Consider the following 72,089-nt stretch of genomic DNA (forward strand, 5'->3'; position numbering starts at 1 on the left):
GTTGGGATTTTTGGTCCTGAGCCCTAAGGACAGGAAAAGGCAAGCTGGAGCCTAAGGACTAAACATGGTAAGAAGCAAATGGGCAGCCTGAGATACAATCTCTCACCTTTACTGAGTTGCCTTTTGAGGATGTGCTGCCAGGCTGAGCAGTAGCCAGGGAATAGGCTGGGATTCTTGTATCATGGCTCATGATGGTGCCACTTCATCTCACCTGTGGTTTTGTACGGGCCCAGAAAGGAGGGTTGAACCTTTCTTAAAATGTAACATGTTCCTACTCAAAAGACACTCTCCCTCGTCCCTTCACCCAACAGAAAAGCCATGTAACCTAAATCCTGTGTCTGTGCACAATATAATGCAATATTTTATGTAGTTTAATGCTATCTAGCAAGGAAGGGAGGAGAAAAAGCTTTAATATTTAGAAGCGATGACAGCAGGAAAAAGGTAGGAGGATGAAATGGGGAAAGGAATGACTAATTCTCATGCAATGAATTAATATCTATATTCTGTGGTATCTACTACAACATTATCCATACTAATGAAGAGTTTCTACCAAAACAATTCAGTGAAAGGTGTTTGTACTGGGTTGTGGTTAAAACACTATCTCAAGATAGGAGGATCTGGGGTCTGTTCTTGGTTCAGCCAAACACTTTTTAGATGCTACCCAGCATGCTTAAATTGAAGGTCTCAGATCTCTGTAATACTTCCCAAGTCCAAGACTATGGTGAGGATGATCCCAATAATGTTTGAGATCTTCAGTGGTGATATGGCCCATGGTAAAGTTTCCTGGCAAAGACCAATGAAAGAGGGGTGAAGGCAGAGGATGCCAGGTGCTTTGATAATCAGCAATACTGGACAAGGAGAGCTATAACAGATTTTGTAAGTAAAAATAAATTGTTTGCAGAAGCACTCTGATGTCAAAAGGAGCATTACACAGCTTGCCTTCAGGAACACTCTCCCGTTGTAGAAAAGTCTAAGTCTCTGTACCTCGATTTAATTTAGAAATGAATTTGCTCTTTTAAAGGAAGGGCTAAGGCTTGAAAATACATTTGCTGCATCCCAGCAAGCAGGTTCACTAATAATAACAAAGACCAAAGACAGATTTTTTGCATTAGAGAGAATACTTTATTATTTCTCTGACTAACATTGTTTGCTTTCTTTGGATTCCTGCTGAAATGTTTTTGATTGCATACAAGTAGGAGATCAGTTGTACTAAGGTGTGTCATTGTTTCTCATCCCTGTTTATGGCTTTCAGTTGTTGCCCGGTCTGATATTCTTCCTTGTGACTTCTCAACACTGTTTGATTTCAAAGGGACACTACCAATAGAAACAACCCAAAAAGTTTGCACCCCATTCTTAAGGACATCTTACTGGGACTTAGATATATTAAGAAGGGCATTTGAAAATGCTCAAAAATGCCCACCATTGGTCTTTTTTATTTTTTCTTTCTCTTTTTTGAATAGTGTGTGGGTTTCACAGAACTAAACCAATACTCGAGTGTTTCTGAAAGCCCCCTTCCCGACCTTTAGGCTGCGGCTCTACATTCCCGTGCCACTCTGTATTACGTTTACTCTATGTATACTAATTGTGCCTATCGCTACTTTTTGCGCAGTAAAAGCAGACTTGTCCAGGTTTCCTGGTGTTTATTCATTCACGGCATATGTAGTGTTATTTGGGTTAACAAATCAGAAGAAAAAGTTAGATTTTAATTGTCATGTTGTTCCTCAACATGCAGTGCTGTATGTTCCCCTCCTCTATGTTGCTTTTGGACCTGGAGTATTTTGAAAACGACCGCTTAAGAAAACAATAGTATTTTTAAAACCTCTTACTGGAATGCGTTTGATTTGAGTTATTCAAAGCAAATGCGGAGGACTAACAGCCCTATGAAAATGATCTGTGATGGGAAAGCAGGGCTGTTTGCCTACCTCCCCAGGACACGTTCTGTTCTGCATGCACGTGTGGAACTTCCCGGGAACCCTATGACAACTATGTGTACCCACCAGCAGAATTTAGCTCGCCAATATCCAGAAATATGTTTGGACACAGGGCAACGTCACAATCGGCTGGTTGCAAATTTCTGGCAGGAGCTAGACCTTTGGCCAGGAGTGTTGAAATGAACAGGCTTGATGATCCCCTCTGTGAGGTCCCTACTCAAAGGATTGTGCGTCCCTTTTTGGATAGGAAGAGCTGTAATAGCTCCTGTGCCAGTAGCTCAGCCTGGGCGTACAGGATGGGCTCCGTTTGTGCAGGAAGGATTTTAAATACATACGCCAAAGTCCTGGTTGCCATAAATGTAGCTTAGCTCCCCTGATTTCAGAAGAGTAATGCCAGATCATGTCAGCTGATAATCCAATCCACAGAGTCTTATATATGAGTTTCCTATTGGTTTAATGGACAATTTAACTACAGGTTTGTTGAGATAAATCTCGCTTACTAAAGGTATCAGATGGGGTTTTTTAGTGCTTCTTTTCCCTCTCTGATGATCAAATCATGCCTTTAAGTGTTCAGGAATTTTTCTCCTCCTGTTACCTATTCCCACATGTGCAGACACAGTCCTTCAGTTATCACGTTGCATGTAATTGCTGTAGGGAGAAGGATGATTTCAAGTAAGAGAATATGAAGCAGGATCAGATGAATTCCATAAGCAGCACAGAGCCTTATCTCTTCTGTGTGTGTATCTGTTTCTTCAAAAATACAGGCAAGACTCCACTACCTTTACTATATATAGATTAGCAATAGAATCTTTTTGAAAATACAATTTTCTTAAAATAATCACTGAATCACCAGCAGCTAACTCTTCCACCAATTAGCAAAGAATGATGGATCTAAGTTCAGCCTAAAGTGTCTGAAATATATTGGTTCTAGTTAAAACCCTTTCTGGACACAGTTCTAAATTCCAACAGCCATGTCAGGGAGGATGAGAAGAAAAAAGTAGGATAAGAACTATGTAAAATCAGTTTTGTTGCTAATGAAATCTCAAAGAAAAGAGGCTTAAGAACCAGTGAGCACATGAATACAAGCAATAAAAAAAATAATAATTTTAACTTGATTGGTGCTTTTATAATGCAGGTAGTGAAACAGCTTCTTGTGTATACTTACAGAGTCTGGAGATTCTTATTTAGCATGTGGGAAGAAACAAAAGGGTGAAAAAGTACTATGTCCTGAGCAGTGTACTTGATGCTTACCCACTGTAGAAAACGATCTTTATAAAACAGTCTGAAAAGAATTTGCTGCCAATCAGCATTTCAAACCTCTCTGTGTAAATGCCTGTTAAACAAAATGCAGTCACCTGAAGCTCTGACTAGTGGTTAACCTGGATGAAACTTCACCTCAGATGTCCTGGAGAATCCATCTTTGATTATTCTTATATTGAAATAAGCTTCTCAAATTGAAATATACAGTGACAACAAAGTGATTAGGATTAAAAACACAAACCAGCTATCCTCTGGTCACTCAAGTCCTATATAAAACCAGCCTCTTTTTTCTGAGATACTTCCTGGTTGATGATGGCAACACCAACCACGTGAAGATAGTTATGTTAATTGATGTGTAATCTCATTTGTCTTCAGTGGTGTTATGCTCTGATTCAATCTTTTAGTGAGTTATAGGCTTTTGTGGTCCGGCTGTTGATGAAATCCGCCTTCTTAAAGTCAGCCTTTGGAATGAAAGAAACAGAATAATTCATTATCTTCAGTGCCAATTCTGCAAGAGAAGGGTGGGTTCAGCTGTCTAAAAGGATACAGGCAGACCCCTCCACAGTCGGCAGACACAGAACAGGTATCTCCCAGTAGTGACTCCGCTCAGTCTAAGATACATGAGATGAATCACTGGAGCTGCTTAACTCTCTCCACTAACTGTCCAGGGAGTTTTTTCTTCTAGCTCAGCTCTACAGACTCCTAACTCTTAGGTGACTAATGTCAGCTGAGATTAGCCCTATCTGAACAAAGATTACAGGGCAATGCCAAAATGACTCAGGACATTATCAGTCTCGTTTGACCAAGTGATTTATGTTACTTACTAGACTGACTTTTCAAAAATGTCTAGCCATTAGGTAGCCTGCACTTTTCACTGCTGTACCTGATATGTCTGGGGGACTGGATTTGCTCAGGAAGAGCAAATATTCAGCATTTTTTGAAACTCAGATCCAACAAATGTGTCTTACAGGCATACTCAAAGTATCAGTGACTTCAGAAAATTCGTGCCATGGGGGATATTGCTGTACAGCAAAGTCAGGAATGTGGTTGCCAAAGACCAGAGACAACAAAACCCAATGAGAGTTTATATGGGTACAGCACCCTTATTCTTGAACGCAGATTTCTGGCTTGTAGGGCACTGCATCCTGCTGAATGTGATGCAAGGCTCTTAAAGGTTACTACACTAAGTAACATTTCGAGCAAATTTCAACAAAAAATCTACAAGAAGGAACCAGCTGACTAATAAATGTCAAAGGCTCGAACTTGAAAAAATGGAATAGTTTTACGTTGTAGGGAATGTTAGGTGACAGAAATTCTGAACAGCAAAAAACCAAGGAACGGAAACAGATTGAAATGCATGTTGAAAGTAGGTAGCTTGAAGTCAATCCACCTTTGTATTCAAAAAGCAGTCATAGAGCTTCAAAAGGAGAGAAAAAACTGTTTTGTTTGTTGATTCACTCTGGCCATTTTTAATTTGAACTGTGGCAGTAAATGTTTGCCAACACCTTTCCCAGGCTGCCCTACCTTTTTGTCTGAATATAACTAACACCTGGGCTTGCAGACAATATAAACAATGAGGAGAACAAAACTGCTCTGGTTTTAAAGCAGGAAGGTGCCTTGCCCTGCCTTTGCTTTTGCTGGCACCTTAGGCCTTTTGTGTCAGGTTGGTTCAGTCAGTGGTGGATGGACACCTCCTGTGCATCACTTCTCATCACAGAGACTTCTGACGGGCAGCAGCAACATTTCTTATAAATTTTACCAGTGGATATAAAACCAGAGAGGAAGAGAATACGAACACAGATAAGAAAAAATTAAGGGCATGCCTTACTCGCGCAGGATTATGGACAAGTAATAGAAACACCAAATTCAGACACCACTTGAAATCCTATCACAGGTTGTTTCTTAACAGCGCTGAAGTGCTCAGGGCCCCAAAGGACAAACAAGAAGGTCCTAGGTCTGAAAGGACAGATTACACGTCTTTGCCCTAACCCAGATCTTACCTTTTTGTAAGCACTGTGGAGATCAGTATGTGACCACAAGGAGTAGAGGAGGACTGAAGCAGCCCTACTGGCTTTGCTGAACATATTGCTGTAATTTTGTGGAAAGAATAATAAAACATGTTTAATTTCCCACTTCATGATCACAGTGCATGTGCTAACTTCAGCAAATGTAACCTCGTAGCACTTGTTCTGTCTCTCTCTCCTATTAAATGCTGTTTTACTGCTTTTTAGGTATTCTAGCACGTTTCAGGCTGTCCTGACTACTGAAACAAATGCAACATACCTCCCTGTTTCACTCATTCTTCAAAATTAGAGAGAAATGAAGTACTCTACAGCCTTCATCTTAGAGCAGCTATCATGCTGTTTGTATGCAGTTTAAAAAAACTACACCTCAACATAACCAAGCATTTGAAAGGATCTTTCCAGCAGGTAACATCTCTGGTTAGTTAGATAGGATTTAAACTATTCAGAGCCTCATGAGGTTTCCTTTACTGAGATGAACGTCCTCTTTCATTTTGTAAAAAAGCGAGGAAAGCAAACAGAATAATTACTCATATTCACAAAGAATGAATTATTTTCTTTTGAGTAACACTGGTTGTGATTATTTATTAAATAATGATTAAAGGAAATTCAACATGTATTATCTAAAATGCCCCTTTATAAATATTTTTTAAGTTCTATCAGCTCTATAAAATGTATCTGCATTTTTCTGCTAAAGATTATCAGGGCTGTGTTACAAAGAACAGGAAATATAGAAACTATTTGGGGACAGATACGATCTGATGATCAGCCGCTATATATACTAGAATATTGTGCCATCATCTTCTGAGGAACTGTTTAAAATGCTAGAACATGGCAAATTTAGCTGTGGATGGAACAGAAATTATAAGAGATTTTTCTGTATTTCCCAGTATGTGCAATTCTATTCATATCACGGTAACTTATTTAAGCTGTCCTGTACCTTAAGATGCAGTGTTTTCACCTCTGCAAACTGCAGAGGTTGCAGGTTTTTTTCTCCCCAGGGAAAGGAGGAGCAGGAGGGAAGGCTTCTCAACCATCTTACCTGTCATTCATGCTGATGGCAATAATCTTGGGCAGGCCGTCAGCACTCAGGAGAAGCCGTGCATTGTGCGAACTGCTCTGTGTCAAATTGTAAAGGGTGTAGCAGATGGACGCTGTGGTTTCACAGGCAGTATCAGATGCCAGGACAGAACTGGGAAGTATCAAGACCAAATCAGGCAAAACTGCTCTGGCTACAAGTTGGAAGGGAGACAAGCAACTCCATTAGTAACAGGTGCAGATTTGTCTAGAGGTCCTACAAGACCTTACTCCTCTCATTATCATCTACCAGCATGCTGTGTGCTCCCACAACAGAGTCATGGTTTCATACCTTCATTACATCCCCACAATTTAGGTTAAGCTGCATCTGCCCTAAATTGGACAGTATTTATTTTGCTTCTTATACACAGTACAGTAATACCTCGTGTACTGTAGTGAGGACACTATGCATGCTCTAGCAGCAGGCTGCAACTTCCCAAGGAATTCTGGGTGTCCTATAGGTAACCATGGGTATAGTGATATACAGCAAACTGAGAAAGGGTGATGGCTATAAGGGGAACTCAGCATCCTGAGCCAGTGTGTGTGCTATTTATTTGAGAAGAACATCATATTCCGAAGTCCATCCCTACTCAAACAGACACCTCATCACTTCGACCACACTGGATGTGACCCTACCAGCCAACCAAACATCAAACAACAGCTTTGGACAGCAATTGAGTCTGACTGTATACTGTGAGATCTGTGCTGTATGGACCAGAGCTGATGGAGAAAATTACAACAGCCAGCAAGAGCTCGTAGTCAGCTGCTCCCACTGTAAGAAGTAGCATCGGGCATTTGGAAAGGAAGGAGGCTTTTGTATTCAGTGTGAGGCCATTTTGGCCATTCTCCCCTCCCTGCCCAGTGTTTCACTTGGACAGAGCACTTTGATTTCCATGTGGTCTGTTCATTCCTCCACATGGTGTGTGACAAGGTTCATGTGTATTGAGATTAAACTACATGCAATTGAGAAAAGGACCTTTAAAGCGGAATGATCCACCTGCTATGCTAAGTATCAGTCAAAGCAATTATGTCAGACATGATAGCCCATTTTATCTTCTATTGGTAAAACAAGGCAATTTTCAGAAAGTATATTTGGCAGTATCTTGATAATGTCACTTCAGAACAAATGTTATTTTTTTCAAGTAAAAAAGGAAAATTTCAGGTGCTTTTTAATAATTTTTCTTTTAGAGATGTTTTATATTAAATTTATCTCAATTTCATATCAAGGGTTCATTACGCTTAATAAATATAGACACTTTCATCTAGGAAACAATGTGCCCTTACGAAAGTTTTCCTTTGGCTGAAATTATTTAGAGAATTTGACTTGAATGAACACATGTTTTCAGTCAGTCAAAAAGAACACCTTTTCATGGAGAAAGAGGTTCACCTGAAATTCCCCCAGTTCTCTCTACCATGGGTGAAGCAAGAAAATGACTGTGAATGTGCAAGGTGAAGCACCTTTCTCCAAAGTTAATGCTATTCTGTATTTCCCACATGATTTCATAAACTGTTTTTCCTGATGAAATTGCAACTTCTTCTTGGTTTAATTCTTACTCTTTCTGGAGGATTCACCACTTGTAATTTTTAACACCATAAGGATTATCCCTTTGAAATCAGTCCATGTTACAATATTTTCATTAATAAGGAATGTTCTCTAAGGATTAAACAGTGCCCAGGAGACTGTCCTGCAGAATTCTGGAGGTTAATCTGTCCCATGAACCAGCTGTATGCCTGTAATTTCCCCTTCCTCCTTTGGTGGGAACACAGAAAAGGACAACAAATCATGCAAATTCATTTTATCTTGTACATTAAATTGAAATGAGAATACTCAGAATAGAAATGGCTTCTGATGTCAAAATAATTATAACATTTTAGAAATAAGGTCCTCTAAAAAGACTGGACTATTTTCTCTACAGCATCTTCTAGCTTCCATTCTCAAAATACTTATGCAGGAAAACTGTATGAGCTACAAGCTTCTAAAGCTTTGTGTCTAGAAGAAGAAAATACCATCTTCACTAGAGGAATCAGAGATGTTCTATGATTTCTCACAAAGGATTATGTAGCTGTGGTGGAACAGAACTCCACACTCACCCTATTTTAAGCAGAAGGAAAACTCTCTCTCAAAATCTGTGTAGGTTTTACTTCCATTATGTATTTTTTGAAAGTAACACCAATGGAAGTATCTGATGAGGACTATAAAAGTCAGAAAAAAACTGAGGTTAGAATCTTTCTTAGGGAAAAATCTTTATTTGCAACTCTGTATAATGACTGCAAGTATTTGACCTAAAAATCCACTAAACTCAGATATCAGTTTTTTTGCGCATTTATTTTTTTAAAGAAGGAAAGTTTAAGGTAAAGAGAGCAGAGAACAAAAGCCCAAGAGATAATGTTAAACCTTCCTCACCTATATCACTTTGCAGAGAGGTGTTGCGAGACAAGTTCCTGAGCAGTGAGACTGCTGTCTTCTTTACTGTCGGGTGACTTACATGCAGCATATTTCGAATACTTGGAAGGCCATTTGCTTTCTGAACAACAGTCTGGGCCACCGCAAACGGCATCTGTTATAAGGCATGTGACAATAGTGTGTCATTACCATGAATGTATAGCCTAATAAAAAAATGCAGCAGGTTCTCTACGTCAATTTAAGCACGTTTAAAATAATTTAAATCCAGAGTGACATATGAGCTGCAACAGAAAAGGAAGGTGATATAAAAGAAGTTTCGACCCCTCTTCCTCCCGTGTGCTCTATGGCCAGTTCCTCAGACAAAGGTCATTAGTTTTTTTCACCACAAAAGTGATCTGCCATTGTGTCAGAGCCTTCCTCTCCCCATGGGACTGATTACGTTCCACAAAACCACTTTTCTTCTCTGCTTTTAATATTTATTCATCCCTCATTGTGCAATAAATTAGCAAATTCACATGTGAGATGTACACGGAGTGAGAAGAAGCAGTCCCCGTATTTGCCAAAAAATAGCTGTACTGCCAGTTACGACTTTCCCTTCAATGTTCTTCAATTTCTTGACCACGCCTGTGAGACAGTGACTTGTCAGTGGTTACCTGATCTGTGGCCGTGTTGCACTGCAGCCCTAAACTCTAGGCATTCACATTAAGAACAAAATGACAAGAAAAAGAAAAAAGTTGACTTACTGGTCCACTGCCAGCTGTGAGGTTTTGAAGAGCTCCCAGGGATGCTTCCTGGGTGTAGTTTCTGGTACTCTTTGCTATTAAGGAGAGATATATCCTAATCAGTGTGGAATGCCAGAGAGATTCAACACCTCTGGGATTGCTCTTTTCTTCAGGTATTGGGATGTCCTGCTGCTTCTAAACATGTAAACAGATCAAGCCTTTAGAAACAGTGACCTGAAATGACTTGATGCATCACAAGCTAAACTAGCCATTTTGTAACTCTCTTTGACCAGATTATTTGCAATTAGTATCAAATTGTGAACTCAGATGACGACGTGTAAAATTTCAGTATTTAATAATACTGGCCGCTCCATCCAAAGAGGAGACAGGTGTCGGGGAAGCTGCTTCTTATCTCTCAGCAGTTGACACTGGGGGCCGAGGCCAAGGAGAAACAGAAAAGGCCAGCTAGAGTTGCACTGTGGATGGAGCAGAAGGCAGAATACACTCCAGCAAAACTAATTGATGAGGAACCTATCCTTTTCTTTTGCTTCCCCGCTCCCCTGATACCTGTTTTCTCTCCAACAATTCCCAGCGGCCAGATTATTTGTGTCATATGGCATGTGTCACATGGCATCAAAAGAGGAGGTTGTGAGACAGCCCAAAAGCCAGGAAATCATGGAAGTGACCAGTCGCCTGAAGCTGGTTTCACTGGTGAAACCATGACAATGCCTGCTCATTAGTAAGGCACTTGCACAATTGCTCTTCGTGGTACAGACACCACCTAGATCCATCAGAGGGGATGAAACTGAGTGGCTGTGTTCCTTAGCTAAAGAAACAGTGAATTGCTATGTCATTTTCACCATCAGCAGCTGAACAAGATAATGGGTTTTAGTAAAGACTACAATGAATTTGCATGTTTGGGGCAAGTAAGCGTCACACTACCAGATACATCAATAACAGACTGCTAAGTAGATTACAGCCTTATTCTCCAGAAGTTGCTACAACAAAATGAGATGTAACTAAACATATGCTTTACCTCTTTTACTTTTCTGCTCCGTGTTCCAAAACAGCCCGGTGTTTTATCATTGCTAGAAATATTTCTTCTTTGCATATATATGGTCTGGGTATAGCTCTCGGGGAGCTCTGTCTCTAGCTGGTAGGAAAGATTGTGAAGAATGCACACACAGTTCTCTGTGGCCTAAAATAACAAATGAATAGAAATCTTAAAAGCTTTGGCACATGTTGAAGGGACATGTATAGACATGGGAAGAGCTTTCATTTGTGGATCTTCAGCAGCTAACTGCAGGGCTCACAGAAGAACTAGTCTTTGTGCTGGTGACCCACAAGACTAAATTTACACTGATAAATTAAACATGCCCTGAGATGTTCCTGAGCACTGAGGCCAACTGGCACACAGGGCTTGCATTCAGAGCGGGGTGCATGCCTGTTGAAAATGGTCTTGGGGCATTATAATTCCTAAATTGTGCCTGGGAATTGTTTGGGCGAGTGCTATTTGGCACAGACCAGAAGTGTGCCAAGGAATATTTAAGAGCTTTAGAGTTAAGCTGATCACGTACACACCTCACTGTAGTGTCAGCAAAAGGAAAGCTTTGTATCTTTCCTAAGGAGGAAGCAGTTTTCTGTGGTAGAATGCTTTTTTAAATTCGATGTGCCTTTCTGGGCATGGCTAAGGTCAGGTCTACAATTTCTGAGTGATGAGTCTAGTGGCAAATAGCTTTATTAGCAGTTCCTCCTTTGTTGAAAGTAAAAAAGGAATGAGTGGTTTTAAGACAAAATGCAGCAGGGAGCTATTGGCACAAGTGTAATGTGCTGGATTCTCCCTGAAGCTAATGGCACTGAATACAGGGAGATGGAGGAGCTCAAGTAACTAATCCTAGAATAGAGCTATAAATGTGCCATAATTACCATTACACAGCACAAGTTATAGCAGGCACACTAGAAATGCCTCACAGGCTACAGCTAACCTTCTCATAAGTGACAGCTGGTCTTCTCACCCAACTTCATGCAGCTAAAAGGCAAGCATCTAGTCTAAGCAATGTTCATGGTTTATCTGCAGTCAATGGCGGGAGGAAGAGAATGAGAGAAACTGGCTTCTGGAGGTGTCCATGTCCTTGTAGTTACTGGCTTAGGCAGAAGGTACAACTTAGGAAAATCAATCTCATTCTAAATGATGCAAGCTCCTTAACTATGTTGCCACCCACAGAAATTTAGGTTCTTCATTTTCTAAGGGGTATATAGCACTAAATATACAGGAAAGTAACCAGATTAATTTTCTAAGCTTCTAGCTAGCTAGCTCCCTGAGACAACTATAAAGGTAATATCTGGCTCTTCAGGTGTTTCAGTATCTCTGAAAGCTGTGACTTTATGTCACATAAAAAAAAAAAAAAAGACAGAAGTTTCTAGCTCTTTCTGCTGATTCTGAAAATATTTTCCCAAAGCCAAGGTATGTTATTCTTTCGGACTGCAGCATAAAAAAACCACTTCTGAAAGCTTCTTACTGGATTTTCATCTTTAGTGACAGTTCTAAAAGCCCTGGAAATAAGTTTGGCAGTTACATCACAGCTGTTCCCAAACACTGGTTCCTAAACAAAAAAATATTCTCCCAGCAATTTCCCCTAGGAAAAGACTTTTCATCTCAAAGAATACCTTGTCATTAGGCTCGTGGTCTGCAATAGTTCCTTGAATATAATACACAAGAGAATCAATCAAGCCGTTGCATTCTCTCATCTTTTTCCTTCCTTCTGGGCCAGCAGAGCTCATGTTTCTGTGCAGGAAGGAAGGAATATGTTGGTCAGAAGAGATTTAGTCAAAGATATTTCCTTGTGCTCCTCTGACGAACTTCTCCAACTACATATTAAACATACTGAAGTTAAAGTCTACTGCTTCCTTTCTTTAGAGCTGTAAGATAATCCGAGCCTCTGCTAAGCAAAACTTTCACTTTAGTGCACTCCCAGACAAACATACTCCAGAAAAACAAACTGTTGTGTTTGGATGAATAAAGTAGGACCTGACTCATATCTTCATCTCAAAGCTGAATTAATCCTTTTTAAACAGTCAAACAAACTGGACTTGTTTTTCCATTATTCCATTTGTCAATATATTTTTAGCATTTGGGACAGTAGAGGAAATATACCTGCAAAAATTTCCACGCACACAATCACCCTTCAGCATTTACCTACACCAAACCAGTTCTTGATCCAGGATGACACATCAACAGACATGTTCTGAGAGTTTTAGCAACTTTTGTACATTAATAGGTAAAGATCACCAAAGTCAGTTATGGTGCCAAATTCATATGGTAATTGATGCGCTCATGGAAATGCTCAGAGGGATGCTTGCGGGCAGGGGGGGACATGAATGCAGCCGAGCCGGCAGGTCAGAGCAGCTGCCTGGCCCCACTGCTGGGTGAGGGGCTGACGTGATGAATCACAATGTGGCGGGACAAGGAAGAGGAAAAAATACACTGTGCTCAGCCGATTCCCAGCTTCCCAGAGAAACTAATGTCATCTAAGCAGAAAAAAGCTGAAGCCACCAGAAGCTGCTCAGTCAGAGCAGAAAATGCCAGATGACTTCTGCAGAAGCCTTCTGCTGTCCTACCACAGCAGCTCAGACACTGCTCCACACGCTTTCTGCTTCCTCCAGACCCAAAGGAAGCCACTATTTGCCTGGGTTGCAAGTAATATTTTATGTGCTTTGTGGTAACCCAAGTACAACTTGAAGATGAATTATGAAAGTGATTTTAAAACTCTCAAAAAACCAAACACAAGATTGCTGCTTGAAGTTTGGCTCTAAATAAGCTACTGATTTCCAGGGAAGTAACAACACTTACAATTTTCGGGTATAATTATTTTTACAACTGAACAAACTCTGAATTATGGAATGCTGGAATTAAAAACCTAGGCCTCATTATTTTGGACTCCCACAGCTCTGCTGGCCAAAAGGCTGCACGCAGTATCACATTCCAGCTTTTTTGTTTGAAATAATATTAAATATAACCCAATCTTAGCATTCATCGCAGACACAGAGGGACGTGTTCCTTTAGATAATTTCAGGGTGTTTATTTTGCATGCTTACTTTACCCACTGGAAATTACAATGGTTTAAAATTTTATTACTGACAAAGCCAGTAAAGTACAGCTTTAAACTTTCCTGTGGCTTATGATTGTAGAATGAATGTAGTGGTTTATATACTGTCAATGCAGTTCTTCTGTTTCTTTCTCCCGGGAAGAAAATATTCAGATTAAATTCTAATGCATTGTAATTATAGTTTTACTTCAGGCCATGCTGTTTACAATATCCCTATTTATGAGCTCGTTTATTCTCTCATGGAATTATATATCACAGAATCAATATTCAGATTCTTCAATATGGCCATCACTTTGGAATTTAATTTTACCTATATATGTCACATTCGAGGCATGCCCCCTTTTAATATATTTATGGTTATGCTGACAGAACTGTACATATTACAGGGCTTCTAGTGCATGGTAAAAATAGTTTCTGAGGCACACAGACTAAAAATACTGTTAAAAGATAAATGTGGAATTTCCCTCACCAAAGACACTTCAGCGGATCCAGTATTTCATTCTGTCACAGTACATTATTCTAAAAATCCCTGAACTTCTGACATCTATGACCGTGCTGAATGGCTGTGCAAGGAGAGGCCATCACCTGGTCTTGCTGTCTAGAATGATATGATGGGACACGTAGCTTTATAGCTCCGGAGGCAGAGAAAAGCCTGAATCAGAGGCACTGGCCTGTTCTGCAAAGGAAAGGAATTACTAAACTCTGTTTCATTAGGAAGCTGATGCTCAACTGTTCATCCGGACAGAGGTATCAGTGTGTGCCTGTGTGCATCTGCACACATATGACCACTCCATTCTCCACTTTTCCCTGTTTCTTTGTCACCACAATATGGATGGGGAAGGGAAGAGCTCCTGCTCTCCCACTTGCCCAATTACAGTTGTAACCACATTACTCTGAATAAGGTTTGAGCTGGTTTCAAGGCAGAGAAGAGCATTTCAGGCAAAAGCTCAGCTGACAGTTTATTTGCTAATTAAAGCTTGAGAAATTCCAAGAAATAAAAATATTCTTAGACCAGGAAAAAAATAAATGTTTCTGTGATGTTGTAAAAAATAAATAAATATTGGTTTTTGACACAATGGTAACATTTTGCTTAGAAAATTGTAAAACTGACTTCATCTTGGCTTCCCATGATTTGAGGTTTCTGACAGCTGGACTGCCTCGCTCTGAGCTCGGGAGTTGGACTCTCTTGCAGTGCAGCTCCTGGAGCCCTCGAAACACCCAGTGCTTGGGCAATTAATATGGTTGGGCTGGCCCAGTACTGTGGCTCATGGCAACTCCATGGTGACACTTCAGGGCTACCTAGAAATCTTCAAATCTGCTGTGCAAGTTTGTTTTACCGGCATTTCATCACAAGTACACTGAGACAAATACATTTGTGGAAAAAAGGATCAGCAAGAGTCAAGATCGAGAGTCCTCTCATAGAAAAACTCTTCTGTTACGCAGTTCCTGATATCTCTGCCCTGTGTTAGTATTGAATGGTTGGGAGAATGCAGCACAGGGAGAACGCAGCCTTAGGGAGATTGCTGCTTGTAGGGATGCTCTCCTTTGAATGACTCAGAACTTACATTTTGGGCTCATCTAACTATTAAAAATTTCTGGCTTCTGGCATGCTTAAATATGCTAATCTTGGTGATATGCCCAAACTGTGCCCCATGCTAATGTGGCTGCATCGTATCTAGTTATGTGCCTCATCTCCTCCTGTATTCGCTGCTTCTGTTTTCTCTTGCACACACACACGGTATAACTATATCTGTAACCAAAATAGCCATTTGCCCATATTTCTGTGGCATTTGTGGAGGATGAGCTAATTCATTCTTGGGAAATACCATTTTGATCCAGAGATATGAGGTAAATACAAAGAAATACAACATAGTAAAATCAAGGGTGATTTTGAAAGAAACGGAGTGATAATATATGTTCAGCTAGGTTGCAAATGGCACCAAATGAAAGGGATACTCCCTTGAAGCCTGCACGGAGTCACACACTGGCTGAGTATGTTGGAAAAGGTTTTTGCACTGCTGTGAATGATCCACACAACTGATAAGAAGACCATTTTTACTCCTGGGACTCATTCTGCTAAAACTGGTAATTTGAATGTAACTCAATTATGTGATAACAATTTCGTGAAGTAGTTCTGGAAATTCCATTCCCTTCGTGACTTACACAGTTCAAAATGCAACAGGGAGGGAAAAATATCCAGGGATCTACTTAGTAACTACAGGCACCAGGCTGCAAGCTGCTTGCTGGAAATCACAGAATTCCTTTCAGGAATTGGAGGAGCAGATAAACTGAAGAGAAGGCAAGAGAAGATAAGACGGGATGGAAATAAACTTAAAGGAATGGCAATGCTATGCAAGAGGCCTTGGTTCAAAGACTTGTTATCAGTCATTTGTTTTACGTTCTCTCTTAGAAGCTTCCATTATGAAATTGAGCTGCCATCATGCTTTTCAACACACGGTGAGAGATTTGGCTTCGCTTCTCTCCAGAGCAAACAGAAGTAGATGTTTACACAGCCTCCTGGTCTGAAGGGCAATGATACTTCCTCCAACTCCTTGTGGGTCACTGTGTAATTCACGAAGACCTTAAAAGGGAGCTGGGACAGATGGAGGGTGAAAAATAATAAAGGAAGAGGAAGTGTTACTTCCATTTTACTGGCTGGGGAACCAGGAACAGACAGGTTGGCTGACTTTTCTGGACACGGTTGTCTAAGAAAGGCTTGAAGAATTAGGATGCATAGGACTATAGGATACTCCAGTTGCAGAGCAGTTAAAAGGGAGGACTCTGTAATTAAACACAGCACTTGCAATTGCTAGCTCCATCACTTAAATGAAATATTTTGCGGGAGGAAATATGACCACTAAACATAAATTTTGGAATGTTCAACATTGCAGAACTTCTGGGAACAGGTATTTCAAGCTAAAAATGGAACGAGATCATTATCAGCTTTCAAGGTATAATACAGCCAGCCTTCTACTAAGTCTTCCTTTAATCAGAGGAAGAATCATGCCAGAAATCCACTTATGTATATAAATAATATTCAAAACCATATGTTCTGTATGCTGTTGGCATCTTACCCTTTCAGACTCAGAAAAGGAGTATGGAGGAGGAGGCTAAGTATCTCGAAGACTTCTACACACTTGTATTGGAACTGATGACAGAACGATTATGTGTAGGACTTTCAGGCTAAGAAAAAGTAACTTTATCTTTAAAACCCAACAAGACTTGTCTGCAAAAGTCTGCAATACTCCTCTAGGTAGTTTAATACACCAATTTTACTTCTTCGGCTTGTTGTCAGTCAACCAGCGAAGTCTTTTGATTTGGCTTATTCTGCCTGTTCAGGGCACAGTGCTTTTTATCATATTCCAGGACTGAACAATACCATTACTTATTCTGTTAATGCAGAATTGTTGGTGTACCCAGCTTCTTTTAATTATATTTTGTGACCAGTGGCTTCCATAAAACTGTGACAAATTACAGACCTAGAGAATGGGATTAAGAAATCCTCCTAATGTCAGACTTCTTTATCAGTGATTGCATACGCTGACACAGGCAGATGAAATTCAGGACTCCACAATACTTGTTGCAATAACTGGTTCGTACAATGGAGAGTGTTCCAGTCATTCACTCATTCCAGTGTTATTTTCTGCAATGTTATCTGCTAGATGCAGATTCACTTCTCCTGAAATTCTGTCAGAGGATGAAGAGAGCTTTAATTTACTAGTTGGTAACTGTGTCACACTGCGCAGATGCCCATGTCAGATGATAGTGTTAGATTTGGACTGTGGGTGTCCCTGTCAGTCAATAGGTGCATGTAAATTTTTGAAAACAAGTTTTGGCATTCTCCTATAACTAGGTACAGTACTATGCATAAAGTATTGCGCTTCAAAGTACTATTTTTACCCTGTAATAGAAGCTGCAGGCTATAGACTTTATCAACATACATAATAAACATGTTAGTATTACAAAAGGGAAGACTAATTATAGATTTATATTCTGGCAAATATATACGCTCTTTAAACATCTTCATTAGTAACATCATTCCCTCAGTGCACAGGTCTTCATTTTGTGGTATGCTCTTTTAGTTTTCAGCACTTCTTTCTGCAGAGATTTTTTTTTTAAATTTATACATAAGGAAGCAATACTTTTAGTGACCTAGCTTGGGAGGTGCGTTGGTTTCCAATAAAGAGAAGCAAGCTGATTCATCTTAAAAATTTCAGATATTTGGTCTATACAAATATGGTAAGCCTCATTAAAAACTCTTCTCTTCTAGAAAGTATGTTGGCTGGCAATCCTGCAGATTAGCTTTAGCTGTGAATCACAGAATCACAGAATGTTAGGGATTGGAAGGGACCTCAAAAGATCATCTAGTCCAATCCCCCTGCTGGAGCAGGAACACCTAGATGAGGTGACACAGGAAGACGTCCAGGCGGGTTTTGAATGTCTCCAGAGAAGGAGACTCCACAGACTCCCCGGGCAGCCTGTTCCAGTGTCTGTCACCCTCACTGTGAAGAAGTTTCTTCTCATATTTAAGTGGAACTTCCTGTGTTCCAGTTTGTATCCATTGCCCCTTGTCCTATCATTGGTTGTCACCGAGAAGAGCCTGGCTCCATCCTCGTGACACTCACCCTTTACATATTTATAAACATTAATGAGGTCACCCCTAAGTCTCCTCTTCTCCAAGCTAAAGAGACCCAGCTCCCTCAGCCTTTCCTGATAAGAGAGATGCTCTACTCACTTCATCATCTTCGTGGCTCTGCACTAGACTCTCTCAAGCAGTTCTCTGTCCTTCTTGAACTGAGGGGCCCAGAACTGGACACAATATTCCAGATGCAGTCTCACCAGGGCAGAGTAGAGGGGAAGGAGAACCTCTCTCGACCTACTAATCACACTCCTTCTAATACACCCCAGGATGCCATTGGCCTTCTTGGCCACAAGGGCACAGTGCTGGCTCATGGTCATCCTGCTGTCCACCAGGACCCCCAGGTCCCTTTCCCCTACACTGCTCTTTAACAGGTCATTCCCCAACCTATACTGGAACCGGGGGTTGTTCCTGCCCAGATATAAGACTCTACATTTTCCCTTATTACATTTCATTAAATTTTTCCCTGCCCAACTCTCCAGCCTGTCCAGATCTCGCTGGATGGTAGCACAGCCCTCTGACGTGTCAGCCACTCCTCCCAGCTTGGTGTCATCAGCAAACTTGCTGACAGTGCACTCTATTCCTTCATCCAAGTTGTTGATGAATATATTGAATAGTACTGGTCCCAGTACCGACCCTTGAGGCACTCCACTAGATACAGGCCTCCAACCAGACTCCGCCCCATTGACCACGACTCTCTGGCTTCTCTCCTTCAGCCAGTTCATGGTCCACCTCACTACCCGATTGTCCAGACCACACTTCCTCAGTTTAGCTGAGAGGATGCTGTGGGAGACTGTGTCAAATGCTTTACTGAAGTCAAGGTAGACCACATCCACTGCTTTGCCATCATCTATCCACCTGGTTATGTCCTCATAAAAGGCTATGAGATTGGTTAAGCATTTCCTCTTGGTGAAGCCATTTTGACTGCCCCTAACGACCCTCTTATCCTTGAAATGCCTTGAGATGGCACCAAGGATAAGTTATTCCATCACCTTTCCAGGGATGGAGGTGAGGCTGATTGGTCTATAGCTACCTGGGTCCTCCTTCTTGCCCTTTTTGAAGACTGGAGTGACATTTGCTTTCCTCCAGTCCTCAGGCACCTCTCCCATTTCCCATGACTTAGCAAAGATGATGGAGAATGGCCTAGCAATGTTCAAGTCCTTCTTGTTCTCCTCTCAGTTATAATTTCTAGTGCTCAAGCTCTTAAACATTGAGAAGGACTAGAATATGGACATCATATTTTTACAATAGGTAATGTATCCTTGGACATCTCAAACAGGGCAGTTTAAGAGACTTTTCACTGAGGTTGCAGAGCCAACTGCAGCTCTGGAGCACCTCCACTCACTGACTTTCTGTACAGAGTGAGGTATGTTCAGAATCTACTTTTAAGTTAAAACAACTCAGCTGCTGCTACTCCCTCTTTGTCTCATACCAAGTCGTGTCAAGTTGCAGTGACAAGCTCAGAAAGACCAATACCATGCTAAAATGGAGAATGATTCTGTGTCCCCACTGGCTGGCTCATTGGGAAGAGATGGTTCCAGAGTGCAAATGCAGGAGAGGAGCAGAGTGGCACCGCTAACAGCCAAACTGGTTTCTGCACAAATGCAGCTTGGGCTAATTAGTATGAAAAAGGACAACCTGCTTCATTTCATAGACAACACCAGTAGCGTTAGCTAGAGAGATATTATTATGGGTCATTAACGTTTCTGTGTACTTTCTTTTGAGCCATCAGAGTAAATACAAGTTAATTATTACTTAGAGATGAAGTTAATTAGTAGTTAGTGGGCTGACAGGAGTTCCTGCAGAAAGAGGTGCTTTACTGTTGAGTATTTTGTATAGCTAACAATTCTTTTGTCCTCTGAAACCACCCATAAGTCAGATACAGCGCTGTTCACACAGTAAAAATTCATGCAATACAGATACAACTACTCTACTATAGGACAAGTTAGCAAAACAGATACGCGTAAGGCAAAACTGGGCAGCTTCCCAGCCTCTAAATTTCAAACTTAATTCCTTGTGCTTTTTAAAGAAGACTTTCAAACTCAGGCCATGCTTTTGGACTCATACTTTACCCATTAATTATTTCAAACTATGTCCTTTCATACATTTTAAAATGTGTAAACAAAAGACATGTAACTCTAATACTCATATTTTTATTTATTTAACATGCAACGACTTTGAACTCAAAAGCACAAAGGGACACAGTTCTATGGTCTGTTATTTTTAGAGGTGTTCTCATTAAAGATGTGATTTTTATCCTTCAGTCATTTAGGGATGTGTTTATTGAGGCCTTTGGTGTTTCTTTGTAGTAGCTGCTACTGTGTTGGTGAGACTACTAACTGATTGCAGCAGTAAATACACAACTATAAATCTATTCATTCACCCCATGGCTGCAGCCTGGCCTTGATCTATTTGAACTTGTGCATAAAGTTGCACAGGACTTACTTTGGTTTAAAATATGGCTTTTTCAATTTAGGTTAAGTCATTTTCTAATCAGTTTAGCTATAGATCATGATACATCAAAGCAAGCATCTTTGGCAGCAGCTGAAAACTGAACACTTCTCTGTGTTTTCACGTACCATGTCGCCTTTACTCTGTCTGTTTAGAAGAGAAGTGATTATGACTTGAATTAACTTTATATATTTAACCGAAAGTCCTTGGAGATGCTACTGAATATAACTGTTAGTTGTGGTTTATATGCCAAGTAGAAGAAAAGAGTGACTTGGTCACTGCTGAGCATGTTCTGCTTACCACCCAAAGGACTGCTCCTGTGCCTGGTAAAGCTCATAGGACTCAGCAGGTATTACAGCAGGTGAGCATAAAGGTTTGGAGAGCACTCCACTTAAAAAGAAAGTTTTTTTCATTGTAATGAACAGTAATTCTTACGGTCTGATATGCATGAGGCCATATTTCAAAATATGATCTGTATGCAAACTCTTCTCTTGGAGCCATCAAAGTTCAAAGCAAGAATGAAAACAAGTGTGTAGCCTGTTTTATCATCACTATTGTTTTGGGTACTTGTAGACAGAGTGCTCACCTCAAGCATCCTGTGGCATTGTAGAAGATATCAGGGTCAGGTAAAACACTTGACTTTGGATAATCTCGATCTGGCCAGCCAGAATGAGGGATGAGAACAGCTTCAGTCAGTGTCTGCAGGGCTTCTCTAATCAACAGGTGCTTCAGCTGGTCATTGGAGGACAAATTCCACAACAAACCTGCAATATCCAAAATAAAATCAAAGTGGCAAAAAGACTCCCCCACAGTTTGAAAGACCTGACCTGAAACTCCTTGAAATGAATGAGTGAAGGAGCCTGCCTGGCACTTGATATCCTGAGGAGCAGAAGTGTGTGACAAGAGTTCATCAGCCCTGATCTGAGGACATGGAAATGGGGCAAAAAAAGGGGCACAATTATCCACGTAATTAAAGTCAGATCTCTACATAGTCAAACATCTGTTTGGGAAGTGCAGTTTTCCATGGCTCTGCATGTGCCTTGCCCATCTGCAGCAACCACCTTCTCCATTACCAAAGTAACACAAGCTAAATAGAGCTGACATTACCAATGCCAGTGATCATTCTCCACACTTCCAGGGAGGAATTAATCTGTTCTGGATGCCTGGCAGGACTAGTTGAACTTCCAAGTACCAAGTAAAAACCAATGAGTGGGAGAATAAATTTGCATGCAAAGCGGGTAGATGGGAGGTACTTAGAGTGCAATTATAGGTCTTTGGAAATCTGCTGGAAGACAGGAGATGCCCATTATCAAGTTTCTCTAACACTTGATAGTGAAATTCCTCATAGGAGGGAAAGCTGTTAAACACTGGCTGGCCATTCCTGTCCAGACATTTGTCACTAAACAAATCATTAAGTTACACGATACATCTTATCTGCTCACTATCTCCAAACAGCAACCCAAATCTGAAATATAGTCTTCTATAATTAATTAGCTTTGCTTTTGCCCTATTCTAACAGATGTTCCAGTATTTAAAGGGTGGCTACAAAGAAGACGGAGACTCTTTTTTTACAAGGAGTCACGTGGTAGTGGGTACAAGTTACTCTTGGGGAGTTTCTACTGGACACAAGAAGGAAATTTTTCATGATGAGAACAATCATCCATTGGAATAATCTCCCTTGGGAAGTGGTGGATTTCCCAACATTGGACACTTTTAAGTTTCATCTGGACAGGGCACTGGGCCATCTTGTCTAGACTGTACTTTTGCCAAGAAAGGTTGGACCAGATGATCCTTGTGGGCCCTTCCAAACTGATATTCTATGATTCTATTAATTCTTTTAAAAGTACTATTTCCCTGGAAATAGACACGTATCTGCTTTTCACTACAAAGGCATTCATTGTTTCCCCAGCTTGCTGCTTTATGTTTCACAGACCTCCTCCTCCAAACACTGGCAGATTATTAGTGAATGTTCCTTTCATCAGTTCACAACAACAAAAAAATGTTTCCTTTGTATCTCCTTACACTTTGAATTTAATTACAGCTATTGTGAGCAATAGTAAAATCAAAACAAAAGCCAGCCAGAAGGAGCCCATTCCTTCTTCTGGGATCAACTCTTCAGCCTCTGATTTAGGAGATAAAAAGAAGAATGTACTTTCCTAAAGGATAAGTAAGGCTTATAGGAAAATCAGACATGCATTGGTAAGGGAAGCAGGTTAAGACAGAATGGCACAAATGCAAGGGCACAAGGATAGTATATCATATTAAAAGGAACAAGTGTATTTTGGATTACAGACAGATACCTACAATAGAATTGTCAGAACAGTGTTTGAGATGTTACTCGCACTGCAAATTTTGCAGCAAAACCCCTATCTTTACCCACAGGCACTATCTCACTGAGCTCAGAAGGATTATCTCAGTGGCATTCTGCATGTGGATGAACTTATTCACATTTGAAAATGTCTTTACGAGTGGGCTCTTTCCTCACAGCTATGCTATAATGTGTTCATAGGGGCAGAGTTTGCCCTTAGATGGTTATTTGGGAAAAGGGGTAGGGTCTCCTTTTAAATTTATATTTCTTTTAATGATAGTTCTGTTGATGCTGTAATCTTCCCTGTGAGAAAAAATTTCTTTCATTTCTTTGATTTATGCTGCATGATAAGAAGATCAAGAGGTTAGATACTCCCTGGAGGCTCATCTGGCTTACCTTCAAAGGCTAATATTTTGTTTTCCACTCCACAGCCATTTTACTTTCTATTCCTCCATATGCTCTCCAAATACTACAAAATGTCATTCTTGTCTTGGCTCCTGCATTATCTCCAAGTCACATCCTTTCCTATTATTCACGAGTAACCTCATTGCTTTACTAAGAGATTTGCAAGAAGCTTGTTTGTATGTAAAACAAATGATAGAGCCTATGGTTCCTTTTCTTTACTTGTATCAATGATTTTATGAAGCTAGCAAATCCAGCCAATGTGACCTTGAGGAGGTCTCACTCCCCCTAAGAAGAAGTGATATAAGCACAGAAATTACATGGAGAAACCAGGCAGCTATTTTCTGCATGCGGACATTAGGTAAACTGGTTCACAGCAGCTTTCAAACAACTGTCACAAGCGCAAAGCTGCTTTGGTGGGGGGTTTTGTGTGTTTGCTTGGGATGCACAGACTGTGAGGCGGGACACAGCACTTGCTATAATCAGCATTTATCTCCATACACTTAGTTGCTTTCAGGCTTTTCATAGGAGGATACAAGGCACACTGCATGACTGTGCTCAGACTGTGTTCCTCAGCCTAGGACTTGGCCTGCATCTGCATTTCTGATGTGCCTATGGGAGCATCTACAAAGGGATGCGCAGGTTCTTATGTGTAGTGAAATCAAAACAAGTGAGTCACATTTTTGCTCCTGATCTTTTCCTTACTTTCCTGTTACTGGCTTTTTAGTTCCTCTTGCACAGTAAGAGAGAAAGTGGAGGGAGGACCAGAACAACAGGTCAGAAGAAAACATAGGCCATCAAAATATTATTTGAGAATTTGAGATATATAAGATATGATATGGCTTAATGTTAGGCAAGCATTTATCTGTATTAACACTGCTGGTACTAATAAGCCAGTGACCTTAAAGATAAGCTTCTAAGGTTGAGATGTACTTATCTCATGTGCACGAGTACCAGATCATATCTCTGACAGGTAATGAAGTATGGTATGAGAAAATCTCTGTGTCTTAGAATTTAACTTCCTTCTCTCCAACAACTTCCTTATCCTTGTGTATTTTTGTCAGGTGGAGTGCTTTGGTACCATGCTTCCTACACAGCAGTAGAAACAAAAAGCTTTCCTCTGCTAAGCTTAGACATCTTTATTAATGACTATCACATGCTTTTGACCCTTGGCCAGGAATCTTTCACCAGAGTTCAGTGTGGTATTATCAGCTACCAAGATTATTTTACTAATCACTTAGGGGAGGAGACATCCACTTAATTATCATATCACACATTTGGAAGTCTATAATTTGACTGTAAACAGTCAAAGTAGGCAAGTAATAACTATGATGTGGAAAGAGAGATGGGCTTCTCATGCTGACCAGGTGGAAGCCCAAAGGTTCTACACTAACCTTTTTCTGGCAGTGTTACAACATTGCAGTGTGACTTCATGCACAGCTGTGATATTCCACTACTCCCGCAGGAAGCCAAAGGCAATGCAAGAGGAGAAAAAAACCTTGTAGGTGAGCCATCAGTCACACAGGGACTTAACCACTTTGGTAGAAAGGCACTTAGAGGTTTGCACTGTGCTTGGAAAAGTTGTATATATTGCAGCCCTTCTCGGGCTACGTAGTCAATCTGTACAGGACAGTAAATCCAGTGTTTCCTAGATATCACTGTACATGCCAAGCTCATCATGAAGCACTGACCTTTGAAAGCATATGCTTAACAGTGACTGTCTACCTCCTGTCTGCAGCCCACTCCTCACCTGCCTTTGAAGTGTGGGCTGGGAAAGAACATGGCTGGAAGCAAAGTCAATATTCTCACAAAAATTAATTCAATCAGGCTGCCTATTGCCCTGTGGGCTCCTTGCAGCTTGCTAGGGAGCTGGAGGAATTTCCCAAGTAATGGCAAAAAGTGTGTCCTAGTGTGATTTTCACCAGGGGACCTAGTGTATTTCCTAGTAAATCCACATTTGATCTTGAACAAAATGAGAAATACTTCTCTTTTCCTGTCTTCTTAAAGCCAGCCCCTGAAGCTGATAGGCATGAAAGTACATCATAATATTTTGGTTTTTGTAAACTACAACATCCTGCTCAATATTGCTTAAATATTTTGTTGGTGTCTTGTATGTTTTCTAAGTGAATATTCATGTTCAATGACAGCAGTAATTGCAGAAAGAAGGTGCCCCTTCACCCATTTTCACACCGGTAAAGGAGAAGACAGTAGTATTCACCATATCTGTATGAGTTACCGTGCACAAACAGTCAAGGCTCTTCTCAGAAATTACGAAGCTGCTAGCAAGAAAAAAGCATTAGCTTTCTGGCCACTGTGCCACCATTTTCACTGCTTCCCTCACTGATGTGTAATAGCACAGAGAGACAACACACTATGCAATAAGTTACCAAGTGACCCAATTCTTCATCTGATGAATGTGAAAAACTTTAAAATATTTCAGTCTTGCAGGGCTGTAGAACTGAGCCAAAAGAGCCAACAATACAAAGCTTTGTTCTCCAGCTTAGGGAGCACAGAATTTCAAATACCTAAAAGAATGCAGAATTACAGAAGGTCTCAACATGCCTTTGCTTCAAGGCAGGGCTGCTTGACACCTTCTGTATCTTTTCAAGCACTATTATTTTAATAGCTTGTGTTCCTGGCATCTTTAAAGATCACTTGAAACAAGTCCTCATCCACTTATTCCTGGTTTTCTTCCATTTATAAAATATAAACCTGCTCTTCCTCTGCATGCTAACTAGAATGAATGTGGGTCACAAGCAGTGGACTTCTTAGAGATACACTATGGTCAAACAGGAGTGCAGGGATGAAGTGGTGGACATTTCTTAACTGGCTGCTGCAAAACCAACAATCCAGTAACGACAGGTTTCTTTGCGAGCAACAGTGGACATTTCCTTCCACCATTCCTTCTGCTACAGTGATGTACAACAAGAGGTGCAATATGGGGTTTCTGATCCAAAGGACTCTTCCTTCAACATTGCAATGGGACCTGCTTATTTTTAACAGTTTCTTCTCAAAGACATTGGAAATAAAAGGATGAGAACATAAGCCCTGCAAAGACTGAATCCAGAATGCAGGTCACTTCACTGATGGTACCATATGATTTTTACAGTCAAATGGATACCCTGCAGAAATTAACTCCCCTGCACACAAAAAGGGAGCAAACTGTTTTTGTGGCAGAATTTTCTGCTTGTCACAAACCTGAGAACACAGACTCAGATGTAAACATCAAAAAGTGAGAGAGCTCAGAGTAAAAATTTGGGTTAGTAGGGTTTGTGGGGAGTAGGATATCCACTTTCTGTCCACAGCATCTGACAGTTCTGGGGGATAGTTTTCAAGAAGGAGCTCCCAGAATGCACTGGCAGCATAATGTCAGAAAGTGAGGACTGAGCTGCAGTCTAAGTAGTGGGCATTAATTATGATCCCAGGCACCTCTGGGACTGCTTTGATCAGTGCTCACCAAAATGGTTCTACAGAATTTGCTATTGCAAATATATATATATATATATATATATAGCCTCACTTTCTTTTCTGGAATATCTAGAACTTTAAGCTTCCTGAAAACGAAGAGACTCATGTCATTTCTGAAGAAGCTTTAAGAGGGGAAGTTGCAGTTCTTAGTCTCATCTTACTGTCTTAAAAACTGGTCTTGAGTTCGGACCTTGGAATTTCACCCTAACGGAAGAGCTTAGAATAGGTGACAATGTTCTTGTGTTTAGTCACTAAACATGGGCCTAGGTAAACAATCATATACCTCACAGGGAAAGCGTGGGCACTACTTAATGCACTTCATGCTTGACTGCAGAGAAAACACTACCTGTTATTTGCTTTTTAGTCTCCACATCCCTGCTCTGTCGGAGTAGGCGGAGCAAGAGTGGGATCCCTTTCTGCTCTGACACTTCCAGTTTGTTGTCATTGTCCTCAAACACCAAGTTTCTCAGAGCACCACATGCTGCCCGCTGAATGTCCTCATTCTGAATGTCAAGAAGCTGTAAAAGCTTGGGGATACCACCAAGTGAGAAAACCTGTAGGGAAAACAAAACACAGCACAAAATAGTTAGATACTGTAAATGACAAACTTCACCCTACCCCCAGCAAATCTTTGAATAGTCATAGGGACTTTTTTTCATTTGCTCCTATTTGAAAGGCTTGAAGCACAGATCATTAATCATTTGGACATGACTGTTAACTTCTGGGCTTTCATATGAGTCATAGTTAAAATCCACAACTAAGGGAGGCATCATATTTTAATAATTAAAGAAAACGAAACTAAATCTCTTCCAGCTGTGCTGCAGATTTGTACTCTCTAACAAGACATTTAATTGCCCTGTATTTTAGCTTCCATGTTGGTGAAATGGATATCTGAGATTTAACTCTGGAACATTTATAAACTGCTTTCAGATTTCTGGATGTAAAATGTTCCTGATGTGCCAATTTGCTTTTTTTCCTCAGCAGCTAGCCTGATGGAAAGACAATATTTTTCTCTGTTATCTTTTGTTCCCATATTGAAAGTGTATTAAATGATAATACATTTTACTTAGTACTTCTTATCTGTGACATACTGAGGAAAAAATAGGAAACCAGTAAACTTCAAAATGTAGACCACTAAACATTGTAAGCTAGTTAACTACTGAACCACCTATATTTAGCAAAGACTACTCTTCAGTATCTGATTCTTTAGAAAATGAGGTTTTGGCCCCCAGTGAAGAATTAAGAAGATGTTATTTTACAACAGCTGTATGGAAGCAAAGAGTTTTCCCGTTCTACATGTTGTGGCAAAAGATGAATCCGGTATGTGATGTGGCATACACAAGCCTTGGCTCATTTAGGAATGAGTTTACTATGGAAAATCCTTTACATTCATGTACAATTGAAAACCGTTTCCTCCAGCACCTCAAAATGCCATATGGTTTTGTGGACAAACTCATCCTTGTGTAGAATCAACAGTATGTGAAAGGCTTAGAAATCTGATACAGCTGTTTTGAGAAGTCCAGGGTTTAATGATAAAATGAATTCAATATGACCGACAGGTGCTGGCAACATGGAGAAATGAAATGTAACAAAGCCTTTTGCTCTTCCTGCCCGGGCAAACTACACTGCCTGCCTTTCTTTTGATTCTGTTGCACAAGAGACACAGTTTCTTGCTGCTGCACTGCTGACCTTATTCTCCCTGATTCAACAGTTATTTAGCTGCTAACAGAAGGAAATACAGAAATATATATCTTGAGGTAAGTGGAGCACAGAACATGACGAAGCTGCATCGACCTATTTTATTACAGTAGATAAGCCCTTTTGACACCAATACTGGTTGTTCTTTTAAAACATTTATGCAGACTTTATGTTGGTAATTTTAAATGATTTACAACTTTGTAAAAGAAGTGGTGCTATTTTGACCTCATGTGCAGGGGAGAATTTACAAAAGCTAATAATTGGTCTGACTACATTTTCGTCACTAGACAAAATTCACCAAAAAAAGCCACTAGACCCACAGATTATCAACTATCGGAGAATAAAGCGCTGGGAGACAGAGAAAATGCATGCAGGCTGAAAGGCTAAAAAGGGCAAACAAGAAAATGCCAATTTGAACAAGTCTGAAGTGCACAAACAGAAAAATTCAGTTAGGATAGGTGGGATAGACAGGAAAACAGAAGAAGGCTGAGGCTGACGGCTCCAACTCGAACTTTTTTAACTCATCCACTTGTTTTTCAGGGAAGCTGCCTGAGAGAGGTTTGAATAATAAACCACCTTCAAACACTCATTTCTGAAGCTCTGTCCTCAAACTGAAGTTAAGGCTGCTAATTGTACTGGTGTCTTTTTCTAAAACAGACTGTGATCTACTGTGAAGCAAGTTAAAACTACCAATGGACTGAGTGATATTTGGCTGTCATTGACCTGGACTGCATGTACATGGATCTGGAGTTAAGGCTGAGATTACGTATTAATAATACCAAGCAAGTTGTGAAACAAAGCAGGCATAGGAAATTTTTGTAAGAGGTTGAAATAAACAACCACCTTCCACATCAATGCACAGCACTTTTCCGCAAGGGAGCCATAATTGTGTCTGATAGTGAAATTTAAAAAAAAGGAAGAAGAGAATATTTTTCATATGCCCTTTCAAAAAACCTATGAAAGACTTAACAAGTCTCTTATAAGAGACTTAACAAATTTGGTTAATCCAAACAATGTACTAATGCAATTGTGCTGTCCCAGCAAGCCCTTACTGGTTTGGCTAATCCATACACTGTATTAACGCACTCATGCAGCCCTAGCAAACCCTGAAGCTTGGATAACTCTACATTGGACTCCCAGAGTTTTCTTTTCTGAGATATTTCTGTACCAACGGCATAAGCATGTCAGTCAAAAATGAGAGACAGGAGCAATTATACTGACAGAGTTCAGATGCTATGACTTACTCATAAAGAATGAAAGAACTACATTTATTTAGCCTGGAAAAGGGCAGACTAAGTAGGTAAAGACTTAGCAGCCTTAACACATATGAAAATCCATTATAAAAGGGGTGGAAGAAAAAGACACTGTTCTCCATATCCATCAAGACAGGATAGAAACTAATCAACTCAATTTCCATAAGGGAGATTTAAGTTATACTTTAGGATTAACTGATAAGAGTAGCAAAGCTCTTTGCTTGCAGGAGCTTGTGGGATCTTAATCCATGGGATTTTTTAAAAGTTGTTCATAAACATCTGCAATTACAGATGGCTTCTTGGGTGAATTCTCACTCTAACTTTCTATGTCTCCTACCACAAAATGCTAAAGACCAAGTTTTTGCTAGAGTAGACTAGTGCCATTTCATGGATTTAGAAGAGTCTGCAGCAAAAACCATCAGCATATTTTAGGGAAAGTATTCAACATCAGTATCCTACAAGGTTTCTTGGAGTGTCTTTTTTTTTTTCTTTTTCCCATGTTGGCACATGGTGCCATACAGTATAGAAAGTTATTTGCTCAACCTGATTGTAACTGGCATAAAAATAACTACTTACTTTTCTTCTGGCATCTGCTTTCTGGAAGCACTCATGCTGTATGAAAGTTACTGCAGCAAGAATCCTAGGTGTGGACTGTGTATTTTCACTCTTCAGTATGCTCACTGCACGCTCCAGAGTCATCTCCCCCTCTGGGCTCCTTAAAAGTATAGACAGAGGAAATATAGTGAAGTAAGACTGCACAAAAATCATCCTTTAATATGTGAAATTGCTTGTAGTACTAGGATTTTTGTACTTTTCAAGTAACTTTAACTTTTCTTAGAAAATTATTCCCTTTCCAGTATCAGAAAATATTATAAAATCTTTAAGTGATACTAATATTATGGGGGAAATAAAAAATGGAAATGTTGCAACAATGAGAGGTGCTGGACAAAGCAAATCATGCTTCAAATTATAAAAACAAAATGGAAACATCACTGGATGAAGGACTGAGATCCAAAACCGGCCATAACCAAATTAGAGTATCTTTTACTGACCATGAAGATACCTTTATGTTTTTCTCAGTAATGAGATGATTGCTTTTTTATATTTCTTTTCATACCTTCCTTCAGTTTTTCAATTCCCAGACAACAAATTTGAGGGCTCAGTACCTGCATTTTTCAAGCTTATAAAAGTTGTTCTATTTTGAAATAGATAGGCAAAGCCTCTTTTTTTTTTTTCAGGTGGGACAAAATAAAACCACTTCTCAGTAAGTCAGGTATGTACATTGCCTGTGGTAGAGTTAAAATTATGTGTGGCCATTTTCCTCCCAACTTCCAGCATGTTTGTTTGAATGATAATCGTGTTAAACAACAATATAAAAAATTGGAAAGATTGGTCTCAGACCCATTTTTTTGCCAGTAACTGGAACATAAAACAATTCATGGCACAATCAGGTGCATTAGGTCTGGGACATGTGATTATGTTCCCCAGCCTTTTTATTTGCTTTTTGTTTCAAATAGTCTCCACCTAGATAAGAAAAAAAAAAGGGGGGGGGGGCGGGCAGGGAGAAGTGGACAAAACCACAAGTATTCTATTTTTTTTTTTTTTTTAATCAAATAATTTTGTAGAACCAGATCCCAGGCTGGCCAGACAGGGACAAAAGGGCAGTCTGTGAACCACAGTGAAACAAGTAGTCATTGGCAACAACTCCATATTTCAGAGCTACCAGAATCAGAGTGGTGTACTTGGTAATCATTAAATAGGTGCCTGGGAAATAAATTGGCTTAAATGAAATTTTGATTTTTTTTTCTTTTAACGAAGCGGAAATATTAAATAATAAACAATGTTCAGAAAAGTGAAATATGAAGTGTTTTGATGCTGAGAAAAGAAACATTTCTAAAGCATATGTTTGTGGACTGCGCCAGGAGTCACTCAGTTCTTCAGCTCTGAGACTTTCTCAATAATGGACTGGCAGAAGCTGAAGAGCCTGGAAGTCCAGGCTTGCCCAGAATGGGCTGCAGAGGAGCAAGGTAGACAAACCAGACAGAAATCTGGCAGATTTCTCACAAGGATTCTTGCTACAAATGCATTGAAATCCAACTATTTTCCCCAAAATATTTTATGATGAATTCATGAGCTCTGAGACAAAAATGGATTTTGTTGGAATTTCTCCTGCCAACGACACTGCAAATCAGCATCTGCTGCTTACTTCTGCTAAGGCAAAAGACAATTAGTATGGCTGCAAGGACAGCAAAGGAATGAAGAACGATTTTAATGCACCTGTTGCAAATGAAAAGATTCTCCTGTACCCTGAGGTTTCCACCTGCCTTTATATTTCCCTTTGGTATAAATCATGTTATTTCTTGTCTTCTCCTCTGAGTTAGCATTTTGAGCAAATATGTTGCATCTGTAGGTGCTGAGACATGGTTGTGCAAGACAAAGATGAAATGAAGTGGACAGTGTGTTGAGGGTGTCAATGTTAAATCAGAAGTGAAATCAGATAGAACTAGGGTTAATAACTCTTGTGCCCTGGGCTCTGGTCTGGCAATGCTTACAGCTTCCAGATTTTCAGAGCTTACTTCAGCCCGATTGAAAACAAAGTAGCTACTAAGTTACTCAAAGTTGCAAGTCCTATGTACTGATCAGAACCTTGAAGATCTTGAACAATGAGTAATAGAAAAAAAGCCCGATCATATTTCTTCTTACCCTGTTCTAAGCGGAACAGAAAAACAGGCTTTTCATGCTTGGGTTTTAGTCAGGTTTCTTAAATCAACAAGGGGTTTGCGATCATATTATATATATGTCACCGCAATATGTATGTCACTGCAATAACTTTGGAGTCCTTTGACCAAATTCAGTCACCCTCTACACAGTGGCAGACATCTCCAATGTATTAAGTTGTGACTCATTTCAGTGACTAACAGCAGAGAAGGACTCTATCCATGCACTTTCCAAGCTCAAGATTGCTGCATGAGCTGATGCCTCATGGGGCACCAGAGAATCTATGTGGGAACTCAGCCTCAGGATGCCCAGGATGTCCCAGAGTAGTAAAGGTCCATCAGCAGCCACTGCCAGACTGAAATAAACACCTGTACAGCCAGAAATCACATTTCTAAGTGCTGGATGTGCAGATCTGCATGGAGACTGAGGGCAGCCCACCAGACCCCAGAGTTACCCCTTCATGGCCGATACTCCTTCATGGGCAGTAGCCAAAATCTTTTTCTCCCATTGTGCGTTGCCGTTCTAGGATTGCTCCTCATGGGATAAAAATAACATTCACTAATGCTTTATCTGACAGTAATAGAGAATGCAGTATAACTTTTGACATTCAATGCTATTCATAAAGTTGCAGTGCCCTAACTCTTGTTAAAATAGAATTTGATGCAATGGTTCCATCCTACCCTCAAAACATTTACAGGTAAACTTAGCAGTCATGTGGCTGACTAGCATGTGTAATGACAACAAACAAGTGTCTTTTAGATGTCTGAAAACAGTAAAAATGTATGTTGATATCATACACATATTAGTACATAAGCATAGGTAACAAATACTGACTTAAATCAGCTAAAATGGCTATCGTTTCTTCCTCAGCATTTAAGAATTAAGTGGTGCAAATCTCTTGTGGAATTTTATCTTACATGCTGTTTTTCACCATCCTCTTCACCAATATATTTTAGAGACTTTTAAAAATTTTAGGTACAATAAAGAGCCTCCCACTGCCCCAAAAACCTAACTATAAAACTAAAGGAGAACCTAGGATATTTGAAAATCTAAACAAGATATGTACAAGTAAATTAAATAGTCAGAAGTACTGAGATAAATGAAATCTGTAAACATCTGCAAAAGGAACTTTAGAAACCTTCACAGCACTTCCAGTTGTTTTCCTCTGTAATTTCCAGCAGGAGTTGAGCTTAAAAAAGGCATCTAAGGAATTAAACTGTCAAAAAGATTTCCATTGGGTCACAAATTTTCCACCTGGAGTTCAGCATGGTCTCAGCAAGCCACTTGCATAATGGCTGCAGATAGATGTTTATATCTGCAGGTATGAAAAACACTTCAGTTGATGTTTGTGCAGGCAGACAACCAGACTCCAGAGGCTGCACCTGCAAAAGTAGAACCAAAATTGCTCCTACACAAATTTAAATACCAAAATTGCTCATTGCGGCTCAGAAACGCATGCAAGACTGCACTTAAAGTTAAGTAAATTATTACGTCAAGGGATATCTCTGCCTGTTTGCAAATTGTCTTACTGAGAAACAAAGTCCTCTCAGGTACCTGTTTTCAACATCACTTCTCCCAAATCTTTAGCTGTTGTGAGTTCTCAGCTGTTTTTTTGTGGACCGACTTACTGTAAAGACTGAATAAGGGTCACATAATTAATACTGAATCTCTTAACTCCTGCATCACCTGGAAGTGAAAATTTCAATCCAGATCAGATGTGGGCACAATATGTTTGTAGATCTAATCACAACACAATGTGTAGAAAAATGAACTTAACAGCTACACAGTTACAGAAAAAGAGACATTTCTTAATAACACTGTTATAAATCACACCATGATTAATTTACATAAGAAACCTTGGGATCCTGTTTGGGTTATGAAACAACAGAAACCACAATAAACAGTGCAACTAACCGCCTCCTGTTTACCAAGTGGTTTGTTCTATCTGTTGAACCTTAAGAGCTCTGGAAACATTCAGAATTATTCTGAAAGGAAGAAAAAACTTCACTCCTGAGGGGAACTTCAGAACTGATATATTTTCTCTTTTGAAAATGGAATTGATTTTAAACATTCAGAAATCTTCTCTGGAAGGGAATTTCAAGGGGAAAAAAAAAGTAATTTTGAGAAAATTTTCCAATACATCACTGTGTATTGTGACTTAGGTTGGCAATTACTCATTGACTACTCCATGTATCCTTATAAAATTGATTAACTCTTGGCAAAAGGGGTCCCAGACCTGAGCAGGAGGTGTGGACCCTGCAATATGTACATACACATACATTTTTTCTCCCTTTCCTCTGTTGCACTGGAAGTGGATTTTTAAAAGAAAGTTTACTTTCTGCATCCTCTGAACTGACATTTCATACATTGTGTTGTCTGCTGAACCATATGTTGTCCGTTCAATTTCTCTTTTTAAACAGGTTCCTTTCAGCTCCGACACCCCAGAACCAAAGCAGGTCCTGCATTGTGCTTACCCTAGCTGAGATCCATTGATTGGGCCTTGTTCACTCTGCAGGAAACCATTTCTCCCAGCTGCTGCCATAGCAGCTGTCAATGGCATCCTCTTCCCATCTGTTTCTGCAGCGACACTGGTTATTATTGAAGCTGGCCGGGAAGCTTCCCTCCTGAGGTGTGTGTTTCTGGAAGTAGTTTGGTACGAGCTGGACCTTAAAGATTGTCTGTTCTGAGACCCCAAATGGGAAGCAACTGGTGATCTCACTTGTCCCATCGCACTGCCCGAGGTCAGGTAGTTCTCTTTCTCCAAAAGGTTGGTCATACTGCGACTGTTGCCTGCTCGATGGTACAGAGGTACAGTGGGGCTGGGGTAGACACCATCAAGGACAGCATCATTAGTAGCCCCCATGTGGGAAAGTCTCTTAAAAGAGCGTCCCCTGTTCACTGAATCATGAAGAGTGTAACCAACAATCTCAGACCGAGCATATCTTGGTGGGACAGTCCCGACGGATCTCCTGCTATCTCCAGGCCTCATGGAGAATCTAGTTGAAAACCCTCCATCGTAGTGAAAATCATTGGACACATATGCCAATCTTTCAGGACCTTGCTGGGGTGAAACCTCTAGTCTCTTCAGAGGCTGCCTTTGTGCTCTCTCTTCCATTGTCTTGTAAGTAGCCCTCGTCCCCCAGCCATTTGTATAAGAGGATGGTGAGGCCACCTGTTCATGGGTGAATAAAAGAACAGGAGTCACTGTAAGATCACACCATTTAGGATTAATAGCAAAGAAACCAAACCAAAATAAAAAGCAAAGATAAAAATTCTAAGACCTGCTATCAGAATACAAAACGTAAACATCACTAAAATTGTGTATTAAATGAGATTCTGTGACACCTCTTTGTAACTGCCTAACGAAGGCAGGAACAACTACAGTCTAAATATTAGGAGACAAAGTCTAATCATGTAGTTTTCTGCCATTAACTCAAAATAGGCGTGTAAGTTGATTATGCCTGGTAGTGAACAGTCTGCTTATTAATGGGGATTTTAGTTTTACTTTGAAACTCCTTGGGGATCTGCTACTAACATTAATTTCAAGGCAGATGTTAAACTATTATAGGAAAGTGTCTGCATATTGCTATTAACCTTATTAATATAAGGTTATTTAGCCCTCCTGTTAACTTTGTGGTATGATTTAATAAGAAGAGATAGTCCCTTCCCTGCTTGTCTAGTGTCTTAAAACTGAAGATTATGTAACATTGCAAGGAAACCAAAGTGACCATTTCACTATCTCAATGGTTTCCCTAATTCTACCATTACAATTTCAGATGATTTTTCTTTTCCTGTCCCTAATGGGCATGGACATTAGTGGATCATCATCCTGTTCTATAAGTTTCTCTTTTCTGAACTCAAACAACCCACCTCCTTCAACATTTCTTTGTAAGATGTGTCTTCAAGATTCTTACTGTTCAGGTGCCATCTGGGCCTCTCCAATTTTTCTACCTTTTTCTTATGCTTTAAATCAGACATCATACTCTATTCAAGACCTTCCAGAACTGAATCAACTTGGGAGACTATCTGGCTTTGAAATAAAGGAGTCATGGCCTGAATTTTTAAAAAAATCGGTAAGCATAGTGCCATCCAACCATAAATCAAAGCCCTGTATATTCTATTTCCATGTTATATTGAAGTTTTGTAATATTAGAGGCATTTTTTAAGGTAAACTGAGAAGCTTATACAAGTTATTAATTGAAGGGACAGTGCTTAGCAGATAGTGGCCAGACTGACATCCCTTAATTTCATTGTTGAGGAATTACTGAGGGTGAAAATGGACTCACAAAAGGAGTAAAGGTTGCTGAATCTAGTAAGGGGAGGCAAGGATCATTGGATATATCTGTTTATTCTATAGAAGCTATGCAAGGATATATTTATCTTTTGTTTGGGGACAATGAGATTAATGCTTTTGTGAAATACTAGACCTTGTGGCTTTTTCTGGTTTTCACATGGGACAAATCATCTTTCTCACTCTTTTTTTTGCCCCTGCCTGGAAAACTGCAGTATTTTCTTGTGATTCCTATGTCATCGCGTTTTCCTCTTGTTGGTTTATTCTAGAAAGAACAGTTTCACATAAAATACTATGGACTGGATGATAGGTGAGAACAGAGGATAGGAGGACAGAGAAGGAAATGTATTCAGGTAAATGGTTCTAACTCTACTGCTACAGAACAGGAGCTGCTTCATTAATGGGCCAGGAGCTGGGCTATTTCATTAAATGAGAATAAGCCATTCTTAGGTAATCTAAAATGAAGAAAGAATTGGCCCCTATCTATACAGCTGTTTACTAGATAAATATTTCTGTTTCCAGGCTGAATTGGGTTCAGTTTACTAATGTGGATCATGCAGCAGCATTGCTACTGAGCTACGTGTTGATTTCCAAGCCATATGGTTGCTCCTTCAAACAGGTTCATACCAGTTATGAGCTGTGTGACAAATCCTGCAGAAAACCAGTTATTTATCTTAGCATTCAAGTCATGAACCCAAGAAAAGTTGGTCAAAATGACAAGTGAATTTATGATTAGACCATTTAGAAACACCATTGGATTGCAAGGACTGTACTGCTGAAATTCTTGTAAAGCTAAAACAGGTTACAACAGGATTATTTTAAATGATAAGGAACACTCTACTTGTCATCACTAAGCCAAAGCAATCTGTTTTCCCATGGTTTTGGATGCTTAGTTCCCTAACCTCTTTCACCACATTCCCAGCTCCTACCCATGTTCACTCATTACCCCATGGGATCGCTGGGCTTCCTCTAGCAACCTCCAGCTGTTTGGCTGGGTGAGTGTCAGCCTGGCCTCTGGCTGCTTTGAGCTACTGATGTGCTGGCTGACCTGCAGCATGGTGAGATGAATAAAGGTCTGACTTGTTACAGCCTTTGCCTTAGAGGAGCATTAATACAGTTTTTCATTTTCTGCCCAATGCTCACAAACCCAATAGGATTGCAGAAAGTCCATCTGTATGACTGAGTTCAATTTAGCAGCTGGGCTCAATAGTCGCCAGGAGGAGGAAAAAACGTTAACAAATCTCAGTTGTAAAAACCTCTACTTCTAGAAATCAGGCTTTAAAAAGCAAACAAGCAAGCAAACATTGAAATACCATCTACATGGTATTATTTGTAGTAACAAAACAGATAAACTATGCTTGTGATACTATATTTATTTCTATTCATTGCCAGCTTTTCCTCACCTGGTTTGACTGATAATACGAGAAACTATGGGGGGTTCTTGGTGCAAAATCATTTTCAGTAATCCCCAGGTTATAGACACGCTCTGGAACACTGGATGCACGGTGCAAACTGCCTGTAACCAAAGACTCATATTAGTAAGATGTCAACAAAACATGATATTGTTATAAAGGGTGATGTACTAGGGAAATGTCCCAGTCCGCACTGCCGTTAATAGATATAAGCTGAAAATCAGATAGGTAAGTGATGGGAAGAGGTTTGCATTCAGTGTATGACATTCAAAACACGGCTAAGCAAAGCTTTCTGAGAACACAATCCAGCTTTTCAGTTTCCTACTTATTTTGCTTAAGACATATTTTTAACTTGTAGAAGCCTTGTTGTTCATGTAGCTATTTAATAAAAAATGTTTTAACATAGCAAGCTGATTTTTTAAATATCCCAGAAAATGACAGATTATGAAGTACTGAGAGATGGTGTCACTGAACAGCTACTAAGAACACTTATTTTCCACAGTAACCACTTTGAATATATATGTATGATTTACACTAGAGGCTGACTATAGCATGCACAGTACACAAAATGAAAATATTGCAGCTCTAGTTTGTAGATGAGAAACATGGGTTGATGTGTGTACCTGTTACTGTGCACCCTAGAGAAGCAATTTTCACAATGTACCACTGTAAACAAATAGCATACACTGAGTATAGACTGTCTATTTTGTAGTTGTCTAGCTCAACTGCCGATGTTTCTTCTCCCCGAGGTGCTAATTTAATCATAATATATTGGAGCAAGTAATGCCTCACTAATCTCCTCAGTGCTTCACCCAAAGAGCGTGAAGAGTCCATGGACAAATTCCGTGGCTTACAGAGGCATGTGGCATATGATGCTGTAAAGTAGGGTTGTTTAATGACACTTCAAATCTGCATCTGAAAGGTTCACTAATCCTACAAATAATGTAGAAGATCCACAGTGTATCTGCTCTGATTCTTTTTTCCCATGACCCAGCTTTGAAAATAGAACAGCACATTGTGATTATTTCTTTCATTAAAACTGCATTCTTCTTTTAATTAAAAACAAACAAACAAACTAACAAAACTTCAGGCTGTTTTTCTTTCACTGATAAAATACATTTTCAAAGAAGAGGTGCTTCTCTTTTTTTAAAGCAACAGATACTGCTGAAATAATTGTTAATGAGATTCCCATGTTACTATGAGAAATATAAATAACACAGGTTATAACACAGACAGGTTTAAAGAGGTAAAACAAGTTGAAAGTAGGATATACCTCGAATTGGTCATAAATGGGGTCATTGTGTGCTGTAGAAGTTCAGTCTGAACAGATAATAGTTGTCAATAAAGAAGTTAATTTGCCGTGAATTTTCAAAACAGCAGGTATTACCCGAGATACTACAGAAAAGAAATCTGAAGAAACAATCATTAACTGGGTCAAACTGATGAAGTCTCCACTTGTAGAAATAGTAAGAGTCCTATGCCCATGGGAATTCAGGTGCCAAAGACATGCAGGCAAGTGCCTGCTGCAATTTTTGAAGCACCTGGTGTATGTGGGCCAAATAGCTGAGGCTTTCAGTTCATGCAGTTGAATTCCGGGCTTCATTGGGTGCATGCGGGTATCCCTGGGAACTTCAGTGCTCCTGTACCCTTGAGCCTTAATGTCTGTAGTTAGTAAAGGTCTTGATGAGAATGAAAATAAGCAAGAGGCTCATGTAACAAGAATAATTTATGAATGATTCTCATTAGCACATAGCTACTTGGCTAAGTCCAAATTTGTGTGCAATATCATATAGTATAATACAATAGCAGACAATAGCAATTTGAGGCCTAATTCAATCATACTTTGCAGGTATTTTGCTTATTTAATCATACTTCCCAATTCCTTCATTTTGGCCATGCAAGACAGTTTTAAACATGTATTAGGTGATTTGTTAAGACACATTCATGGCAACTTTATGTCATGAGAGTGGAATGATGCAGTTTGGTCAAACTCATTATTTGGATTGTAATAATTCCTTAGTGACCGTAAAAGGTTACCATATCCCAAGGGTTACCCAGGTACATGAGAAAGCAGTAAGAGGAAACTGTTGCAGAAAAATCCTGACAGTATACAACCACATCCAAAATCCACAAATTCATATAAATCTCTCATTTATGTGATATAATTCCCATATCAATGTACTATTACAGGTGCCAAATAAGACTCCATCTTAGCCTATCACCTGTGCCTGTTTTTTTAAAGATACACTTTATTAATTGCTACATATTAAAGTACTTCCATATAATAAATCTTTAAATACATATACATTTCCATTTCTTAGTAGCTATTATTTTTTGTCCACTTAATTTACTTAGCAAGAAATTACTCTCATCTATTTATGTACTCAGGGCAAAAAGATCCTTCAAGCAAGTAATTTGTTTATGTTTTAGGTAACTCTAAACTCCTTGTCTTTACTAAACAAATTTTAAAAAAAGAGGATAAATTAAAAATAACAAGGCTGTCCATGAACTACTTGAGGATAAACTACATATCTAACAGTTCCCTCTTTGCAAAAGCAAAATGCAGTCAATCAGAACTTGTAACATGCAGTTATCTTCAAGTAGTCCTCTTTTTTTAACCTTCAGTGTCCTTGTGAAAATATCTGTCAGTAAACATATTTTCTCTTTCAGAGATAAACACAATATGTGTTAGCTTATGGGATTTCATTTTGCATTTACAGTATCTCTTGTTTGCTTTTACCACATCTGTAGATTATTTTGCCAGCACTTTATTTGTAGATTTATTAGGTAGGCATAAAACATGTGTCTTTTTACTGTGTGCTGTTTAGTTGTGCCAAAAGCCAGTGTGTTAAAGGAAAGAGTAGTAATTGAAATGCTGTGCCTTTCCATTAGTTATGAGATCCAGAATATGTGACCTGATCAAAACTTGCCTCTGTCAGTAAGGCTTCCTTCAGCTTACTTTCACCATACTACAAAAACCTACATGTTTTTCACACCTCTCAGACTTGCTCAGTATTGCATATATTCAGGAATCATTAGGCAGTCCTTCTATAAGGGCTCAGTGCTCTGGTTTAAAAAAAATAGTAATGAAGGCTTCTTTAAAAAATTTTACTGTTATGATTAATATTTTCTAACTATGAGACTCAGTGCTTTAAGTCTCATAAAACCTTTCTCTTCAGAAAGTACGTATACAATTCACTTACTCGTCCACAGGGGACAAATACTATTTGAAGAGGCCATAGGATACTGCATTTTATTTCCAGCGCCCAGTCAAGAAAAGGCTGGGTTTTGTATGGGTCCTGTGTCATGTCTGTCAACCCATGAGGATATTTTGGAAAACTCAGGCATCTCAGACAGCAGCAGACACCCATGTGTGGGCAGTTGAGTGGAACCGTTTATCACATTCTCCCCTGTGCCCTGTCAGTCTGAACTAAAGCAGCTCAGGAATGCTTTGGATGCGGGGAGTGCAGAAGGAGAACTAGCCCCCTCCAGCCTTCTCCATGCCCAAAATAAAAGCTGTACAAAATTCACTTGATATCACAACAGTTATGACAAAATCTTGAGATCTCACAAAATAATTACACTATCAGGAGGGAGACTGTACAGACAACTGAGGAAAAAATCCCATCCATCTTCAGAGGAGCTCTTCTCAAGCTCCCTCTGCTCCCCTGGATGTGACAGGTCCAACATCTCCACAGGCCTTGAAAGTTCCTCCCCAGCAATCACTGCCTATGGTTGCAGACAGACCAACCTCCTGTTTGACCAGCTTTCGAAAATAACAATGACAAGAGGCATCTCTAAGATGATACATGAAAAAGACAATAATCCTCCATTAAGGAGTTAGGTGTATTAAATTCCCCATAAATCATGCACAGTGTTAACTGTTGTGAGACTTTTTCAGCAATTTTGTATTTGAATGGTTCCCACGAAAGCCCAAGTCTATTAAGGACTGTGATATTTTCATGCATCCTGAGTGCCCACCTGCTGATTATCCGTTGTCCACTCTTGCTCAGGGCAGGTGAGTGATTATATCCTCAAGAGGGACGCCTAAGTGTTCCAGGACTGTCATCTTTTAATCCTTTTTTATACTCCACCACTCATGATGGACTGAGATGGTGATGGTTAAGAATGGCATATCAAAAGCTTCACTGAAACACTTCAGCTAGAGATCAAAGAGCCTTCTTTTGATCATGCTTCTTCGCTCTGCCAGTATATGCCTCGTCTCAAAGCAGTTTTTCTAACATTTTTTTTACTTTGTGCTGGTCAGTACATTTACACAAGTGCTCAAATTTAAGAAAAAGATTTCTTCTGGGTCAGGAAGCTGAGGTGAGGAATTTATTGAAACCAACAAAAAGTGGAAGTTACTAACAAGGATTTTTTCTACTTCCTTTTACCGTGAAGATATAAACAGAAAATCACTACGAAGCAGTCAACAAGGTCAGAATTCTGCAAATTAGAAGGCTGAGGACAGGAAACCCTCCCAAACCTTAAAAACAAGTTTCACAAAACATACTGCTAAGAATTTTAGAAACGAAGAAACCTGAAGAATAAATAAGGATCTGGTTGGAACTGTCTTGTATCTTATGCTGTTGATTTGGAAAGCATGTAAGTTTTAATTCTGTTTTTTATAAACACACTGTGTTTACAAAACCCTGTGTTAGAGAAAGAATCTCTACACACACAGCAGTTCATCAGGCTGTTTGATTTTTTTGTGATATATTACGCAGATCTGCCCTCACTTTTTACAATGGAACAGATAAGGATGTACAGGATGTCCAGGAAAGTAGACTTTAGTCCAGGGCTTATACTAAAGAAACAGAACTACCACAAATGAATTCAAAAAGCCAATCAAATTCCAAACGGAACAAGATCAGAGGCAAGTGGACTCATAAACAGAATAAAGTGTATTATACATAAAATAAACAATACTGTTGCAATATGTGAGCTGAGAAGCACCAGTCATTAAGGTGTATGCTTCTGAATGCCGTTTTCCTTTGATAAGGCCCAACCATCTATCACTCTATTTCCACCCATAAATCACTTTCAGAAATTTGATACAGTTGCTTTAGTTGTACAAAATTTTTCAGGGTAGTGTAATCTTTAATTTATAAAGGTTCAGCAACTGATGAATTGGAAAAGTTGCAGCTGTTGTTAAACTACTGCTTGAAAACCTTTTAATAACATTTGACAAAGTCCTAACAGGAGCTGGGGCAGTTTTTTACTTCAATGATCTGGCGGTTGCTGGAATCCTCAAATATGAGGATGACCTGAATTTCTATTATAAAAAAGAAGAGGAAGTACATCCTCAAAAAGGAGATAAAAGGGCATAAACCAGCAAACAATATGGGGGTAGGAGCAAAAAGATGTTTTTTCCACTTAAAGGTAATGCTGAAGGCTAAGCAAACAGCTTTAATTTGAAACTTTAAGGAGAAATTACGCTGCCTGACAGAAGTCCCTGCAGCTTCAAAGATTCCAGTTGCAGCAGAAAATGGTTGTGCACAGATGATACTGGGTAAGACCTTTATTACCACTGCTTTTTCATACCCAGTGGTTATGCGCTTGGCTAATTTTAGGCATGTATGTGGTGAACACTCTGGTTAGGTATGTGCTAAGTACCTTGCTGAACAGGTCTGAAATACTCCTGCAGATAGGGCAGTTGTATCACAGGAGCCTGCTCCTGCTCCATCTAAGTCTTCCCTGTGACACCAAACAATATGGCACACCTGGTGAATATATCTAGAAAACTGCTATAATTCAGAGAAAGTGAGGGTTTTTTGCATGTAAAACAGTGCATATTTTTTAAGGTACCCTACATGTAAGAATTCAAATGTTTCTCAAAGCACAGTCAAATTTTGAGCAAGTTGATGAAGAAAGCACATTGGGATACACGTCTATATACATATATTTCTCACGAAATGTATAAATATATGGAACAGATTCAGTTCTATTTAATTTTTTGTGAGTTTTACAGTGGGATTAAAAAATGCAGGGCGAGTTGGGCACAGGAACACTTTTGAAAGAAGAAAAGTTCATTTTACGTATGAACAATCCATGTAACAGACATGACATTTGCCACTCCTGATCCTGAAGCTTAAAAGTTTTGGTGTTTCAGAAACGCAAAGGGCTCAAATACTTGACCTTTAGAAAAATAAAGCAAACCAAGACAACTATCCTCAAATCCATCAGGTCTGTTAATATACTCCAGAGAAGTTAAGATGAGTTAGAAGGATGGAAACTTTGTCTGCATAGTGTTTTATCCATAGTTTATAGACATAATCTCAGGTTCATGACACCGTCTCATTAACTATTGCTTAAAAAGCTTTTCCCATGCTCTCTATTGAGAGAGAAAGAAATCAAGTCATTTAAAAAGTGTTTAGAAACCTAAGTTAAAAGAGAGCTGCTAAACTAAGAACTTGCATGTGTAGCTTTACTTTGCATAGCTGTGTATATCTCTTTACACAATGTGTGTACCTAATTTTTCTGAGCAGAATATGTCCATATCTGCACCGTATGCATTTTTGCCATGAGGTGCTTTTTATATGAAAGCCAGATGAAGTACAAGGAAACATTCCTCTGCCTGACAAGATAGACGAACGAAGCATAGTTATAAATTTAAAGACCTTTGGCTCACAGCATTTTGCAAATGAGAGGTGACAATTTCTTTAATGACAACCGAGCAACAGGGTATATAGCCTGTAAGCTAACTGTATCTTCCTATTTAAAAACAGGATTGAAGTTTTCATGGTAAGGGTTGCTTTTTTGTTGTTGTTTTGTTTTTTTAAATTTCACTTTGAAAACAACACGTCTCTTCACTGTTAATGGCTAAGACTAAACTCCTCAAGCAGCTTGCCTTCAACCCTCAGCACCTGGCAAAGTCATTCTTTGGGTGCCTGACACTGCAAAAGGCACGACTGTGCAAACCTTACTGGCGGATCTGGCTTTCTGGCTACAAGATCTTAGAAGTAAGGATTGATTGACTCCAAACTGTGTTGTGCATGTCAAAGAAAGAGGTAGATATAAGTCTGGTAGCATTATTATTCCATGTTTTCCCTTCATGTTGTACCTAGAGTTACTTTTTCCAAACCTCCTTTTTTGTTATTGTTTTGGCTTGCTTTGTTATGTTTGGTTTGGTTTTTTTGATTTTGTTTTGTTTTTTTAAAAAAAATTTCCAGGTGAAACAAGGAAAGACATTCCTCTGTTTCTTCCCATTTTATTTTGCAAACAGGGCCAGTGGGTAAAGCTAAGGTATTAAAGTAAGTACAGCAAGCAGTTGCTGGATTAGGAGAATTTCGGCTCGATTCTTCCCGCGGGCAGCGGTGAACCGAGAGCAGCCGCCGCCACTCACCCAAGTTACGGCGGCTGGGAGGGAGAAACTTCTGACTCACTTGGGTGGGGAAAAAAAAAAAAAAAAAGACAGACAAGACGCGACCGAAACACGGTTTTATGGCAAACCCCGTTAAGGCCGATGACCGGCAGCGCGGCTGCCCCGAGCGGCCCAGGGCCGGGGAAGCCGCGGTCACGGCTGCGGCCGCCCGGGGCCGGATCGGGTCTCGCCCCGGAGCCCCCCACCCCTGCTCCCGAAACCGACCCCACCAGGCAGCACCGAGGGGCGCAGGGCCGAGGCCGGCACCGGGGCGGGCACTCACCGTTGTGCAGCGAGCCCCGGCTCTTCCTGGCCAGCGTCTGCTGGACCTGCCGCTGGATGCGCAGCGCCTTCTCCTCCCCGGCCCGGCCGCCCGAGAGCTTCAGCCTGGCCTCGGAGGGCAGCGCCAGGCTGGAGCTGTCCAGCTCCCCCAGGATCTGCTGGCCCAGCACGGTGCGGATGTAGCCCTGCTCGGCGGCGGGGCCGAGGCCGGCCATGGGCACAGCCGGGCACGGCGCCCCTCCGCTCCGCGCCGATAACCTGTTGCGCCGCCGCTGGCTCCCCAGCGCCGGGGCTCAGTGGCCGAGGGCCGGGCCGGGCCGCGCCCAGCGCCGATGAACCACCCCGGGCTCTGCCCCGCCCGCCGCGCAGGTGCCAGGCACGGCCCGCGCCCCCGTCCCGCCCGCCGCGGCCGCCCGGGGCAGGGCCGGGCGGGCCTCCCCCTCCCCGCTCTTCCCGTCTCCGCCCCGCCCTGTCCCTTTCCGCCGGGGTGAAGGGTCTCCCACAGCGGCTCTGCCCGGCCCGGCCCAGCCCTTGCCAGCGGGGCGGGGTGGGGCGGGGCGGCTACCTGAGGCGAGCAGCTGCCCCAGGCGAGCAGCCGCCGCCCGTCCCCGTCCTCCCTGCGCGCAGAACCCCCTGTGCAACCCCCGCCGTGAGGTAGGGGCCTGCACAGCCGGGGCTGAGAAGAAACTTCTCAGTGAGGGTGATGGAACACTGGAACAGGCTGCCCAGGGAGGCTGTGGAGTCTCCTTCTCTGGAGACATTCAAAACCCGCCTGGACGCCTTCCTGTGTAACCTCACCTGGGTGTTCCTGCTCCGGCGGGGGGATTGGACTGGATGATCTTTCGAGGTCCCTTCCAATCCCTGACATTCTGTGATTCTGTGTGGACTCCCGGGGAGACCTGTGGCGCCGTGTCCCGCACCCGCGTTCCCGCGGCACTCGTAACCCCCGCGGGAACAAACACACGCACACGTCTTAAACATATGAATATACCATGTCCGCATGCGTTTTCCCTTGTAGATCCTTTTGCATTATGTTATATATTTTAGGTGCGTCTATATTTTACACACAGCTGCATTTTGTGCTCGCGCACCTAAGTTTCAATCTAGAAATATAAGTTGCGATACTGCTGACCCTAGTTTCACCCCTGGCTGTGAAGATCAAAGTTTCGAGCGGGGCTGTGTTAGGAGGCTGAAAGGCTGTTGGTTTGGGAGATTTTCCTGCTCTCTAGTTTTTTGGTTTTTTGTTTTTTTTTTTCAGGCTGTCCTGAGGATTTGCAGAGAGGTGAACTGAAGCCGCCTTTTCTCCGTTTCCTTGTAAAGAGGTGGTGAGGAAATTGCGCAATTAAGGGCTGAAAAAACCCCTCAGACTGGCTCTGCCCTTGCAAGGGTCTGTCTGCACGGTCGTTACACGCTCCTTACACGCTGAAATACGGCTCAGTGGATGTGAGCTGGAGGAAGGCTGGAGTTCTCACACTCTCTCAGGACACAGTTTGGAGTTACTGTTTAAACACTCTACTCACGGTTAGTTGAAAGAAGGAGGAAAAAAGGGACATGCAGTGTCTTGGGGAAAAGAAAATGCAGGCTTTAGAAAGAAGTAGGTGATACAGAGTTGCACGATTTAAAACAAATAAACGAACAAACAAAAACAAACAAACCCCAAACCACTCAAAAAACCGACCAACCAAACCCAAATCTCTACCAAATTAAATGTAAGTATTTTAGTGGAAAAGCTGATGTTTCTTAAAAGCAAATGAAAACTAATGTGGCATTTAACTTCATGTGTTGCTATTTCAGAGACACACTGGGACTCAATTTTTTTTTTTTTTTTTACCTGAACTTCAGAGAGTGGTGAAGCTACAGGGTGGCTGGGGAGAAACTGGGGCAATCCTTGTCTGAGGGTATACCATAATGTAGGAAACTGGGGCACCTTCTTTATTCTCCATGCTGAGGAGTCCACAATTCCTTTGCCCTGATTTACTCCTTGTCTCTCTTCCTTTTTTTTTTTTTTCCCTTTAGGTGGTGCAGGGACCTCTGGCCTTTCTCATCACTTGGTCTGGCTAATGTCATCTGCTTTTGTTCTAATGTGGCATATCACAGGAGAGGTCACATTAGTGATATGTGAGAACAGTTTCACTGGTGAAGAGAAAGGGAGTGACATGCTCCTTCCTTTTAGATGGGGAAAGGTTATGTATGGGAGCAGAAATGTTGGAGATAACCTGTGGGGGTACCAGCTGGGAAGGAGGAGCAGGAATTTGTGGAGAGGAGAAAGTTGGAGGTATGTGGCAGAACTACGGGAAGCAAGGGGAAAATGTAGCAGAAAAGTGGAAGGACAAAAACCTGAAAGAGTGGGCAGGATAAGGCAGGAAAAACAATGGGGAAGACACATCACAGCTGGAAAGGAATGTAAACTATGTTAGAAACTATGTTAGACCCTTTCGCTGACATACAGACAGTCACAAAAGCATTTCCAGTAAATAATAGATACTACAATCTCTGCACATATGACTGAGGACTACTGAGGAGATTAGAAAATAGTCTAAAAAATGTGAAACATTTCCTCCCCTCCTCCTTTTCCCTGCCCTCTTCTCCATTCCTGAACTCCAGTACAAACATGAATTCTGGATAGTTTTTATACTTGAAACCAGTTTGGTTTCATGCACAGAATATACCTGAAATGAATTCAGGATTTAGAAAATACTCTAAATAGAGGGTATCCTCAGATGGCACTGACAACACGTATGGGTTTACAAGCTCTTGACACATTGGCATTGTCTCTGTTGGAAGAGCTGTTGAATTGTTATTAACTTTATTTTGCAAGTATGTGCATTTATTTGTGCTTGTGAGATCCATGGCAAAAGATATCAAAGTTTGCTCTGGGATTTAAAATCTTTAATGAGATTTCTGAGATAAATTTATCTCCTTGTAACTAGGAATGCTGACTGGAAAATTTGAGGGGTGGGGGGAGGGGAGAGACAAAGAATTCGTGTGCACAGCAATTCAGACAATGCTTAGCCAAGATCTGAAAGAGAAATGAATTAAGGCTTTTTATTACCTGAAGAAAATAAGAAAATATCATGTAACTGGTTGCCCTATCAATAGCAGTTCCTTGAAGTTGATTTACGTTGGATTAATACCTCTTCTCAACTGAATCACAAAAAAAACTCCATGTCTTTTGAGAAGGAAATATTTTACCAGTGCGATTTGAGGATACAAAGCAACATAGCTGGGATTATCCCTGAAAGGATTGCAACTTGTGGTGGATGATCGCTCCTTAGATTTTTGAAAAAGAGATTTAATTATGATGCATGTAGTGACTAAGGGATGAGGAATCACATACAGAAACATTTGCTTTCTGTCCAGTGTCTGATGCAGTCAAGCAGATCAGAAAACCAGATATTTCTTTGTAACGCTTATTTCCTATTCTGACCAGATGTGCTTGGCCTGAACGGTGCAACCTTTCTCCATCAGAAATTCCTCACAAATAATATTTATATTAAAATCATGGTAGTTAGTCCTTTCAGTCTTCTTTCCCTTCCTCCCACCCCTCTCTCTGTGTTAGAACTTACAGAACAAGCTGGGTTTGTACCTTGGAAACAGATTATTTTCAGCTTCAGGAAACTTAGAGGAATTGGTGTAGGTATGAACACTGAGTAGTTCAGTTTAAATGTGAAGCAGCTCACCAACAAGGGCTTCATCTTAAACACACACAACATTATTCCTAAGTGTATCTCTAGGACAACATGGAAAACGAAGTGCCGTTAAGTGTCATTCACTCAAGGCTTTTTTTTTTTTTTTTTTTTTTTAAATCAATATTTTGGATCCCGTGGTTGAAGGTGTTACGTGCAAATGCCGGTTGGTCAGGAATAGCCGGACGGTTTTCACATCTGTCCTTTTCTTTCTGGTTTCCTTGGAGTCACCCCCGCCGAGGGGAGGGGAGGGAGAGGTGACACTGCCACCGCGCGTTCCTGTGCCGGAACGGCAGGACCAGCCCTGCTCCCTGACGCTGCTCCCTAGGAAGGGAAAACATGCAAAGCAGACTTGGAGAGTCCCCGGGAAGGAGTTCGCTCCATGCTTAAACATCCGAAGTCGGTGTTCTATTGCAACTTGGTCTGTCACAGGAGATAAGACTGAAGTTTGATCCATCTGTCTTTTGCACCAGGCACTGGTATCCTGTATTTTCTCACAGAAACATATACATTTCTTTCAACCCAGCACCATTTTTGGAAGCAGAGAAACAGAAAATCATCTGTTTTGTCCGGTGAGATAAATTAAAGCAAAGACTTTTTTTTTTTCAGAGACACCTAGAGGAAAAGTGCTGCTTTTGCATCGGTAAAATGACTGTGATAGCAGTTCTCTGCCTGACAGAGATGTGGCAATAAAAGCAGTACAAGCCGTGACTGGGACTCTCTACTTGACCCAGACAGAGTTCAAGGGAGCGGCAAATTGCCTGAGGAAATAAAACACACACACATACAAAAGATGACAATGATCCTTATTGGAATTTCAGAAACCTTCACTCACTTTGATGAGGTAAGTGTGCAGCTGCTGGTTTTGGAAATCCAGTAGCCTAGAGCTGAGTAAATGTCCTGACTTGAGAAATATCATAACGGAACTGCCATATGGCCGTGAGCTTCACTTTATGTTTTAAGAGAGCCGAGGGCTGCAGGAGTTCAGGATGATCCTGAAACTGCAGATAACAGTGGCTCCCCAGGCCTATGGCTTTTTTGTTATGTAGTAGGACAGGACTAACTTGCCTCCTGACCTGGGTGATAAAATGATGTTCATTTCATCAGTCTTGCCTCAATCTGGTTTTTCCTGCAGATGGAGATGTTGGTTATCTAGCCCACCGATACCAGGGTGGCAGCTGATGTTGCAGCCCTTGGGTAAAATCTGCTCTTGAATCACTGGCTGCTGAACAGTTTGCATGCTGTCACCACCACACAGAACTTGATCTGGTGGGAATGGGATGTTACTGCTAGAGGTCTGCGAGACGTCTACATTGGGATGCATTCAACAAGGGCATAGTTTTGGATGCTTTGACCAGCACAGGTTGTTGGGGTTAGATCATACTCTGATAGAGTAGAGCCATTTCCAAGAGGAAGGGATGTAGGTGTGTGTGGCTGTCCTTGTGTACGATGACGTCTGTCCTTTGTGATGGTGTAAAAATGTTTTGACACGGTGGATGAGACAGCAGGAACTGAGATATGGTTTTTAACATGCCTGACTATGAATCACCTCTGTGGAGATTCCCCAGCTGAGTCCAGGCTGGTTTTACTTGTTAGTGGGCTCCTCTTCACACAGCGGGTAGGGAAGAGCCTGGTTGTAAAAGTCAATTGGGAAGATATTTTTCAGTGAGCAAGAACAGAGGCGGCAGGGTTAGTCTAGATTTTCCACCTCCCTTTGTGTTCAGCAGGACCAGCTGCACGCTGTGAACAGTGGCAGCAAATTTGGGAGGAAGATGATGAAACCTGTTCTGTCTTAGCCAGTCAATATCTTGGGGATAACATTCCCTTGACTGCTCTCTTTTGAAACAGTTTATCACAGCTGGCCCAAGGCTTGCTAGCAATGCAGGCAAAACTAAGCAGCAGGGAAGCATGGGCAAAATTGGTAATGCTGCATTTAGGCATTGATAAAGTAATAGCACAGTCTGTCCATGTATTGGACTGTTGTTGCCAGAGTACTTGCTGCCCTAGCCCACTGCCCATGCCCAAAGCTTGCTCTCCTGTCCCCATTTCTTTTCTTTCCAGGTTCCTGTGCTGTTTTATCCTGCTGTTCTTAGTCTGTCTCTTTAGTAACCAAGTGTAATACTTTAAAAGTGTGATTATTTAATTTTCTTCCGTATTTAGGCTCCGAGATGCAAGTAACCAGTTTTTGGAACAAAGTGTTGTGCTCTGCATCTATCAGTTCTTGCGTCATCTGAGTGCTAGGGAGACAGCCAGGAAAGATGTAGGAAAACTTTCAAATGGTCTTACCAGATGCTATGCTAAAAAGAGCAACAACGTAATGTGACTTGTTTGCAAGGTTTGGAATGAAAGGAATGAAGCAGAGCTAATTTCAGTAAGCTGTGATCAATGCTCTGAGTAACACGCTTATTCAGTTGTCTTAGACAGTGGTTGTTTTTCCATGCATTAGCATTTTGCTGACTGTAGTAAAAGAACATGTTGTATATGTAGGTGGAGATATGAATGCTTTGAAATTTTGACACAGGAGCACAATACCAGTGTTTATTTGAGTTGTTATTGCATGGAGTATCATCTAGAGGCTCTGAATTTTATCAGGGCCCTCTTTTGGTGGGGGCTGCTTATGAGAGATTTTTGTCTTCACCTTGTGGTACAAATAAAAAATACACCCAAATGACTGATGTCTCATCTTCATATACAAGTCAGGGATGGAGGAATTAAATGCTATTCCTGAAGAAATGTGGTAACCCAGAAAAAGAAAACCATTTTGTACTTTTTTGGCTCCTAATTCTGAGATATAGGAGGTGTGGTTACTGAGGACACAGTAGAGCAACATTTTAAAACAATCTTTTGTCTAGTGTTAATAGAAAGGTTTTTATTGGTCATATTTCCCTCATCAGAGCATCTTTTGAGATGCTAAAATTTTGTGTATTTTTTAAAAATAAGACCTGTAAATATTGCCCCCTGCTTCCCCCAGGCAAAAATAAAATTATTAGGTTGGTACAAAAGGAATTGCGGTTTTTGCATTGTTGAAATTTGCTGTTTGATGTTGGAATACATCCTTAAATAAATGTGGTTATGTTATACATCATTTTAATGCTCTTTTCTCACTTAATTTTTTTGCTACTGACTTATTACTTGCTGTTTCTTTTATATTTAGTTTAGACTACGGGAATGATGTTACACAAAAAGCAAATTCAAGTTATTTTCTTATTCAAGTTCAAAATGGGTCTTAAAGCAGCGGAGACAACTTGCAACATCAACAACATTGATTAATTTCATTAAAATATCCTAAATTCTTTTGCTATTATGTTTTGTGAAGTTGTAGAAAACAGGGCTGAAGGGATTTGAGGAGGACATCTACTCATTTTCTGCTGTAAAGAAGAATTACCTATATCTAAAATACCACAGATATCTGACTGATTAGCTTTTAAAATGTTGTTTAATGCATGATGGGAAGCTACTTCTACATCACACTGTTTTTCCACAACCTGAAGATGCACACATGAGAGATCTGTTATAAAAGACTCAGTTGAATAATGCCAGATTAATGCATCCAAACCAGTCACCATAAGAAAATGACAGAATGCACTAAAACATACAGGAGATTAAGCTGGAAGAAAACCAAAGTGTACATGCATATTCATTCTGCATTGGATCCTTGACTACTCTTTAACAGCTTTGTGCACAAAACAGTCACAAACCTGGCTGGCCTTTTTCCCTGGGAGAGAAAAATCTCAGATAGGCTCCAGTTACCAGAATAGTTTGTAAGCAATCTGTGTGTAACACCAGCAGGTCCAGCTGGCCAGCAAGAACTGATGTCGAGCTGCTCTGTGAACACAATGATTTCCTACTGGGCTTTTTTTTTTTTTTTTTTTTTTTTTTTTGGTTAAGAAGTCAGACTAGTTAACTTTTTATGGGCACATTTTTCATGGGTGAGCCAGGTCAGGAAAAATACAGTCCAATCTGATCCTTGCTCAAAATAAATGCAACCAGTTCTACAGTATAAATAGCTGCCTTGTTCTCCATACTTTTAGATTTTTATATATATATATACAGACATATATATATGTTTAGGTTTTGTTGTTAGCATAGGCAGCGATGTGTATAATACAGAGAAAAAGTTCATACTCTAGGCATTTCCAGTACAGTTTAGCGAGTTCCATAAGAACAGAAAAATGTCTGTCCCAGATTAGACCAAAGATCCAGGTAGCCCACCATGCTGTCACGGTGGCCGACAGTGAATGCCTAGTACCAAACCAGAACAAATGTGGAATAGCACTCCTTTAGTATTCTTCTGCAGCTTATAGCAATGTGCAGCTCAGGGATGTCTTTAGTCAGAGGCAGTACCTTTGTGTTTAATTGTCTTTACCGATTTTCCCTCCATGAATTTGAATAATGTCTTTTTGCATTACTATTTCCCTTTTGTAATGGGTTGTACAGCTTAATTATAGAGTATGAGAAGATATATTCCCTTTCGTGGTTTTGAATATGCTAGATGGCAATTTAACTTGATGTCATTTATTTTTGGTATTACAAAAAAAAAAAGGGAATAAGAGTTTCTTATTCATCCTCTCTGTGCTACTGATTATACAGTTCACTTTTATGTTCCTCTGCAATTGGTTTTCCAGGCTGAAAAGTCCTAACCTTTTAATCGTTCTTTGCCTTGGATTTATACACCTTGGATTTATACAGTGGTACATTAATTACTTCATGTTTTCTTCCCTATTTTGCACCTCATAATTCTTTTATGTTCTGTTAGCTTTTTTGACTGCTCCTAAGCTGACATTTTGAAGTTAAAGACCAGTGCAGAGAATTCTTTGTTTGGCCTGCACACTTCATACAAGGATGTTTAACATAACATTTTAGTTACTATTACAGAGTTAGTCCTTGATAGTAACATTGTGACACAAGCCAAAACCACCACTTGGAAGTGAGTCAAAACCAGACTCTCCCTTTTAAGTTGCCTGTCTAGCTTAGCCATGAAACATTCATGTACAGTGTCTAAAAATACTCCAGTGTGACATTTAAATCTACATAGGAGTAATTAAATTCTCCTATTATCATGGTATTTCCAGTCCTGGCAGACTCTCTGAATCTCATTTTTTCCTAGCTTGTCACTATTGTTAACTGTCCTTATCTTGACTGAATTGATGGTAATGTATGTACTTTGCCTTGAGAGCGCTTTTAAATATTTTACCTTAAATTTCTGTATGATCTCTGAGAATTTGCAATTGGACATCCAACCGCTGCTATAGTTTTGGTGGTCTCACATGTTGTCCATGGTGCTGTAGAATACACATCAACTTTAACTAGGAAGGTCAAGTGTATAAACACAGATGAAAACACATAGTCTTAATTTGTGAAAAAGAGCCATGGGTCAAAAGGAACTAATTCAAAATATTCACGAGAAACACAGTCCTTACATGTATAGAGTAAACAATGGAAGAAATCCAAAGTTGAATTGCTTGCTTTGTTCCAAAGACTGCAAAATATTTTACATGTATTCATGAACTAAACTTGACAACATCACCAAAACAGAATATTTGGCAACTGGTTCCTTACGTACAGCCATCTGCAAAATGAAATGAAACTTTGGGGATTTTTCTACGAACATGCTCTAGCTGTGGCTTGATCAGTATAATCAGGCACTTTCACATTCTCCCTACCCTTTGCTTCTCTGTTGCATAATAAATTCATGTCTATTTATCAGTACCACAGCATTTGCCATCTGTTTATCCAGGTGCTAGATCTAAACAGTAGAAGTTCTCTGCGCCAGTGGGCTGTTGCTTGCTATGTGTTATGTCTCTGAAGTTAAGTATCATTTTAATATTAACAGGAGATTTAAATGTTGTTCCTTCCTTTGCTAGTTTGTGGAATGTTTTTGATAAATTATAAAAATGTGTGCAGTTCCATTTTGGTGTCTGTAGTGTCTTGTTTCATTTTTAGCTTAATGAAAACTGTAAGTGTAGGAAGATCCTTCTCTTGTACACTTTAGATTACTCTGGTATACTGTGCCAGCAGCCACTGGATTTCACTTCTTTTGGTCAACCCCAGACAATAACTCCAAATGGGGTATGGGAACTTCGTAAAGCATTTCCTAAAAATCAGAAATAATCCAGCGAAATATCTCCCCGATGTGAAGCCACTGGCAGTAATGGAGATATAGCAATAACAAATATTGCCTTGGCATCTGCTAAATCTGTTGCATTTGGTTTTGTCAATACGTTTATGAATTTTTTTAAAATGAATCAGTCTGTCTCTCCATAATCTGAATCCAGACTGGCTATTCTTATTCAAGCTGTACTTTTTCTGACATTGATGAAACACAATTGATCCCCAGACGTGCTGTTGATGATAACTTATTTCCTGCTGCTGCAAAAAGCCTGTATCTCAATAGGCAATTTAAACTGGAATATTCAGCTGAAGAGCAGTCTAGGCAGACAAGGACATTTTTTGTCTAGATCTTAACTGGAAAAAGGGACTGCACACAGTTAAGCGGTGGCTGTCAGTTCCCAGGAATGCAGTTGTCTGTAATTTGAATGGGAAGATCACTGTGGGCATCTTCTGTTACCGACAGGCCTTCTGCCACCCTCTCTGAAAGTCCTGCTGAAAGTTTTCCTCACTAGACCTGGAATCACGTGTAGTCAGAGTTTGGAGTTTCTTCCCCAAACTCATTTTTTTAACATGGAAAGGACATCAAAGGCTTCCAGTTATTAAATCAATGTTTCATGTGGAATATAAAATAATAAATCAGGGCATGAAAATTATTTAAGATGTTTTTATAGCTAAAACAGATGAAATACGATAAATGTCCCTCCTGCCCACTCTGTTCCTTGTAGAACTGGTCGTTTCCCCTTGTCCATCCGCTACCATAGAACAAATCCATACAGCCTCTTCTAGGTTGCTAAAGAAGTGTGTATCTTTCATTACCTCTCAAGGTACCATTTCATGCCACCTGTCACGTGGCTTGCTGCGGAAATGGTGATTCCCGCTGCTTCCCTCACAGTCTCAATCAAATGCTCCTGTTTTTTCCTTTGTGATGGCTGTAGCAGTAGTTTGGCCAGAGGGTAAGAAGGCTTACCTTGCTGCTGCTGGAAAACTAGAAATTTATTTTTTGTTGAGTTAGTGTCCTGTGAGATTTGCAAATGAAGGTGTAAGGAGCCATGAGAGAAGGAATGTTGTTTTTACAAACTGGGGACCTGGCACCTGACCCCAGCGTGGGGAGGACTGAGAGACATCAAACTATGAATCCTTAATGTAAACCAAAGTCTCTTCGAACCAATCCCAGAATGCAAATTGATTACTGTATTTAAAAAGTTAAGCTAGGGGAAAAGGTAACCAAAGAGCCAGAAATCCATACTTTAAATGAATCAATAAGGGGAAGGAATTTGTTAGAATTAGATGAACGAGATAGGTAAACTGAGACAGGTATTGGGTAGTCTGTAAACCCTTCAGCACTCAACCAATGGGAACAGGGGAGGGAACTTGTGACTGGGATTAGGGTGACATAAGCAGGGGCTTTTTGCCCTGTTCCTTGTGCCTACCTTTAGGTAGGACACCCGGTTTTGCAAAATTGTTAATACAATATGCTTTGCTGAGAGATCCTGCCTGAGCCTATTATGTTGGCAAGATGATAATTTCCTACAAAGGAGCAGAATCAGATCTTCTGGCAGTAGCAGGCAGGTAACTTGAAACTGCACAGCTATGGCTCTGCTCCCTCTTGCGGGCTGCCCCTCACTGCTCTTGGGAGTCTCTCAGTTTCTGTTGCCACTTCATACCTTTTCCTCCTTTCACTCCAAAGAACTGAGTTTAACTTTGAGTGCAGTAGCCCAGATGGGATGGACCTTTTGTTTCTTGGAAGATGCCAAACAGAAGTTAATGCACTGTATTGGAAGAAATTAAGTAGATTCATCAAAAGTGTGTAGGCATGCATATATGTAAAACGCATATGTTACTGTATGCATTTTAAATGAAAAAGAAGATGAAAATCAGTGTCTGTGTAGAAACTGCAGACAGCCGGAAAACATGCATGAGTTACTTTCCATTAGCTTTCCTCTCACTACTGGGATTCATCACCAACAGCTTGTTTATTCCCTCCTGCCCTGAGTAATTTAGCTCCTCTTTTCTCCATCATAGGGAGAAGTTTGAAAAAAGGCTCTGTATTTGCAGGATGTATGCTATGTTCCACAGCTCTGAAACAAGATCTTGGCAATATTTCAGATCAAGAAAGTTGAATACTGTTTATATAGATCTCTGATGCTGTATCAGGTTTCTAGGATTGTTTTCTTCTTTGCCTTCTCTGACTGCACTTGTCAGCCACTTTTCCTACACATTGATATTACTTTTTAGAAATTATACAGCCTTGTAGCCTACTGAGAAGTAAATTAAAGAGCACTGAGATTTATTCCCTGAATTGAATTTCCAATTAAAGTTACAATTGCTCAAAGTATTGTTTATTTTCCTTTTACAAACTTAGAAAAAGACTCCCTAAGAATATAGCTAATGACATTTTTGATGGAGTTATAAGAAAATGTGCTTATATAATACTTGACTTCGAAATAACATGGAAACATTGCAATTAAGTTCTGCGAGACTCACCATACTCTCTAATTCATTATGTTTCTTTATATGCAGATAGGAGGCTTTATTCTCCTTCCTCACTTATATATAATTCCACTCAAGCATTTTGAGTGGCACTGCTATAATACCATTGTCCAAAGAAACAGCAGCAAAATGTGAGTGGAGACTGGATACCTGGTGAAATTTCTGCTGATGGTGAAGTAGAGTTCTGCTGGAGGGACACCTGCAGAAACAATCATCAGACACGGCCGACATGGCAGTAAGAGAAGAACTGACTCATGGTCGGCACTGCCTGTTCTTTGCATCAACTGCACTTGTCATGCTCTTGATGAGACAGAAGAGGGCCAAGTTGAGAAGAGCACAGACAAGGGTTAAAAGTCATCACCAAAAGATCAGTCAACAGGAATTTATTGCTTTTTTGTGAAGAGTACGTTTCATGACATCTGAAGTCCAGCTGAAGCAAATGCAGGAGGTGTTACATGGCTACCAGAATAAAAGTAGGAGCCAAGGTGCACACAGAGGATAGTTTTCAAGTTACTGGGTGGAATCCACATGGAAATAGCTGATAGGAACAAAGAAAAATTGTGTGTGTTTAGGGATATCTCAGGGGATGCCCCCTGAAGACTAAAGACAAGAGCTATTGATGCAGTCCTCAAAAAACAAGAAGAAAAAGATCATCATTGGCACTATCAGTGATGGTCAGCGTTCAAGGATTTTGCAGCTCCTTATGTTCTGGAAAGGGACGGCTTTGCTTTGATGCCCTCTTTTTAACTGAGAAGCATGTCAGCTTCTTGACTTCAAACAGGCAGTGTTTGTTAGGCAGGACCAAAGACCAGGAGGTAAGGAGGAGCTGTGGCTTACCTTGAGCAAGGTAGAATCTGCTTCCAGCATATAGACAGGGAAAGAGTGACATTTTCTGGTCCCATCAAGAGGAAAGTAGCTAGGAAAGAAAGAAGAAAGAATAATAAAAAAAGTTGAGAAGAGGTGTTAGCTTTTATTCATGCTGATAATAGAACCTTCACGTACTGTGTAATAATAGCAAGAAAATATTGGAGCTTGTGGTTGAGTCAATCTGCTCCAAACTTTAATAAACTTTGAATTGTGCCTCTATATTGTTAGTGTCTCTTTAATTAAAAAAAAATAAAAAAAGATTGGAAATATAAACAAGTTACGTGTTACAATGAGCATAGTAATGAGACTATAAATATACTAAAATGTTGTAATAAACAAAGCTGAAAATGTAAAACAAGTTTCTGAAAGCTGAAATGTGTTTGGATATCATGAAATGTCTCATTAAAAATTTGGATACTTTATTTTCATGTTTCCACTTCTATACTTTAAAGATGAGCCAAATAATAAAGAAAAATGACAAGTTCTGTATGGTCACACAGGCCAGTAAAACTTTTAAGGAAGTTATTTTCTGTAAGAAAAAATGAAGGGTAGGTTGAAGCTATCACACTATAAACTGAAATGGAGATGCATAAAGTATCAATACCAATGGATTTTCGTGTTTCATATCCACCATATTATATTCTCCAGAAGAAAGAAGTTTATATTGTGGAGTCTCCTCTCTCACCAAATTACAGAAACAATTTCCACAAGGAACTGCAGGTTCACCTGCTGATATACGTTATGGGATTGAGGCCTAAAGAACATATAGATTGCAGTATCCTTTCAATACGACATGGAAGTAAAAAAAATACATTTATACTCAGAGATATTGTAAGTCATTCAGGAGCTTACAGCTCAGGAAAGGGATTTTTGCATAAGCACAACACTTCAGGAGAAACAAGGATAAAATATGGCAGCTATTAAGTGATGACTGGGTAATGCGACCTGGAGGCCACTGAAGGTGTAAAGATTGCTGCATGATTTATTACGTTTTGAGCAGCAACGCTGCTTTTTTTTCCCCACACTGAAGTAGCAGTTATAAGTCATGCCTGAAATAAAGACATTTCTTACATGTCAAACAAAATGATGGATTGAAAGATGTGAGCTTTAACTATGACCATCAGGAGAGCTTTTAGCTTTAAGTTTAACCTCCATGAGATGCATCTGAGATGAGGTAATCATGAATGGTTTAAAAATCTCTTACAAAGGTAGATGGCTTCTACAGAGAAAAATGAAAGGGTCACTTTGGTCATTCATCTATCAGAGGTGCTTCAGTTCACAGAAATAACCTGTACTGTGTCAGAGGCAAGCTAAATTGAACTAAATCAATGGTACTTTTAAAGACTGAAAGATACCATCTTGCTTGAAATATTGATGGGAAATATGGAACACCCCAATTCAAGTAATTGAATAAATCCTTAAAAATAATTCTCAAAATAGGCTTCATTTTGGTGCAAGTATTAGGTAGTAAAGATGATATAAGAACATGTAGAAGTTAGCAACATTATCATTACCAAGTAACTGCTTGCGTTAAAGTGCTGGAGGCAAGGCAAAGTGATAGCCTTCACTCTTTCTTTCAGTCAGTTTAGGTTAGGAATCACTGAGGTAAAAATGAAACTATAGTCCTTGAAATCAAAGGAACTACTGCTTTATGGTCAAGCATGTTTAAGTAGAATTGGGCTAAGCCACTGCATAGAGATTTCAAATCCATGCTAATGGTGTTATACACGCAGTTCTTCCTCAGGACTTTCTGGTCTTCTGCTCTTTGTTCCTCCTTCCCTACTCTTTTGGGTCTTTATGAAACATGGGTTTTATTATCTGGGAGCTGTTGACTAGCTAGCTTTTAATTAGATTTTGCCACTCTCCAATCTGTACAAAGTCTACAACAGGAAGGCATTCCCCTGACCTTCCCAGAAAAGCAACATAAGAAAGCAAGTTCTTGGAGGCTGTTGAGCATTTAATGCTCTGCTTTGTGTGCACAGTGTGGATCACAAGAATATTGCATAGTTTGCATGCGACTCTTCCATCTTTTCAGATCCGTGTTAAATCACAAGGCTAGGATGCAGTGATTTTGGTGATTATATTTTGCAGGAGGAAGACCAGCAGGGAGCAGAAGCTCCGAAGGGAGCAGCAGAGCAACTGAGACTATGAGGAAAGTCTGTTTGGGCACATGTGTTAGTGTTTATTAGCTACGCATATTCCATCTGCTGAAGGAAAAGAAGCAACAGGGGACCAGTCATGCTGAGTGGAAAAGATGTGAGAGCAATGCTACGGCTGGCCTAGATGGCTCAGCAGAAAGGAAAAGAGAGACAAACAGGGTGGAAGTGCCTAGGGAAAGGAGAAGGTGACCTGGCTCTGTGAACACAAAAATACTTGTCAGCTACTGGTGTGTGTTTTTTCTGGCTTTGTAACTGAGGACAAATTGCTGAAATAAGGCTAGAGTGCACACGGTGTTAGGACAGTATTTAGCTTCTCCCCTTTCTTGAGACTTTTCTGTGAAACTGTCAGAGGAAAGAGGACCTGAAATCACTACATCTAATCACAGGAGACAGTTAACATCATTGAAAGATCCTTTGCCTTGGGAATTAGTACGTGGCTTAAAAGTTCTTAAATCATCGACAGACGTTGTAAATTAGATCTTGCTGCTTAAGTTAAAAGGACTAGAGGAAAATAACACCAAGGTTATAAATTCAAGGGTTTTGATTTAAGGAAATATCAGAACCAAGACACATAGAATATATACAATTCTAGCCTGGACAACATAGATCTGGTAACAGATAAAGCAAAATTTGCAATCAGAAGGGTGGGAGTAATCAAGTAAGGGCAGAGGTACTTTTCAGCTGTAAGAGGCAAGGGAACAAACAATGGATGAAGAAAGAGCACAGGGCAGTAAAAGGCTATTCCAAAACACTGCAAAATGACTCATCCATTGTTTAAATGCCTGTTGATCCAATAGGGACTTTAGTACATACAGCTGAAGGAACCTTATATGAACCTGATTGCATTAAGCTGAATTTTCAAAATGAGTCAAATGAAGGATTGTCCAATCTCAGAAATAAACTCCAGCTTCTTTAGAAAGTGAGATTTTAATGCTATGACATTAATCTTGCAAGTACATTTTTATTCCTCAAATAAAACTGGAGAGAAGTAAAAGGAACTGCAATATGCAAGAACTGGAATCGAAGAATCAAAATGGCTTTACCAAAATACGTTGAGTATCAATGTTCTGTGTGTATTTTCCATGTCACCTGGAGGTAACCAAGTGCCCAAGGGGCTGTTCTCAATATCTACCTTGGCCATCAACTAGAAAATATAAATCACAAACCTGATTTTATTCCTATAGATAATAATTGACTTGTAGTATTTCTTTGTAATCTCAAAACATTTTTTAAAATGAAATATAAAATGGAGACATAATTCTGAATTCTTACATGTGTTAAATCTTAAAGAAGAAATTTCAAAACTGTGCATAAAAATCTTAATATTGTACATAGAATTTACTAGAAGCAGTGCTAAAATGAGGAAATTTTATTATATTCTTTCCGTCTTAGTGCATGTTAGCAGCATTCTTAAAACAACTCTTTCATTTTGCAGTTTTACGTAGTTCTGCTCTGGCTGGATGGTAATATTAGCTGAAATAACACTTTTTATCTCCAGCCAGTCTTCTGTTGTCAGCTATGCTTTCATGTTCTGATTTATAGTGTTTCAGATTGTCTTCTCCCTCGTGCCTGTTTTAGCTGATTTTTCAGTAGTGTAACCCACAGATCAGAAGCATCTGAAGAAGTGTTAATATTTGTTGTAAATAAGGAGAGAGGGCAGAATACTTTAATTACCTAGCAATAGAGAAACCATCAGCATAGTTAATTTCTGAAGATTCACAGGGCTTAAAACAGTGATTACTTAGGACTTTCTTTTGTTATCAACCAGATGATTGCTTGTTTGCTCTTCCACCAAGATGCCCTATCATTTTGAATAGTAGTTGAATCCTATAGTTTTTTAAAGACAGCAAGAGAGAAGTGTTGTCTCTCTTTCCAATTCATTTTGCTCATAAAGCCATAGAAAGATGGCTATTCAAGGGGAATGAACTAAAAAATAAAGGGACTGCTGCAGTCCAGTTTTCATTTTTTATATTTTCCCTTTCCCTTCCCTTCCCTTCCTTTCCTTTCCTTTCCTTTCCTTTCCTTTCCTTTCCTTTCCTTTCCTTTCCTTTCCTTTCCTTTCCTTTCCTTTCCTTTCCTTTCCTTTCCTTTCCCTTCCTTTCCTTTCCTTTCCTTTTTTTTTTTTTTTAACAGCTGCTTTGAATATCAAGTAGTGCATATGTTGTCAAGGCTTTTATGCTTGTAAGACAAGGAATGTTTTTTGTTCCAGTGCTGAATCACATACCTAAGTGATGAGCATAAAGAACTTAAAAAGGCAGAAAACATATCTATAAAGTTAGGCTCTTCCTACCATAGACTTCTTTTTGGTGGAAAGAACTCTAAATCTCTTTACCTAGATTAAATTATGTTTTTCTTAAACCATCTTTGTATTATTGTTTGTTTTAGTTTCTTGTTCTACATGTTTCAAACCTACACAGGAAAATTTCTGTTGAGAAAGCTAAATTGCACTGTACTAAAAAACAAACAAGTACAAGTCTGATTTAAACAGCAACCTAATCTCATGCTCAAAGATTATTAAACTATTATCTGACAATCACAAATATGCTAATTGCACTACAGTTGACAAATAAAAAAGCACTTTACAACTATTATGTGGGATCTCCAATCTAATATTAATTCATATGTTGCCTAGTTTTAATTTTTGATTCTGTTCAGAATTATTTAATTAACTTTGTAATTGTCAAGTAAAAAGAAGCAAAGCTTACAATCCAAAATCATGTCAATGAAAAATCTCAATTAGCTGTAACAGACTTTGGTGTACTGCTATGGTTGTCAACAAAACTGCAGTTACAAAATAAAAGGTGAACATCAGAAGGAGGTCAAAGTAGGATCCTGGAGGAGCCTGTGGGGAGCAGGGTTGATGTTAAGATTGCCAGGTGGATAACTGATGTCACTAAACTTGCAAATGCTTATGTAAAAATATAATTCAGCATGCCATATAGAGGAAAAACCTAAGTACTCCTGAGCAAAAGAAAACAGCTTTTCAGATAAATACTGATCTCTATAATGAACATGGCACATGTCCTGGAAGAAGTGGTATATGGTCATGGGTTATGATCCCTTTATATAACTCTTTTTAGTCTTCTCTTTTTCCATGAAAGGTTTGAGATCAGTTAAATATCGACATGTGTTATCCAAGTAAAGAAGATAAAACACAGTTAAGAAAGGTGATATAGGTATAGTTGAGGTTCAGAAGTCGGTTCCAGCTCTTCCACCACAGGCTTCCAGACAAGGATACCACAGAAACTGTATCTTATATCTGGAGTAAAACAAGTACATAGCCAAAGCCTAGAAAAGTCCTTTCAGTTTTGTTGTTATACCTGCTGACTCAGGAGCTGGAGATCTGATCATTCATGTGTCCTCCAAGCTGTGGTGACTTTCATGAGGCAAGAGAAGGGGGAAATCACAACTGTTTAGGGCTGACAATTTAAGGAATTTATAATACCCATTCAAATTCCAGTGTTGGCCTCTCAGGGACTGGAGTTTATTGCTCTGTTGCATTTAGGCTGTCTGTGTGAGATAAGATGAGGCTGTGAGGCCAGTTTTTAATTGACCAGGGTAATTTTCACGAAACATTGTAAGTGACCTTTATACTTAGCCTCAGCAGAGATCAAAAATGCAATAGACCATCAGAGCTTTATTCTCTTTTCTTTGGAACCAAAATCTTCTAAACCTCAGTTAAGGCAGATTACAAAATTTTAATGTCAGACTATCTCACACTTCAGTTCTGTTTGTCACACCATTTCTGTGATAAAGCAGGTGTTCTGATCTTAAAATCACCTAATTCTGTCACTGTCATTAGTAATTAGAAAAATACAAAACATAAAATTTCAATGAGAAAATAAATCCAGCTTCATGTACCTCGAAGTATTTGCTAATACCAGGAGTATGATAGCACGTTCTCTCAAATGCACTTATCCTCACCTGAATAAGAAATACAGAGTTGAACAAACCTCCCTAGAGTTCAAAAGTACAATTTGTAAACTGGCCTAGCACTCCATGGTAAGCAAATGAAGTACAGTCCGGGCAGACATTTCCCCTTTCATTTTGTCAGTCTTTCCCTTGGTCTGTGCTATGTCAGTATGAATACAGTCTTTCAGCATATTCCTGAACTACTTCTATTCTTCATTTCACTATGGATTTTATTTTCTAAGAGTGACTGACCTGTTGTTAGAGCATGACTGCTCTGTCAACAAGATGCAGACTAATATATATCAGTGAGTAAGGGAAAGAGGATCCCTGGGTTGGGCCACCCTCATACCACACTGTTCTAGCTGACAGTATTGAGCATGGGCTGTTCTCACCCTGCACACTAGAAGTGCTGGTTTGAGATGTCCATGGGACAGCAGAAATGCCCGCTTCAGTCCTCAACAGAAGGAAAATCCCGCAGCTGAGAGCATTACAGTATTGGAAGGCGCTCACAGAGGAATATGTTTTGCATGAGTATGTTTGTGTGCAGGCAAGGCTTCCATGTATGGTCAGGGCTGAGGAGACTTTACAGTGACACCACAGCTCAGGTGAGACAGCAATGTGGCACAGGCATTTGAGTGTTGCACACTTTCCCAAAACATACTTTGTACTAAAGTAACAGGATGAGACTGCTCCCAAGTCACAACCTTTGGCACCTGGAAAGGGGCATGGGGGCCAGAATTGCTTTGCACAACGAAGGTTGCCATATACAGCTGGGAGGGACTTCACTTTGGTGTCCTTTCTCAGCTGGGCAGCAAGGAGTGGAAAATGGCTGTGTGGCACCTATCTTGTCTTGAGCTCAGCTGAGGGTCTGGTAGCCAAGAAGACACACTGGCAAAAAGGAACCCCTGTGCTCCGGCCCCAAATGCAGTGAAATCCTCTGCACCCACTCTGCATGAGTGGGGAAAAGGTGGCATCACAGATCCTGTTGGCTTTCAATGGACCTGTGCCAAGAGTCTCTGACACACACCCTGATGCTGCTGTTTTTATCACTCAGTGGTATCCCAGCAATAACCAGTGAATGAATACTGTGAGGGTGATCGTCCACTGGAACAGGTTGCTCAGAGAGGTCGTGGGGCTCCCATCCTTGGAGATCTGCCAAACCTGGCCTCACACAATGCCGAGCAACCTGTTCTAGCTGGCCTCGCTCTGACCAGTGGGTGGGACTAGATGATCTCCCAAGGTCCCTTCCAACCTCAACTATTCTGTGAGTCTGTGATTTTGACAGTCCAGGTATCTGCCTGCTGGAATCACATTTCAAAATGTAATTGAAATAATATTGTCTAACCTCAAGGTATAATTTGCCTGCAATTTAATTTCTGACCCACCTGTTCAAGGCATGGGGAAATGCATGTAGTTATTATAGTGGAAAAAAGTTATGCTTGTAGCAAAAATCGTATATCACGAACACTTATTCTTGCAGAAACTCAATTAACTATACATATTTTAAGAGAAAATAGATGAACGTAAGTACCTAGTAGCAAAAAAGAAAGTGTTATCAGATGATTTTGATGCAATGGCATTCTTGATTATGGTTATTAAGATTTGTTTACTAAACTGGTCTACCTATTTTCTTCTCACCTAATTAAAATTAATTACAAGAGGAGTAATTATGCTTGCAGTCAGACCTGCTACACTGAGCATATTATTTACTTGAGCTCTAATTTTACAGCTGCATCTGATTTTGTGATATTGGATTTTAATGTGTGGATGCTCATTTTCCTTCTTGTATAGTTTCTAAAATGAAATGGCTTATGTTGTAATTACTGAGACTTTTGAGAGCCATTTTGATCAAGACTGAGACAATTTGTCACTTTACCATGGTAAGATAGGATTCTAGCTGAGGAACTAGCTGTGTTTTAAATACACACTTGGCTCATGTTACTGTCCTTTCTCTGAATGGTATTAGGAAAATCATTTTATAAACATTTATGTGTACCACTGGCTTATACTGGGTACATACTGAACTATCTGTTCAGTTGAGAAATAAGTCACTTTGAACAGGTACCAGCATATTGAAATCAGCAGGCATGCGTTCAGTGTCTTTCATATAAGAAAATTATTCTTTCATACTAATACAACAGTTATGTGTATTTATAAATGTGTGTTATGTATTTCATTAAAAATGTTAACTGTTTAAAAATATGGTTAGGTTTTCCTAAATGAAACAGGCTGAGCACTTTATCTGGAAAAGAAAAATAAGTGTTGCTATTTCAGCAAAATACAAATTTTCATCTTACAAACAGAGGCAACATACAGAAATTAAAAGTTCTAAAGAATTGTAGAACAAATCTGCTAATATACACATCAGCCTCAGCCTGCAATATGATACTGACATCAAAGCTGATGACTAAATGGATGGATTTGTGCTTTTAAACTTTTTTCTAGTGAAAATGAAAAGAACAATGTAAGTGTTGGATCAGCTGTTCAGGGGCTACCAGCCCAGCAATACCCAGGGTAAGAACAAAGCCAAGGCTGCTGTTCTCTCCCCATACAATTCTCACTGATTCTTGTTAAGAGACAAAGCATAGAGTATGATGACTTTATTAAGAAGTAATATAATAATTTAAAGAACAAATTGGCCAGTGTCTACTGTGCTCCAGTGATGAAATTAATGGAATATAGCCAGTGAGAACAGAATCTGAACTCTTTATTATCCAGGGGGATATTGGGTCTATAAACCAATAACATCTGAATAGGACTAGCCTATTCAGAAACAGCAATTGGCTTGAGAATGAAACCAAATAATCAACTTGCAAAAGCAAGATTCAGCATGGTATATTTATTTCAAATTGCTAAATCATTTCTTTGTGAGAGCTCTGTCACTGAAATGCTCATTGTCTAGAATTATTTATAAATTATATTCCTGCAAGCCTAATAGATATGCATGCTAAAATTAAATGAGTGTTTTGCTTATCCTCATTGTGGTAGCTCCTATATATCTAGGATAAAATTCACAGAAATTTGCTCAAGTAAGCTGAACTAGGTTATTAAAAATGGAAACAATATAATGGGTGTACCATATTGGTTTATTTTATTTATATATTTATTTAAAAATTTATTTTAATATCTAGGTAATGTTGCAATGAAACACAGAAAAAATCTAATGAGACTAATGAAAAACTCAGACAAATATTTCTTCTTGATAGAATTTCCTGATTATCTTGTACAACCAGAACACATTAGGCTCTTTAAAAACGTGATGCACAGCAAATAGAGCATTGGAAATGTAACAATGATATTGCATATATACCATTCATTAAAAAGAACCCAAAAGCAAAACATAATTAAAACTGCAGAATGGTTTTAAAATTTCTTTAGTAGTATTAAATCAACACCATTTACTTTTCTTCTGTGAATATCCTATTCCCATAAGAATGCTCCAAGAATTTTTAAAGCATGTGAGGATAAAAGTAGAAAATGAATCCTGAGACTATGTTGAATATGCATTTTGATGTATAGAGTATTGATAATAAGGTAAACAATATTTCATATCTTGCTTTAGATATATACCTTAGAACTACTACTTATTTGATATTTCAGTAAGAGGTTTGTGTTCCTTTCCCTGAGAAGTGGGAAGATAGCTAAAGTCAGCATCATCCACAGGAGGGAGCCTCTCTCCCACTGAGCTTGGAGCAGGATTTAAGTGTAGGATCTTTTTCTTTCTTGAAATTTATATAAAAAGACAGTTCCCTGTACAGAAAGTTAGGGCATATTGGAGTAACTTCTACGAAAAAAAAAAAAAAAGGGGGGGGGGGAACCCCCCTCTTTTTTAATGATAAAGGAAACTTTAGGATAAAAAAACCATGACATTGAAATATTTGAGATATTTATAACGACACATTGAAGTAATTTTCAAAGATGCCATCAAAATTTTAATCTTCCTGACAAATTTGCGTTGGAAATTGTTCTTTTTCATGAAACAATAGTTTTGATAACAATGCTGAAATTGGTTTAAAATACACATTTTCAGAAACAATAAGGTGTTCTGGAATGCTGTAAAACAGAAGGGCTATTATTGAATATTTTTTTAATTAATTAACCAGCCTTACTGAAAAGAGTAAATTTTTAGTTGTACACGTTAAAGTAGTACTGTCCAAGCTAAGCATTATAAAAGTGCATACAATGTGTTTATTATACTGGCAGAGATTGTGGCAGCCCTGGAAAGCTCACGTGCGTTTGGAAGGATGAACCTAAATGGACTTCTTGTCCTGCAGGCTGTTCTGAAGCAGAAAATTAAACTTAAAAAGGAGGGAGCTTAACTATACTAGTTAGAGTGCTCAGGAAACAGGGAGAAGATTAAATTAAAAATAAAGACTGGTGGTGGCAGCCTCTCCACCAAACTACAAGCTGTGCACAGTTCTTCCTGCAGGACAGGACACTAGACTTTGGATGGCTCGTTCTGCACCCCTGACTCAAACACTAAATTTCCAGTGCAGGGGCATTTATTTCAACATTCTCCTATGCTTTGTATTTCCTTCATCCACAAACCTCTAGAGAGGTTCAAATACAGCAAACGTGTTTTGGATTACCCCTTGGGGGTGTTTCAGGACCCTGACAGGCCCGTTGTGTGTATTTAGGGGTAGGTTGTCTGAACTAGTGATGTCCCCAGCTGTTTCCCCTTTTTCTTTTTACATATTGCAGCTCAGCACAGCCACCCATGCAGCATGGTAAATAGGATTCATATTCCGACCTGGTACCCACCTGTATGGGTCTTTGCCTGCGTAAGAAGGCAAGCGTGAAAGAAATAATGACACCTGATAGTGTCGGTTTTTGCTGATCACAAAGCAAGTTCACGAACACTGTCACTGACCACAGCGGTGCACGATGCCTGCATCTTCTGCAACTCTCGAGAGTTTAAACACGGCCAACAAAAACCATCTTTCCTCCAGTTGACATGAATATCAGTGTCATCATGCTGATCCAAATGGTGATGGAAGCTACATATTCCCTGCTGTTCTGAGTCACATATTTTACCAGAATAATTAGGGATTACTGTGTGACCTAGCTGGATACTGTTTCTAGCAGGTAGCAGTGGCATAATGTGATGTTGAGCTAACTGCAAGATGTCCTTCCTTAAGGGATTTGCTTGATATGAGTATTTCAAATGCAGTCTGGATAATCACAGCTCGCTGAGTCTTCCTGAAACTCCAAGGAGCCATCAGGGAGTTGATCCACCTACCACCAGGGGTAATAGTATGGAGATCAACCAGGCCATGCTCTTGTAACCTGAGGCAGACACAGACCATGGGCTCAGCTCAAGTGAAGAAAGAGTGGTCTGAAAGCCACCTGTTCTTGCAAAACATGAGGGCTGTGTCTGTTTTAGAAATATGCCCAAATACTTGTGCCAGAAAATTGTCTTCCTCAGCTGCATGGAGTACTGCCTTGCCTGCCCCATTTGTTAGTAACCTGGTCTGCTCCTCTGTCTGCTGGGACTCTGACAGCATCAACAAAAGAGGCTGAGACAGATGCAAAAACCATTCACAAGTGAGTCCTTTTCTAGCTGCTTTTCACAGTTATGGCCACTGTTTCTGTGGCACAGCCTGTCTTAACCTGACATCCTGATCTTGCCAGAACTGTGCTCCTCAAGAAATTCTTTCCAGTCCCTGCTGCAATGCTGTGTAACTCTCTGTTCCCACCAGGAGTACTGGAGGACTCTAGGTCTCATCAGGTGTTCCCACTGAAAGAAAAAGTCCCTTGTTGGGTTATTAGCAGTATAAATAGGGTGCATGAAGCAGTCAATAGGGTTGCAATTCCTGTTAAAATGATTGTAGGGGTAGATCAGTTGAATAGTGTAATTCTAATAGTTAATTCTGTTATCAGGTTTGTTGTAGCACTTCTTAGAACATGCAGACACTATGCAATACTGACGAACCCTACATGACAAAAGACATCTGCATCTCAAGGTCTAAATTTGCTGCGTTTTTTTTTAAATGTCTTGTCATCTAGTATCTTTTTAGATACTATTGTACACAAAATCTTACAGAGGGGCAATGAAATTTGGCCACTTTTTGCATAATATGGGTATTCTCAGTGCTAAGTGAATCCTCACAATAGCAGAAATATTGGCCAAAATGCAAGTGGGTTGCTTTTTCACATGATGGGGCAACAAAAGAAGGTTTGGGAGGGTAAGTCTCTCTTATTGCTATTGTTACTACTACCATCAATATAATATTATAATTACAACAACAATTATAATTCTAATAACAACCATAACAAAAATAATAGTAAGACTTTGTAGCATATTTGTTTCATGTTTCCTTTGAAAGCATATTTCTCATGAAAAAATGGATTGAAAAGGAAATGACTCTCAGAAAATATAAAGTTTGAAAAATGCCTTTTGTAATGATAATCCCATCATAACTTCATCTCTTGCAGACTCAAAATACTTACACTTTTCTATTATGTATGCAAATAACATGTACAGAAGTATGATACTTCAGAAACTTTACACACTGACATCTGTGGACTTTAATGGGGATCACAGTTCCTTTCCTGTTCATATGCACTAACACAAAATAATCCCAAAAGCGATTACTTAAAACGTCTCGCTGGAGCAGGAGGCCCTAAGTGAGAAAATCTACTACCTGATAAATGATAAGTGAAATGTCACATTATTTTGTGAGCACATTTATTTATTTATTTGTCTACCTAGTTATTTATTTAAAATTCTAGCAAATGTGAGGATACATAAACCATTTAAGACAAACCTCAAATAATCTCAATTTTTCCAAATATTTTGTCCAGATGGTATGGTGGATTGTGGAGGGCCTGGTCTGTGTGGTAATATACAACACCTCAAAATGGTAGCTGTGGGGCAGAGACAAAGGTGGAGCTATCTCAGGGCAAAAACTGGACAGTATGAAGGTGCTTATTAATTATCTTTAGAAAGGCCCCAGTTACTACAAAAATAGAGGCCCAAGTCCACTGCTGTACTAATGAAGGCAATGCAATTGTTCCCAGAGCTGTCTCGAACATCATCAGCTGAATGAATAGGAGCA

At 39.9% G+C, this 72,089-nt stretch overlaps 1 protein-coding gene across 2 annotated transcripts; it reads right to left on the minus strand.

Annotated features, from left to right (window-relative positions):
- Positions 1–1,156: 1,156 nt before the first annotated feature.
- Positions 1,157–46,133, minus strand: PKP2 (plakophilin 2). Of its 2 annotated transcripts, XR_010606338.1 has the most exons (14): positions 45,808–46,133; positions 38,153–38,265; positions 34,933–35,630; positions 30,317–30,455; positions 27,136–27,343; positions 21,198–21,375; positions 12,083–12,200; positions 10,452–10,613; positions 9,437–9,610; positions 8,694–8,847; positions 6,255–6,444; positions 5,192–5,279; positions 3,433–3,652; positions 1,157–2,579 (listed from the first exon to the last, which is right to left on the minus strand). XR_010606338.1 is itself a non-coding variant. In XM_065636911.1 (13 exons), exons 1-13 carry the CDS (start codon positions 46,019–46,021, stop codon positions 3,584–3,586), a joined length of 2,505 nt encoding a protein of 834 aa, XP_065492983.1. In that variant the 5' UTR covers positions 46,022–46,133; the 3' UTR covers positions 1,157–3,583. The 2 variants fall into 2 exon arrangements, 1 of the variants encoding a protein (XP_065492983.1); XM_065636911.1 differs by having other exon boundaries at positions 1,157–3,652.
- Between the last annotated feature and the right edge of the window lie 25,956 nt (positions 46,134–72,089).

The sequence above is a fragment of the Caloenas nicobarica genome, chromosome 1 (assembly GCF_036013445.1).
Source record: "Caloenas nicobarica isolate bCalNic1 chromosome 1, bCalNic1.hap1, whole genome shotgun sequence".
Taxonomy (NCBI): Eukaryota; Metazoa; Chordata; class Aves; order Columbiformes; family Columbidae; genus Caloenas; species Caloenas nicobarica.

Coding starts and splice junctions, on each gene's coding strand:
- PKP2 (XM_065636911.1), bottom strand. CDS start 46,021: ATGGCCGGCCTCGGCCCCGCCGCCGAGCAGGGCTACATCCGCACCGTG. Junction 27,344..30,316: donor AAGCAGATGCCAGAAGAAAA/GTAAGTAGTTAT, acceptor TTTTCCCTACAG/GTTTTCTCACTTGGTGGTAT. Junction 6,445..8,693: donor CTCTCTGCAAAGTGATATAG/GTGAGGAAGGTT, acceptor TCCAACTTGTAG/CCAGAGCAGTTTTGCCTGAT.